Below are 72,089 nucleotides of genomic sequence, written 5' to 3'. Positions count from 1 at the left end.
AAAAAAAAATTGAATGCGAAAATCCAAAAAAGAAAATGAACTCAAGACTCAAAATATAAAACAAAGAGAAGAAAAAAACGTGTTTAGCAAATGTGTTTAGCAGATAAAAGAAGAGAAAATGTGTTTAACAAACAGGAGAGGAATTGAAATCAGCTATTGAAAGCAAACATGTTTAATAGAGAAAAGAAAAGAAAAGGAAATTGGGAAGAAGAAAGATCACAGGGAAAAGAAAGAAAGAAAAAAGGCAATAGTTTTAAAAATATTTTTATTGATTTTTAATATTTTTTAGATCATGACATCATTTATGCCACGTGTCACAGTCTTATTCCGCCACCTGTCCTGAAGTTAACTCCGCTAGGCTTAGGTACCAAACCCCGTGGGCAGAAAAAAAGTTCGGGTACCAATCTGGGACAAAAAAAATCATAGGTACCAATCTGAGAAAAGTGAACAAGTTCAAGTACTAATATTATATTTTTCCCTAATATGTATTTTGCGTATAGCCAGGCTAGACCCGAGCTTCAAAAATTCTACCTAAGGCCTTGCCTGTTTAAAAAATGGGCCTATATTTTTCTTCAAGCCCATTTTTTGGGGTTTTGTCTACTTATCCAAACCCTCACATATTTTAGGCTAGTAACCCGACCTCTGGATAGCTCTACTAAGAAGTCAATCAACTAACTTATAAAAAATAAAAAAAAGCATTCAACTAACTTTTAAAATCAACTACAAGCAATAAAACATATTTCTTTTTTTGATTTGTATTTTCTTCTTAATTACTCCTTCCAAAAATATTTCTTTTTTTTCCATTTCATCTTTTATATTTTTATAGATATAAAAATAATTTCCTACAAAGAGTGAGTGAGAGAGAGAAACGTTACCGTTGAGAGAGACAATGACAGCGGTCTATGAACAACGTGAGGAGAAGAGGACAACAATCGACAGACAGAGACAATGAGGAGAGGGCAATAACTGGCGGGCATGGAACAAATGTAGTAAAACACAACTGGCCGGGCAGGGGGGACGATCTATACTATTCTTTAAATCTTGACCCGTGACACGTCTTTTTAATTTAAAATAATAATAATAAATATGGATACAATGAGATTTAAACACGTGCTATTTGTAGTAGTAAAACTTTAAATTAACCACTTAACTAAAACTTTATTTTAATTTTATTATGTATATGTTACTACCTCTATCAATTGTATATATTTGTATCTATATTATTCTTTAAACCCATGGCTAAGTTTGTGTCACGAGTCAACCACACATCTACTAGTTAGGAAAATTACTAAAATGTCATTTCTTATTTAAAATAAGTTATATTATTCAAAAGTACTTTAGTCTTTTTAATTTAAAAATAATAATAAATATGAATATAATTGGATTTGGACCCACGCCATTTGTATTAATGAAACATTAAATTTATCACTCAACTAAAGTTTTATTTTTATTTTATTATACACACATTATTACTTCCATCAATTGTATATCTATACCTACTATTCTTTGAACTCCCGATTGAGTTGGTGTCCCAAGTCAATCTGGCACCAACTCGATTAGGGAAATTACAAAAATATTATTTTGTATTTAAAATAAGTTATATTATTCTACGGTACTTTATTTTTTAACTTAAAATTTATATAAATATGATAAGATTTGAACTCATACCAATTGTATTAATAATACCTTAAATTTTCCACATAACCAAAGTTTTATTTTAATCTTTTTACACATTTTAATTTTATTATGCACATGTTATACATACTATTATTTAAGTCCCTAATTAAGTTGGTGTTATAGTCAATCAGGCACCAACTTAGTTAGGAAAATTACGAAAACGACGTTAATTAAATTAAGTTATATTATTCGAGGTACTTTAGTCATTTATTTTTAAAAAAATAAAAAATATGTATACGATGAGATTTGAACCCATGTCAATTGCATTTAAATTTACCACTCAACTAAAGATTGATGGTAACATCAAGATAAACAATTGTAATGCATTTAATACACTTAATCTGACGTACTTAAATTTCGAGGTACTTACGTGTTTAAATTTCGTTTTACTCACAATTTAATATGTTTTTTCATTTTAATATCGTACATATTTAATTTGTTATCATTAATTAGTTTCAGATCATACGCTTCATTATTTGTTATATATTATTTTAAACATACATCTGTGTTCTAAATATATAGTTTCCACACATATTCACATGTGATAAAAATTTTAATTATAATTATTTGAATTTTTTATTGTTTACTAAAGTTTATTTTTTAGTAAATACATTTTTATTAATAATATTATCCATTTATCTTTATAATTTATAATTTATTTTAATATTTAAATTGGGTTGAGTAGTTGGGTTTGTTTTTATTTGTTTTGGGCTTTAAAAAATTTATTAAAAATTCAAAAGAATTTAAGAATAATAATAATAATCGGTTCATTCTCTAGATTGATACTCTGGTCAGTCCAATCAAGCTCAAACAACATTGTTAATGATACTTGAAACACAGATAAATTTAGTACAAAGAACAAAAATAAAAATGTCATTTACTACTTTTATCAAACGTAATTCATTAAATATAATTTTCATTGATTTATTTTATAAGAGAAAAGATATGATTTATTAGAATGTATTTTTTTTTGTTTTAATTGATAATTTCGTAATAAATTATATGCTAATGAGCCGATTGAGTTTTAATTCGATTGGCATCAGTATTGTTGCTAGTGCAGGAAGATGTGGGTTTGAATGCATTGAAATGCATTTATCCTTCTATTTAAGGATTGGCGAGAAATCATAGGTAATTCTAAGCATTATATAAAAAATAATATAGTGAAAATATTAGTTCCACTAAAATAAATCAAAGGGTAAACTACCAAAATAGTCATTTTTGTTTAACTTAGGTTACATTTTAGTTACTTATGTTTGAAATGTTACGTTTTAGTCACTTACATTAACGTGTTGTAGCATTTTAGTCACTGAGCCGTTAATTTCTGTTCATGGTGCAACAGTAAGCTGATGTGGTATGTTAAATAATCATTTCAAACAAAATTTTAGGTTAAATTAAATAATTGGTTCCCATACTTTTTTTCGTTTTGAAAAATTTAATTTTTTTTATTTTATGTTATTTTAACTTTCCTTTTTTTTCTTTTCTTTTTCATTATCTTTTGCTTCTCCCTCTGTTTTCCTCCCTTCTCCATCTCTTTTAACGTAGTTTTTCTATGTTATGTTTATGAAAAAAGAAAAGCTGAAACCAAAATAAAACTTGCTTCACATTTTATAACCCCACAATTACAAACCCTCATCGTCCATCATCGCTTTAACGAACCAATATGGATCTCTCAAATGACCTAGCCCACAAGCTCACTATAACAGCCTGTTTTTAGTGAAATCAGAACAGTGGCTTTGGGACCACAAATCCGAGTTCATAAGAAAAATATTTTAAAATGTTTTATGGTCTACTATATTATAGGAATATCGTATAAAAATTTCGTTAGGAAATTTTACCGATTACATGTTTAATTGATAAAATGACCAAATTGCATAAAATGAAAAAGTTGAATTCTAGTAGCTAAAAGGATCAAATAGCTATGGAATTCAAAATTTTTAGGTCCTTATATGGCAAGTAGACCATTAATAGGGTTAGTAGATAAGTATGATGTTTCATCCATGGAAATTTAAGAAAAGAAAATGACTAAAGGAAAGTAAATAAATAAAAGATGATCAATAAAATAAATATCTAATATCATCATTTTATATCATCTTTCCCAATTAAAAGACATGGAAACCTTAATTGTTGGGTGTTGAGTTCAAGCAAATTGTTTTAGCTCAATTAGGTATGGATTCTTGTCCTGTTTTTAGTAATTTTTATATTTTTGAGATCATAATAGCTTAATCTAGCTATCTCGGGGATTAATTTGTAAAGTTATCAAAGTATTAAAGTTTTTCCATGGATAAATATGCATGACTTATGAAATTTATGGTAGAAAATGAAAGGTTGTTTATAGATAAACAACTTTTTTTAAAGTAAATTTTGATGAAATTGTGATTTAGGAACTAAATTGCAAAGATGTAAAATTTATGAAAAAATTCTAAATTTTATGAATTACATGGGCTGCAAATGTTACATGTAAAAATCAGTTAGGCTTGGAATAAGGGTTAAATTGCATGAATTTCATTTTTCTGAGCCTAAGGATGAAATTGTAATTAAATAAAAGTATAGGGGTAAATTATTAATTTTGCCTAAGATGTGAATTGGATTGAATTGAATATGAATTGTATTAAATTGAGTTAAATTTACTCGTATAGATCCGAATAGACAAAATACGAAATTAGATCGAGGAAAAGAGAAAGTGTTGGACTAATAGACAACAAATCAACGAACACTTGTCAAGGTAAGTTCGTGTAATTAAATTGTGTACATTTAAATGTTTGAATTGAATGTTTTATATATATATGAATTGTGTAATTTCTATGTACATGAAATTGATTACATATCCGACAAAGCCCGATAAATGTTAAGTCCTCTTTGAATAAATGAAATTCGATGGATACAGGATTTCTGAATTGATTGTGGTCCTGCATGTGTTGCGGACACACCACAGCTCGAAAGAGCGTCCCATTATTAGCCCTCTCGAGCTTCCTGTTATATGGTTCTTGCGAGCTTCCCATTAATAGCTCTTCGGAGCATCCCAATTTGGTTGTGATCCTACATGTGTTGTGGACACACAGCAGCTCTTATGAGCATCTCGATATATGGCTCTTTGTGAGCTTCCCGATTAAAGGCTCTTTCATGAGCTTCCCGATATGGCTCGCTTGAACTTCCTGATATATGGCAATTCGAAGCTTCCCGTTAATGGCTCTTCGAAGCTACCCGTTATTGGCTTGTATGAGCTTCCTGATTATGGCTCTTAGAAAGACCGGATAAGCTTCCCATTACATGGATCACATGAGCTTCCCATTAAATGGCTCGAGAGAGAGCTTCCCGTTTATATGCTCGTATGAGCACTCCCGAATATGAATTGACGGATTACAGTTTGTACACTTCAAGTGTACTACCAATGTATCCATCGATATCTCTAATAAATTCAACGGGCGAAGTTCCGACATGGGAATCTGAATTTGAAATAAATTATTATGGAAATGTATATGTTATATGAATATATGATGTGGAAAACATATGTACATGACAATTTGTTACATGATGAGCTCATATTTGTTTCTTGATATTCACATGAATTACATGACTAACATGTTCCTTAAGATTATATGTGTTTAGGCAAATTTCCAAATTTCCTTAGATGAATTTTGCATGCTTACTTTAAATGTAAAAGAATGGTAAGTTAATTTCCCGTTATACGAACTTACTAAGCATAATATGCTTACCCTATATTATTTTTCCTGTTTTATAGTAATTCGGAAACTTGAAGTGGTTGGAAGCTGGTCGGAGCATCATCACACTATCCTTTGGCTCATTTCGGTATATGTAAAGAACTAAATTTTGGTATAATGGCATGTATAGGTGCAATTGGGTTATTGATGACAAATATGTGTTTTGGTTATAAATAGCCATTGGAATGGCTTGACTTGGACATATTTTTGTTATGTATATATATGTAACACCCCCACCTGTATCCGTTGTCGGAATAAGGCACGAGGCATTACCGGAGTTTACTGAACATTTTCAATAATTCTGAGTCATTTATCATTCATATTCTGAAAATAATCATAACATCCCTCTATTGGACCCTTAAAACTCAAAACATTTATTAGGAACCTACTGGGATTAAATCGGAATCACAGGGAATTTTCGCAGAATTCTAAATATATATATAGATTTTAATTTTTTTTATTTCCGAATTAGGTGCAAGATTCATACGGGTGTATCACATAACAAATCTTTTTATAAGAAATTACATAACTGAAACCTTTCCACTCTTTCATAAGCTCAATTATATTTTCATCAAAGCACTTACCATTCCAATGCACCTTATAATTAAACATATTACCATTCAACAGTAATTTGGCACTTGCCTAAACTTCAAGCAACAACATTGGTTAGCGTACTTTAATATTGACAAACTTATTTTCTCGCCATGTCTCACTTAAATTTATTACTTGTCCTAATACACATAATTTTCCTTGTATCAATGTATCAAAAATAGTCTCATATTTACATGTCATGATACATATCATTTTCTTGTTGTTTCTTCTTAAATATAAATCATTCAATTCATTATGACAATATTTCATGTACCATAATTTTCTATAAGTTCAATGTATATTTATTCCAGTAGCAGGTCATAATCTTGAATATGCATAATTATCAGGCAAGTTTCACATACATGTATTTTCCATGTCATATTTTCAGTATATCAAATAATTATCATTTCTATATATTTCAAGTTTAATTTCATGATTTTAAGTACTTATCATTTTCTATTTTTATCCCGTTAAATTTCTCAGAATTTCGATGGATTTTCAGGGGTACACTTTAGTGTACAAATTCGGGTCCGTCAATTCATATTCATGTGCGCACATTTTTCAATTCAGAGAGCACACTCCCGCGAACCTCATTTCTTACAGCGGGATTACCAGTCCAGGCTAAATCCCCTGCAATGACAATTACTCTAATGAGCTTGGATCTGAATTACCAGTCTAGGCTCAATTCAGACCCTAATTCAGATTACTCGTCCGGACTAAATCTATTTTCCACATATTCTTCGGGAGGGCTTTATCAGGATAGGATCACCCGTCCGGGCTAGATCTTTTTTACCGTCAATTCCTTTTCAGAGATCCATCGAATTTTCTTTCCATTCAACTGGGATTTCTTCCCCTTTTTTATCAAATATATCAATATTTCATCAATTTTCATACAATGAACATTCAAATCATATTCACATCAATAACAACATTTCAAGCATTTAAGAATATAATTCAAGTTACACGAACTTACCTCGTTACTTGTTCATGTTTACAATTTCACTAATCCGATGTCTTTTCTTTTCCACGTTCAAGTCTCGTATTTAAGTCATTCGGATCTTTATAAATAAATTTTATCATCATTTTCATTCATTTCATATTCTGATACATTCAATTAATGTTGTAGGCAAGATTACTATTTTGCCCCTAAGCTTTTAATTAATGACGATTTTTAATCCTTAGGCTCAGAAAAATAAATTCTTGTAATTTAAATAAATAAACAATCCAATTCATGCAATTTGGTCATTTTTGACATTTTTAAAAAATTACCCAAAAGTTTTACTTTTATTCAATTTAGTCCCTGAGCCTAAAACGTGCAAATTATCCATGCTAGCTGAATATTCATATATATATTTTCCTCCTCCTCTCCATTCCACATCCTTATTTTATATAACATGCTTATAAGTAAAATTATTTAATATTTCACTATTTACTTGTAAATTTATTCAAAGCTATCTATTTGAGTCATAATCACTAAATTATTTTTATCTTGAGCTACAGAACTCCAAATAAGGATACGCAAATTTTCCCTGAAACTAGACTCACATATCTTATTACCATAAAATTTTAAAAAATTTTGGTTTAGCCAATAAGTACAGTTTATTCTTTAAAGTCACTTATGTTCTGCTGTCTGACAATTTCGACCCTTCTTCACTAAAACTTAATTATCTCCTCGTACGGGATTCGAATGATGTAACTGTTTGTTTCTATTGAAAATAGACTCATTCAGGATTTTAAATATATAAATTTAAGCCCCTAATTATTTTCATTAAATTTTTTATGATTTTTCAAAATCAAAACAGGGGAACCCGAAATCATTCTGACCTTTTCTCACAAAATTTATTATATCTCATGATTTACAATTCCATTACTTACATCTTTTCTTCTATGAGAAACTAGACTCAATAAGATTTAATTCTAGATTTTTTTCATCCTCTAATTAAATTTCTACGATTTTTGGAAAATTTTCAAAATCAGATTACTGCTGCTGTCTCAAAACTGTTTTAATGTAAAATGTTGATAACTAAATTTATAACACTTTCCTTTCCTTTCCTTTCTCTTCAATATTTTCTATCGCTTTCTCTTATTTCCCTTTACTAACATAACAAGAATATAGAACCTTATATAAAGAAACTCTACATTAACATTAATTTCCTACTTTTTCAATAATATCAAACTCAAAAATATATTGAAATCTATGTTCTTACCTTGTGCTATTGACTTCAATCTTTAACTTGATTTTCTCTCTCCTCCAGCTTCTATTTCTTGAATCTAACTTGATATTCTAGCTCCACATTGTCTCCTTAATATTTTTCTCTCTTGGAAGCTATGGAAATTCTTTTGATTTTTAGGCGAAAATGGTGGATTTTTGGTAAAAAGGACCAAATTGTAAAAAAAAGAAAACTTTCTTTCTTTCTTCTTCTTCTCACGTTGGTTCATGGGAAAGATGATGAATTCTCTTCATCTTTCCTCCCTTTTATATTAATCATTTAATAATAAAATAATACTAAAAATCTTGATAAAATATTAATTAAATAACATTTTTCTAATTAATTAATTAAAAATATCACCAACATCATCATTACCTTCTAGAATTCTCTCTCTCTCTCTAATTGACCATTTTTCCCTTTATAATCTTTTGAAATTTCGTCTTTGAGCCATCACTTAATTTGGTAAAATTACAATTTAGTCTCTTAAAATTCTTCACCTTTTCAATTTGGTCCTAATTCATCCATTTTCCTTAGTTTCTAGATTATTCCACCCTTAAAATATTTACACTATTGATCCTTCAACTTTTTCATATTTACACTTTAACCCCTCAAATTTTGGGTATTTACTCTTTGGCAACAAAGTTTTTCTCACTTTTGTAATTTAATCCTTTCTTGAATTAATATGTCATAATATATTGCCCAATGTTGACATAACTCAAAATTACCCTTTTTATCACTTTATTTCCTTATTTTACTATATCAGGGATATTATCTTACTATAGTAATTTTCGGGGTATTACAATATATGTGTGGCTTCTTCATGTTTGTTGTGTTTAATGTGATTCAGTGATGGATAAGTTATAAGCATATTGATGTATGAGATGAGGTAGTACAGTTGGTATAAGTAAGTAAATAGATGTTTTGATTAATATGGTAAATTTGAATGTTAAGAAACGAGGTATATGACATGATTATGACTTGGTTTTGGTTTAGTTTAAATGTCTTGAATTGGTTATTGAATGTGTTAAAATGTTAATGTAGGTGGAAGACCAAATGGGTGAGAAATATGGCTTAGAAATGGTCTTATTTCGTCCACACAGGCAAAGACACGGGCGTATGTCTCAGCCGTGTGTGACACACGGCCTAGCAAATGGGCGTGTGTCTTGGCCGTGTGTCCCCTGCTTCTTAAAATTTTCAAAACAGAATGCTCAGAATTTCTCACACGGCGTGGCACACGAGCATGTGGCTTGGCCGTGTGACCCCTGCACTTAAACACAGCCTAGCATGCACACTGGCGTGTGACTTGGCCGTGTGACCCAACAGGTATGAACACGGGTTGGGACACGATCGTGTGCCCTATTTTAAATGCCCACATGGCCTGAGACAAGGGCGTGTCTCTTGTCCGTGTGGCACGCGGCCTGGCCACACGGGCATGTGTCCCTTGCACCTTGGAAAAATTTTGATATTTTACGAAAAAATTTCTGAGTTTCCAGTTTAGTCCTGTTCTTGTTTCTAATGTATGTTTTGGGCCTTGAGGGCTCATATAGGGGAATTTAAGAATAATATCTTACATGAATGTTAAATAATATGAAATGTCAGAATTTGATCTATTAATTTTAGTAATGTTTTGTAACCCTGTTTCGGCGACGGATACGGGTTAGGGGTGTTATACTCACCTCACTCGAAGACCTCACCAGTCGTGACTTATGGCAGTCCACCCTCAACAAAGTTTCCTGAGCCCGTTCCTATAACCTCCTAACCAACCCCCACGACCACCTTATCTATCTTACCTACAACATTCTCACACTCTCAAAACTACGTTGTTTTACGGATTCTTCAAACAAGCTCTACACTCTCAATGACTAAAACAGTCACCATACGAAACTTACCTCCAACTTTAATCAGACCAGTTTGGTTCCATGCTCCCTTTCTCTCTTCGATTCATCCATGCTCGGCTTTCAATCAAGTTTGCTTGGGAATATTTAAGAAGGTTTAGATCAATTTTATCATTTGCTTAACTTTATTCTTCAAAAAATAAAAGAAAATGAAATGAATAATCTACATGATTCTGTAAAAGTTTGGGAACAGAAACAATTTATTTTAAATATAAAGAATTTAATTCATGTTTAGATTTGATTAAGGATGTGATTTTTTATATTGATTAATTAGATCCAATTTTAGTTTCAAAATTAGGTTATATTGAAATTGAGATTTGATTAAGAATGATTGATATTCGATTTTCAATGAAATTCAATTTAGGAGCCATATGAAAGAAACAAGGGCTTGGTTTATTTGGTGGGGAAAGATTATGTTCCTGTGGTGAAGAATACAAGAAGAGAGAAAAATAACGGGAAAGAAGAAAAGGAAAATAAAGAAATAAAAAAATTAAATTGTTCAAAAAAATAAAAATATAGGGACTAAATTTAACAAATGAAAAACATAGAAAAACTACCCTAAAAGAAATGGAGGAGGAAAACAAAGGGAGAATGAGAAGAGGATGGAAAAAAAGTTCAAAAAACATAAAAGAAAAAAATTAAATTACTCAAAATGAAAAAAAGATATAGGTACTAATTGTATAATTTAACCTAAAATTTTCGTTTGAAATTATTATTTAACGTGCCACATCAACTTACCGTTACATCGTTAATGGCAATTAATGCTCAGTAACTAAAATATTACAACATAATAACATGACTAAATTGTAATATTTCAAACATAAATGACTAAAATATAATCTAAGATAAACAAAAGCAACTATTTTAATAATGTATCCTAAATCAAAACGTGCGATTAAAAAGTGGCATGAGGGAGGGGGTGGGCACTTAACTTCTTTTTTTTTTTCATAAATTTGTCTCACACTGAAGTGGGAAAAGAAATTGAAAAGACAATATGATAATTTTAAGCCGCTAAATTTATTGTGTGTCCAAAGCAAGGGACAATAAAACCCAGCTACAATCTTATATCTTGCAAATTCTTATTACAATAAATGATTGTGACACTTTGTCAGACCTGGAAATATATACTGTTACATATATACAAACACATGAAAATGTGAGGGAAAGCATCTATTTTAAGGTAAGTTATATATATACAAATATTGAAATGATTTGAACCAAATCCGAATCTGAAACTACCTATTTTAAGGTACGATATATGGCTATAGAGGTTAAAAGGGGCCAAAATAAATTACCCGAGTTTGAAGTGACCGAATGATGAAATGATCTGGACCAGCAACTAAAACCCGAAACGACCTATTTCAAGGAATTGCATAAGTTGAAAGGACCAAATGAATAACTAGACCAACAATAGCCAGCCACAATAACCCAAGTGAGCCAGACCCGAAACTATATAGATATATGATTGCACAGGATCAAGGGACCGAAATGGCCAAAACCCGAAAATCAAATATGTAGGATAATTCAGAATCGACTGAAGAACCTCAAAATCTGACAAAAGGATTTAAATTACACACACAACATACCATATAAACACAACTTGGTTCCTGTTTTTGAAAATTTGTAATTTCTAATCTTCTTTTAAAGATGGAAAATGTTATCAATACACTGGTAACTTTCAACATTTGGAAGTTAACAAAAAGAGAGCTAATATTATAAGGATCAAAAATGAAAAACCCTATTTAAGATTTTCTTATAAAATGATATAAAACTCAGTTGTAATCCTAAGGAGCTCCTATTTCAGTTACATCGTGTAGAACCCTAAATTTTAACTCTTTTTCTCTCTTCTTTTTTACCCTCCGAGTCCTGCATTCTTTTTCAAATTCCACCAATACCCTGTCGCATCTTCAAAAACAGAGCACCTCCGAAAATGATTTCCATCATTTGTTAGTGTACATACAAAGAACAAGCCAAGAAGCATGCGTGACCGACCGTCTTGCAAGAAAAAACCAAATCAGAAAATGCACTTCTTGCTTTTATGAGATGAGAACAAAAAAAACCGCCAGGTAAAGGGAGGCTTTTAGTGTTATAAGATTCTCCCACCGTCGTTTCTTCCTTCAAAAGGGAAGGGGGGTCGGGGGAATCCTCATCTTTCGACTGTTAACTCTATGGGCCACTCATCTGTTAAGATTAATAGATGAGTGCATTGTAACACAATCCAATTGAAACAAAAGAAAGATAAATTAGAATGGTTAAGGAAAAAACTTCAAAGGGATTATGATCCAATTTTGAACACAATTCAGTTGCCACATATCTATCCACTAGTGTCAAGGTTTATGACTAAGAGACGACCCACTGCAAAAACCAGAACACCAGCATGGAAGAGGGTGGCAGCAAGTAGGCTATATCGGCAGCTGCCATAGAAATTACTACACCATCTACGCTGTTGCTAGACCAGCAAAAGCAGTCGCAGAACATGATAGACGCATAGTAGTTTTCAGGGTGGCAGGTTTTATTAAAGTTTTCAAAAGAAACTACCTAAGACAAGCAAGAAGATAAATTACCTTTGCAGGTGGGGTGAAGGAGGTTGGTCATGTGAAGACCGTTGAGAAGTACCATGGAACCTTTGCTCATCGAATACCCCACCTGAGCTGCTTCCATCACTTGGCTGCGATACTTCATTCATGCCTGAGTAACCCACTGGTCCAAGAGAGCCAAACTCAAGCTGTTCAACAGGGGAATCATACGGGTATAGCATGACAACGGATGGCATGGTAGGCCCATTTGATGATACTCCATTGGGGTTCATAGATGGCAGTGGGTACATGCCATAAGGCATGCTGCCTGAACTACTTTGTGATGAGTTTGAGCGGACTGGTCCATTACGAGATTGGTATGACGTAAATGAATCATGCCTATGTGAGCCCCAAGGCCTATCAGTTCTGCTCTCACCAGCAACGCCAGACAATTGGTCAAAGGTGAACCTTGATTTTTCATTTTGATTGCGATTATGGCTCCGTCCAGCAGTTCTGGACTTCGAATTGCCATTCCAGTTTCCTTCTCTATCACCATGGTGGTCATTTCTATCATAATTATATTTTCCCCTCCTCGAATTCGCAGAATGGCGTTCTCTCATTGAAACTTTCTGAAAATGGGAAAAAATCATATAAAAAGGTTATTGAAGGTTATATAGTTCCTCAAGGTTAAAATATAAGATCACTTCAAAAAAATTAACGCAATGGACCATTGTAGTTGCATCACAAGACATATAACATTGAAAATCAAGCAGTGCATACCCTATTAATGGAGAAAGAGGGGAAAAACAGGACCATGTACCCAACATTACCCTCCACAAAGCACGCAAAGTAAAAGAGCAAAACCTTAAGGTAATAAAGGCTCATTAAAGATTGACAATATGCGACTTACAGGGTTTGGCAGGTATGTCCCAGTACCACTGCGATATCTTGGCATTTCATCAACATACCGTTGATAAACACTGGAAGGTCTATTTGGAACAGATTGGAGAGGAGAAACAGGAACAACACGAGGCCCATAATTCATGAACTGAGAAAAGAGATTCACATTTGATGGAGGTCTACCAGGACCATCCCATGGGAAATGACCTTGTAAATAGACAGGTGGCACCACAACAGGCGAAGGATAAATCAGAGGAGGATATCGTGGATTTTGACAAAACCGTCCGTACTGCAGATTTTGCCAATGGCTAGCAATGTCACCGTTAAGAATGTCAGGTTTATGCTCCAATGGATCAAGAGATGCAACCTTTCTTGTAGAACTAGAAGTACTTGATACCTCAGACTGATCGGGTCCCTCAGACTCAAATTTTTGACCTGAATCATTGTTCTCCAAATTTTCATCCCAATTAAAATGGCAAGTTGATGCATCTGGAGTTCCTGCTTCTGACGGAATGTTGTAAACAGGGCATAACAAAAATGGAACCGGTGGTCCTGTTATTGTGAAGGCCAGGGGAGGAACTCCAGAATTATCCATAGCTCTTTGCCCTGAACCTGGACCTAAGAGAAATGGAGCAATAGGCATCAGCGGATCTGAACCACTTGTCTGAGATGCCTCGAATCCAGGCATTTGATGGCTTGGAACAGACAAAGAACCAAGCAGTTGAGGTCCAGCAGTTCTTTCTGCCATTTCAGAGCCCACATTTGATGGTGGATTCCATTCTCTGCCTTCATCATCTGCCTGAGAGGAATGTTCAGATACACTCTTACCTTTCCCACTAGCAGCAGAAGGAAGTACAGAAGCAGCTGTTTTCCTACCCCGTTTCTCCCTAGTGGGTTTAGAGACCTTTGCTGATGAACCTTCCCAAGAACTTTCGAATGAGGTTTTACTTCTGAGTGAACTAGTGTGCAAAGCATGCAAGGATCTTGAATTTGCAGTTCTTTCATCAACGTATACATCATTACCTCTGTTATCTTGATACTGGGACACATCGACATAATCTTCCCTAGTTGATCCTCGAGTTTCTTTAGATGACTTTTGTTGGACGTTAGTAGAACTACCAGTGCTGCCTGCTCTAGAATGAGGAACAAAATTATAGCCAGCAGAAGTTGACAGTTGCTTATCATTCAAATGAAGCATTTCAAAACCTCCATTATCAAGGTCATAACCACCACTAGAGCCCCTGTCCTGTTCATGCCACGACTCATGTTCCACTTCTGGTTGATTCATTTCTGAAGAACCAAAATTTTCACTAGAAGGCTCAATTTGATCCTCTGGGTTTGAGGCTAATCCAACTCCAGAAAAATAATGAGCCAAAGGAGAAGAGACCAATCCTTGGGGAAACATTTGAAAATTTGTAGGAAGAATTCCGCTCAAATTTCTCTGATTATATCCCATTGCTAGAGATTGAATATGAAAAGGCAAGTGACCTACAGCTAAATTTAATGGAACTGGAATCTGACCATTAAAGCCATGAGCTGTAGATGCCATCAAATTCACTAGATCTTGCTCTTCCTGTGGCATAACTTGTGTACCCGGAATTGATGAAAAATCCTGACCCATAGTACCCAAGCCTAAATCATCTTGGTAACTATTTAGAGGACCGTTTGGGTTAGCAACAGCATTGACACTCTGGCGTGCTGAGGCGTGCCTAACAGATGAAGGATCATCATGTGAAGATTTAATGTTATGACCGGCCGTCATATCAGATTCAATATTCTTCCTCCCATTATTATCTGACCTCACGGAAGCAATCTGGGTTTTCCCACCCTCTGGCACTCTGTTCCGCCTTCCCTGAGAAGTAACTTCCCCATATGTTTCGGTAAGCTCAGGACTAGAACGCGTCCTTGCAAAAAGATATCTTCCTTGAACATCAGTCACCAAGTTTTCTTTAGCATTAGAACTCTGACCTGTATCATTACACACATTCTTATTGGAATTAGAATCCCGCCTAACCTTATCAGAGGTCTTTGACTTGCTTGTGCTACCATAACTCTTTTGGCTCTGAGTACGAGAAACAGTGGATACATCACTAGTCTTACTTGTGCTTTCTGAAGGATGAATTAAATGCTGAGAGGAAACACCAACTCCTTCAGCTTGAGTGTCACAACCAGAGGAAATATCATTTCCTCTGCTGTTTGAAGTGTTCCTGACATTATTAGATCCATGAGCATTGTCCGAATTTGACAACCTCAAGCGATACAGATCGTTCCCAGGTGCATCAGGGCGTTGGCCACTGCCATGCCTTTCCCATGTATTCATGAAGAATTGATTTACTTCATGATGGAGGTCTTCTTTGGGACAATCAAGTAACCTGGCCAACTTATTAGCTCCAAATGCAAAGGCACCGCGTATCCTAAAGAAGTTACCTGGAAATAACACATTATTTTTATGCACAAATAAACCTGTTATTAGCAGTGCATAAAGGCCACCAGAAAATTGACAACTATTCCAAAAGCATCACGACTCCTAAAAAGATCTGTATGGCCGAACATGTAGAAATCTTAATACCATCCATCTTCGATTCATGACAAGCTTAATCATATAAGTTTCCAGTAAGTGCCAAAACTGTGAAGAAGTAAACAAAATAAAGATTCTAAACGTTTACAATCACCTTTCTGCCTGCCAATAACAGTCTCTTCAACTTACTTTCTACAGATTTAAGTTCAATATTTCAAAAGTTCTTAGCATGTGACTCTTAATCAGATAAGTTCCCAAAAAGTGACAAAATAAAGATTCTAGACATTTAATATCAGCTTTCTGCCTGCCAATAATAGTCCCTTCAACTTACTTTCTACTGATTTAAGCTCAATATTTCAATAGTTCTTAGCTTGTCTCTTAATCAGATAAGTTCCCAATAAGTGACAAAACCGTGCAGAAATAGACAGAACTAAGATTCTAACTGTTTACTATTATCTTTCTTCTGCCGAATAAAAGGAACATGATGACAAAAAGGATGTTTTAATGGATCAAATAGTTTTGAAATTATTAGAAACTTATGACCAACAAAAGCATGCAGTCAAAACCAGATGCATAAAATTGCTAGACAGAGGAGAAAAAAGCCACATAGATGCAGACAAACATCCAAAAGTACAACAGATAACCCTTCAATAGTTATAGATGTAAACTACCTTTACTAACACTACGCCCAAGGTTGTTATTTATACGCAAAGGATCAATCACATTGAAATGTTTAGAAACGAAGGGTTGGCCCTGATTTTCTTGGCAAACAGCATATCTGGAACTACAAGTGTCCAGGAAAAATTTGCTAAGCAACAACTCTCCACCATCTTTTCGAGGAGGCTCAGCTGCAAAAGGTATTTCAAATACTTCAGTTAAGATTAGAAAACTGGCAAACATTCTGAAAGTAAAAGATTCTTGTTCACAGCTTAGCATTAGATGTTCCGGATATTGTAATACCTGTTATGTCTGGTAGAGAACTAATTGGAACAGGACCCCAGAGGCTAACACAAAAGTTTTCCCAATCAAACTTGCTAAAAAACTCAAGAAAACGATACAGAACCTATGTATGAAAAGGGGAAAAAATCAGACAGATGTACAGGCAAAAGAAAAAGCCATTAAAATAGAAAGGAAAAACAAGCCACCTCAAGTGGTCCAGAAAAGGACTTATTGAAAACATGGAATATGTAAAGAACCAAGGTTTCCAGGGCATAGGTTGAGATAAGTCCATGATGAGCACCCAATATGCGGCTCTCATAATAACACCAGGCCTTTATCAATATGATGCTCCGTTTGAACAAATGGTTCTTATCTATCAAACAATCAACCTAAGCATGGGGATGTTAAGTTGAGTTTAAACTTGAACAAATATCCAAGAAACCATTCAAAAAATAAATCTGCAGAATTGTATTGCAGTGCCAGGATTTGCATTACTAACCTCTTCAAGGAAACAAAGGGTACATAAGCCACCAAGCTGATTAAATGAAATGTCTACCACAATATTTTCTACAAGACACTTAATTATCTTCACCTGAAAATTTATGAGAGAGAAAAGAACATATAAAAAAAATCAGTGTATCAAGATAACATCAAGCAAATATGCCACAAATGTGCACATTTTAATCAAAGAAATCAGGAGGAATTATGAAAAAATAAGGCATCTCATTCTGTCTAACCTCGGCCTGAATGTACTGAACTTCTTTTACTCGGAATTCAGCATTCTCGTTTTTTTCTTCATTTTCCAGCATATCCCGAACCTGATGAGCCCAAGTATCCTTCAAACTTTGATTCTTACTGAAGGCCGTCAAGTCAATATCCCCATCAGGCAAATATGTCTTGAGGGGCACAGACCCAAAAGTAAACACCTGTCAAAAAAAAGCAAGCAACTCCGTATTAAAACTGATCTATGAACTCGGCACGATAGACTAGAAAAATAAACTGCTTTTGATACAAGTTACATTCATGCCTCCACTCATCGAGCCAAACGTTAAATGTAAATAATGTAACTTTTTAGTCCTTTAATTGATCAGCATTTATCCATGCCTTAACATTTTAAACCAAATATAGACTAAAAAAATAAACAGTATACACTATAAGTTACATTCATCATGCCTCCACTCATCGACCTGAATATGAAACCTAGAGATTGTAACTTATTAACCCTTCATGTGATCACCATTTAGGCATACACCTTAACATTTTAAACCAAATATAGACTAGAAAAAAAAACAGCATATATTATAAGTTACATACATGCCTTGACCCATCGACCCAAACATTAAATGTAAATAATGTAACTTTTAGTCCTTCATGTGATCACCATTTATCCATGCCTTAACATTTTAAACCAAATATAGACTAGAAACATAAACAGCATACACTATAAGTTACATTCACGCCTCCACTCATAGACCCAATCATTAAATGTAAATAATGTAAATTTTTAGTCCTACATGTGATCACCATTTATTCATGCCTTAACATTTTAAACCAAATACATGGAAATAAAACTATACTATTAGTCATACACAACATAAAATGATATAATTCAATATAATGCCACTGATTAAGATAAAAACTACAATGGGAGTAGTCATTTGATCGGACCTGACAAGGGAAGCATTTAGAAATGAGGCGCTGTACATAATCAGCAACCGCGATACGGCGGCCTTCTGAGGGCGCATTTGGTTGAATGCAGGCAATGAGTTCAGCCGTTCTTTCCTCGGCCTTCATCCATCGTTCCGAATCGAGTACCCGAATCACCGAGGCAGCTTTGTTGGGTAACAACCCGTTCGGCAATAGCCCACTCGGTGGCTGCTGCACCACCCACCCTTCATGCTCTCCCATACAATCCTAAACCACTTTTTTCCTCCCTTAAAACAACCTTCTAAACCCACTCCCAATTGCCACAATACAACAAACAAACAAAAAAACAATGAAAATAACTTCAAAAATCAAAACCCCCCACTCAATATGCAGTTTCCAGGTGAATCTATGTTTTTTTTTAAAACCCAAAAACAAAACAAAAAAGAAAAAACTTTGAAATCAGTAACAGTTTTTTTCCTCTTTTAATTAATATCAAGCAACAAAAACCTAGATTATATTTAAAGTTTCTGAACTAAACAAAATGGCAAATGCAGTAAATACTGCCAAAACGAAGGAGATATTCCAATAAATTTCAAAGCTAAAATGACAAACCAAAAAAAAAAAGATGCTTCAAGTTTTTTTTCCCTTCTTTTTTTTTCTTTCCTTGTCGATTAACAAAATCTACAAAAACCCTAGAAATAAAAAAAAAGGAAAGAAAGTGGGGGGAAAACGAAACCCTAAAAGCAACGAAATGGGGAAAAACAATAAGGCCGGTGAGATAATCAAAAACCCTAATTAGAAACAGCAACAAATCCTGAAAATTGAAGCAAGTATCTGCAAAATCAAAATGAAAACCCAGAAAAAAAAAAGCGAACAATAAAGACGAAATAGCAATTGCAAAATTAAAAAAGAAAACAAAAACCCGAAAAGAAGGGTATATAAAGGATCCCAAAAAAAAACCCAAAAAAACCAGCAAACAAAATTACTACTTGTTGCTTAGGTTTTTGTGGTTTAAGTATATATCATAGAAAAAAAAAACAAAGAAACCAAAGGATTGAAGGGAAAAGGGGTGTGTTTGGTAACAAGAATAAGAGGCGTTACGAAGGTAATATAGTATATTTGTTTTGACGTCAGTGAAGTTCGAACATTTGAGGGGCTTTTTTTTTTAATAATAATAATTTTAAATGACAAAAAAGAATTGGGGAAGATGATGATAAAATTGATAATAGAATCTCTGCCAGAAAGAGAGAGAAAAGAGATGAAGAACATAGAAAAATTGAAGAAATTATTTTTTAAAAGAATAAAATATATAAAAATTAAAACTTTTTTTAAAATTAAAAGGATTTTGCTTTAGCATCGTATTAATCGTTAATTTCACCGTAATTTTTTTTCGAAATATGGATAAGATTTTAATTTTATCTTTAATTTTTTAAAAATATTTTCTATCCAAATTTTGAAGTGTTTATATGAAAGTTAAGAGAAATTATTTTATGTGACATTTCTATTATATGTCTCTTTTCAGTTATTTAGTGATAGTTCATCAATTTTTTTATGTTACTAATATATAATTTTGGTGATTTTTTTACCTTAAATTCGGAAGCTCGAATTTTAAATTTAAAACCCTAAACGTTGAACCCTAATATCGAACCATGAATCTTAAATTCCAAATTAGAACCTCAAACCCAAATCATAAATCTTGAACCCTAAACCTTAAGGGTTTATGGTTTAGGATTTCGATTCAGGGTTCGAGTTTCGAGTTTGGGGTTCATGGTTTGGAGTTCAATGTTCAAGATTTTGGGTTTAGGATTCGGGGTTCGAAGAAAAAATTGTCAAAATTATGTGTTAATGACATGGAAAAAATTATTGAAATGTCATTCAATAATTGGATTCAATAATTGGAAATGAACCATAGATAATGTGATGGGAAGAGTCTATAAAATAATTTCTCGAAAGTTAGCTTTGAATATAAATTTTAATTAATTTCTAAATTAGAAAATATATTAATATAATTTTTAAAGTGCTTGTATTAAAATTATACATATAGTATTTTTAATTTTTTCTAATGTAACCTAGAATTACGTATAATCCTCTAACCTTTAAATAGGAAGATAAACGTGTTTCAACATACTCAAATCCACATTCCCTTCCACCGACAACAATAGCAATTACAACTGAGCTAAAACTGATATGTTTAATTTTTTTATTGACTATTTTAAATATGTTTCATATCTAATAGAAAATTTTATTGATAGAACGCAAATAGTTTAAACACTTAATTAGAATAGTTTGAAAATTTGAGGATTTGTAAAGGAATTAACTTTTATAATTTACATTTTAATATTATTAAAATATAATAGTTTTTCCTTTAAGGGTAAACTATTAAAATAGTCGCTTTTGTTTCTCTTAAGTTATATTTTAGTCACTTATATTTGGAATGTTACAGTTTAGCCACTTACGTTAACGTGTTGTAACATTTTAGTCACTGAGTCGTTAATTGTCATTAATGGTGTAACTGTAAGTTGACGTGGCATGTTAAATCATCATTTCAAACAAATATTTCAGGCTAAATTATACAATCGGTCCCCCATTTTTTTTTGTTTTGAGCATTTTTTTCCTTTTATGTTCTTTTAACTTTCCCTTTTTTTTTTCCATTCTATTCTGCTTCTCCCTCTATTTTCCTCCCGTCTCCATCTTTTTTAACGTAAAAGAAAAAAAATTAAATTGCTCAAAACAAAAAAAATATAGAGACCAATTGTACAATTTAACCTAAAATTTTCATTTGAAATGATGATTTAATGTGTCACCTCAACTTACCATTACACCGTTAACGACAATTAACGTTCAGTGATTAAAATGTTACAACACAATAACGTAAGTGACTAAAACGTAACATTTCAAATATAAATGACTAAAATGTAACTTAAGGAAAATAAAAGTGACTATTTTGATAGTTTACCCTTCCTTTAATTGTTTAAAATATCTATGGTTATAAATAAAAAGTATTTTTTTTAATGTAACTATTATATTAATTAGTTTTAAAGAGCATTGACATTAGAAATGTTTTTGTAATAAACTAGAAAAGGAATTAAATGTTCACAAATGAAGGAGGAAAATTTAATATTGGAGTTTGTTTAAGAAAAAAAATGTTTGGTATGTATGGAAATTTAAGTAATAAATATAAATATTTTATTTTATATTTATAAATATTAAATTTTTATGAATTATTAGTTTGATATAGTGATAATTTCTATTTAAATATTAAAGTATTGAAAGTTGGTATTGATTAGAGGTGCTCATGGGCCGAGCCGAGTCCAACCAAAAATTTAGGACTGTTTGTTAGGTTCGGCCTGAAAATTGATTAAAAAATTTTGCCCAATCTCAGCCCGAATAAAAATGCTAAAACCCGAATTCGACTTGGCCCGGCCTGGCCATATTAATTTTTTATATAATTTTTAAATATATATAACACATCAAAAATACTAAAAACATTAAAATAAATGTTTCCCAACAAATTGAAAATAATTTTTTAAAAAATATGTATACTTAAATAACACTAATTGTCCTTCCCCCGTACAGATTTGAGTACGAAAGGCCCACCCCAAAAAGCGAATAGTCCTTATCGCCACGCGGCTTAATCCCGATCACTCCCTCAAGAATAGGAGGCAATAATAGAGCGAATCCATCAGAGAGTACTCCACCACGAGCTGCCAAAGCACGCTCAGTCAAGAACGTAAAAGAGGTAGGATGGGCGGTTGGTCAGATCTAGTATGGATCGTACATGGACGGTAATTGGAGTCGGCGGCTCCCCTAGGTTCCCCCATCTAGGATCCTTGGAGAAGAGGATCAAGTTGGCCCTTAAGAACAGCGTAATGCACTATCTCCCTTCAACCCTTTGAGCGAAATGCGGCAAAAGGAAGGAAAATCCATAGACCAACCCCATCCTCTCCACCCCGTAGGAACTACGAGATCACCCCAAGGACGTCTTCGGTATCCAGGGGTCGTGGACCGACCATAGAACCCAGTTCAATAAGTGGAATGCATTAGCTATCCGCTCTCAGGTTGGGCAGTAAGGGTCGGAGAAGGGCAATCACTCATTCTTAAAACCAGCATTCTTAAGACCAAAGAGTCGAAGGGGGGAAAGCTCTCCGCCGTTCCTGGTTTTCCTGTAGCAGGATCCTCCGGAACCACAAGAATCCTTAGTTAGAATGGGATTCCAACTCAGCACCTTTTGAGATTTTGAGAAGAGTTGCTCTTTGGAGAGCACAATACGATGAAAGTTGTAAGATGTGTTCGAGGGGAGTTATTGTCTGTTGTTGGCCTCTATGGTAGAATTAGTTGGGGGCCTGAGAGGTGGTGGTTTACCCTATGGCGGATGTCAGCGGTTCGAGTCCGCTTATCTCCAACTCGTGAACTTAGCCGAAACAAAGCTATATGATAGTACCCAATTTTTTCGATTCGGCAGTTAGTTCGATCTATGATTTATCATTCATGGACGTTGATAAGATCCTTCCATTTCATTTAGCAGCACCTTAGGATACAACTTAACAAGAAAATGCCTCTAAAATAATAACAAAATTAACACCAAACAAGTGTTATATAATATCTAAACAATAACAACAAAATAGTAGTAACATAATAGTGAAATAATAGTAAAATAGGGAGAAAACAACAATAAAATAGCATTAAAACAACAACAAAAAAAAGACATTTTTTTTGTCCTTTTGTGAATCCAGGTCGGGCTGGCCCAAGTAAAAAATGCCTTACCCGAGGTCTGTCCCATTTTTTAAACGAGCCTTATTTTTTTTCCAAACTTATTTTTTGAGCCTATATTTTTTTCCAAACCCTCCCACTTTTTGGGCAAGCCTTCAGGTCGGGCCAAGTCTAGTAGAGATGTCAAGAATCGTCTAAAGTGGTTTCAGAAATTTTAGAAAATGATGGAATGTTCTCCTATTATTTTGGGAAAATATTTAATGATCGATTTTTGTTCTTGTGATCTGACCGATGGTACGGTTATATATGGTGGCTTAATGTGATATGATCAATGGAACGGTTATATACGGCTTAATGTGATTTGATCAATGGAACGGTTATATAAAAAAAATAGGCAACTAAGTCACGGTGGATCTTTTGGATGTGTGTTTTGATATTATTGGAGAGCATGTTGTCATATTATAGAGCTTTAATAAATAATGTTTAAATCGGATTGGACCAATCGATTGGACTAGGAACCAATCAGGGTACTGGTCCTGGTCCGAAGATAGTCATTAGATCAATTGACCTTAAAATTAGTACCAAGAAATTGAATCAAACAAAAAACCAATTGAACTAGGTGATTAAACAATTTTTTTTTAATTTTTTATTAATTTATTTAATAGAACCGGATGGATCAACCAGGCTATCGATTGGATTGGTGAATTGGTGGGTTGACTAGTTCGACCACCAATTTAGTTTTGAAAACCTTGGGTTTAATATGAATTTGATGTGACCTGGAGTATTATTTATGTGCCGAGCACGTAGGAAAATAGGTGTTACAAAAAGAATCATACTTTGAATATAATGATCATGCAATATTTGATAAAGTGATCCCTTTAAATAAAGTAACATCTCACTGTAATATATGATAAAATATAATGCAATTCAAATATAAAGTTTTAAAAGATAAAAAAATAACTTAATAGATTGAGTTAGTTTAGTTGGGAGCGCTGTTATTACAATAAAAATAAAAAGAACATATGTTGGAACGTATTTAAGCATGTTTTTCCTTTAATTTAAGGGTTTTACGAGATTATGCATAGAAACAAGCATTTTATTTTTTAAAATAAACATATTTTGTATTTGATACATAGCATTGTTTCTGCTTATTTCGTCAAAAAATAATTTTATATTGATTTTATATCTAGTAAATCAAATATGAGTGGTAAAATATAGAGTTGCCCATAGGTTAGATTGGGTCGGTCCTTTGGGATTTGATTTGACTTGACCTAAAATCTCGTTTCATTATTTAAAAGATTACATCAAAATTATCGTACGTGATCTATATGAATGAAATATAAAATATGACGATTAGATTATTAAAATATTAACCGATATAAGTGGATCCATCTCATTTTTCAATATTATTAAAATATAATAGTGAAATAGGAATGAAAAATACCTAAAAAATAATTTTCAAAATATCTATTGTTTTAATTAGAAGTATTTTTTAATTAGTTTTAAAGAGATTTGACACTAGATTTTTTTTAATAAACTAGAAAATAAAATGTTGACAAATGAAGTTGGAAATTTCAATACTAAAGTTGTTTAATACTAAAATGTTTGTTATGGATTGAAGTTTAAGTAATAATTTAAATTATTTTATTTTATAATTGTAAATGATGGATTATAATGAATTATTAATTTAATCTTATTAACTTAACATTTTGTATATTGTGATATTTCTACATAAAAAATTAGAATATTAAAAATTTGGAGGGTGAAGTTAGAAAATTATTTTAAAAGATAAAAATAAATAAAATTTGAGGTCAAAATATAATTGTATTATTATATTAATTTTTGACTTTATAAAAATTGAAGGGACTACATAAATAATTTTCCATTTGTTTGACGAGGTCAAGGCCACTACCAACCCCTTCTCTTCACATTTGGTCTGAAGTGGTTCCAGAAAGTTTGGAGAATGACGGAATGTTCTTCAATTAATTTGAAAGCATATTCAATGTTCGAATTTTTTTTTCCTTCTGATTTGATCTAAGTAAAGGTTATATATGATTTAATGTGAGTCTCTCCAAAGAAGTGTTTTGCTAGAGGAACAGGTAGTTTAGTCACAGTGAATCTCATGGACGTGTGCTTCGATGTGATTGGAGAGTTTGTTATCTTACTATGGAGAGTATGAATTACGCATCGAGTATGCAAAAGATGTAATCTAAGTATAACCAAGATGAGTCCAATGTGATTGGGTGCATTAATGCAAAAAATAAGCATGGCAATAGAGCATAACTTGAGTAAAATCAAGATGAGTCCAATATAATTCAGAGTACTAATTACAAGAATACAAAAAATAAATATTTTAATAAAACGTAACCTGAATATAATGGTTATGCAGTAATTAACGAAGTGAAGGGGAGCTTCTCTTTGTTCTCTTCCCTAATTGAATTGAGATAATCACCTGTAGCAAGCATTAGTAAAAATTTAATGTAGTTGAACTATAAAATTAATTAAACATATGTTACATGTGGTATATTGTAGACTTGTCTATGAGTTGGGTTAGATTTTGTCAAAATTTTAGGCCCCACCTTGATTCCGCCCAAAAAATAGGCCTAAAATTTTGCCCAAGTTCAGCCCTACTAAAAATGCTACAATCGGGCCCAACCCGGTCGAATTAATTTTTTATATAAAAAATTTAAAAATATAATACATTAAAAATACTAGAAACATTAAAATAAATGTTTCTCAATAAATTGAAATTAAATTAAAAAATTATTTATACTTAAATAATAAAATAGTAGTAACATAATAGTGAAATGATAGAAAATAACAATAAAATAGTAGTAAAACAACAAACAAACAACAGATTTTTTGTCTTTTTGCTAATTTGGGCCGGGCTCGAGTAAAAAAAGCCTTACCCAAGGCCAAACGGGCCTTTTTTTGCCCAAGCCCATTTTTAGGTTTATATTTTTACCCAAACCCTCCCACATTTCAGACGAGCCTTCGGACCGGATGACTTAACCCATGGACAGGTCTGGTTCCCTCTTATTCAATTAAACATTATTTTTGTAATAATTTTATATTAAGTAAATTGAATATGAGTGGTGGTAAACCATAACGTTGTTCATGTTGAAGCTGTAATCTGATTTTAAAAAAATTGTATCTAGTAATCTATAAAGTTGGTAAGAAATATTAAGAAATTGGATTATATTATTAAATAAGTTGTATCGACAATTATTTATAGTAAATTCCGGAATGTTAAGAAATGTTATTTATAAGAGATTCCATATGATAAGTTTTTTTGTATCGTATGATGGGATATGATCCAGTTTAAGAAAATAAAATAAGACAAGAGCATTAAAGACGACTCTCAAACTCTTTTATTTGAGACATTCAAAACTTCGAAATGTAATTGAAAGGATATTTGTTATCCTAAAAAAAGATTTATTATATTAACAACATCTCAATATAACATAAAAAAAAAGGTTGGATCGTTTTAGCATGTTGCATACTCCATAACTTCATTTATAAGTGAAAATGGGACGATTCATATTTGATATATATTGAAATTTAAGTAATAAATATGATTATATTATTCTACCGTTGTAAATATTGAATTTCAATGAATTATTATTAATATAATCTTATTAATTTGACATTTGATATAGTGATATTTTTACTTAAAAAAATATTGGAATTTGTTAGGGATCAATCCGTATAAATAACGAATAAGAAAAGCAGAGAAGATCGAACACATAAATTTTACGTGAAAAATTTCTTTGAAAAAAATAAAAATCACGGGCAAAAAAGACTGCACTTAATGAGAAAATAAACAAATAGTACAAGATGAAAAAATAAACTAAATGAGTAAAATCCAAAATCCGAATGCAAAGCTCTCTCAAAAACTTTCTCAAAAACTCTCCTCAAAACTCTTCATAAAATCTCACGTAAGAGATATTCTGTCAACTCTCTAAATAGGGTTACAAAAACCCTTTAAATAGGCTAATGTAAATATTCCTAGACTAATAATAGTTTAATTGGGAAAAGATAATATAGTATAACTGGGAGAAGAAACCCGATATTTGTGGGAACACGTCACCTCGTTGCGATGTCGTCTCTACCTCGTCGTTTTAACATTGTTGTGTCATGACGTTGGGCCAGTTTTGGGCATTCTTCGATTGCTCGTCATTCATCTTTCTAAGTGTTTACAAAGAGTCCGATAAATGTGAAGAACACTCCACAGAAGTTCACAAACATGTCCAGAGTTGTTTGAAGTGGTTTTAGAAATTTTAAAAATGATGGAATGTTCTCCGATTAATTTGGAAAATCATTCAATGTTGGAAATGTTTTTTTTTTTTTTTTGATCTAATCAATGGAGCGGTTTTATACGACTTAACGTGAACCTCTCCAAATAAGAGTTTTGCTAAATAAACATGCAATTGAGTCATAGTGGGTCTTGTGAATGTGTACTTTAACGTGATTAGAGAGTTTGTTGTCTTACTATGGAGCATTAAGATGAGTCTAATATGATTTAGAGTATTAATTACGTGCTGAGCAAGCAAAAAATAAGTGTTGCAATAAGACATAACATGAGAATATAATCAAGATGAGTCCATCAATTACGTGCCGAGAAAAAAAAAGTATTGCAATAAGGTGTAGCCCAAGTATAATCAAGAGTCTAGTGTGATTCGAAGCATTATTACGTGTTGAGCATGAAAAAAATAAGAGTTATAATAAGACGTAAGTTGAATATAATGGTCATGCAGTATCTGACGAAGTGATCCCTTTGAATAAGGTGACACTTGGACTATAAATGAGACGAGTTTCTCTTTGTTCTTTTCTCTAATTAGAGCGCGATATTCACATATATCGAGCTTTACTTAGATAGTAAAAGTATGATGTAGCTCAAATATAAAGTTTAACTATTTTAAAATAAATGATAAAATTAACTAAACAAATTGAATCTTAATTCAATTGGCATCATTATTATTGTAATAACAAGGAAAATATGAAAATTTAAGTGTGTTTAAATGTGTTTTTCTTCTAGTTATAGATAAAAACAGACATAGCATTGTTTTGTTCCTGTTTATTCCATATTAAAAAATATTTTATAATAATTTTGTATTAAATAAAATCGAATATGAGTGGTAAAACATAGAGTTATCCATAAGTTGGGCCGGGTCAGAACTTGTCTTTACTCGACCCAAAATTTCAATTTATTGTTCAAAATATTATTAAAAATAAAAAAAATATATGTATTATATTATATTTTTAAATAAATTTAAATTTAAAAATATTTTTTTTATTAATTATATCAAATTCAAGGTGATATCCATACTCGACCCAAATTGAATTTGATGTACCGAACTGGGGGAGCTGCCCAAAAATCTTAAAAATCTACTAACCCTATTAATTTATTTTGGTTTGAATATGCTATAAATTTATGTAATCTTAAATTTGAAATTTAATCATTATATTTTTATTTTTAGAAATTTAGTAAATTTATTTTTTTAGATTTTAAAATTTAGATTTATTATAAGGTTATTTTTTAGATACATGACTATCAAATAAGTTTTGATTTTAAAATGTCGTACCAACATATTTAATAAAAAAAATAACCGTGTTAATAATTGGACTTGAATTTTAAAATCTGAAAAGTAAAGTGACTAAATTCCTAAAAATAAAAGTCCCAGGATTGAATTCCAAATTTGTGAAGAGTATAGGAGTTGATTATAGATGATTATGGGTGAGTGTACCTAAATGGTCCCTATATTATAGAGACTTCATCAAATTAGTCTCTCTACTTTTAAATGGATCAATTTAATCACTATACTATTAAAAAAATTTCAATAACGCCAAATTGGAATAGAGGGACTAATTTGATCCGGTCCCTATAATACAAGGACCTTCTATGTACTTTAACCAAGGAAAAACATTACAAAAATTATAATACAGTTTTGTATACAAAGCTTCCTGTTGTGGACAAAACATTTACATCTTATTAACACATAAAACAGTATTAGTATAAATCACAATGAGAGACAGCAAATGACTAATTATAACTTCAGTGATGTACATGTTTCATTTTTTCCCTATTTCTTCCCCTTCAATGTCATGAAAAGTTAGGGAGGGAGATTAAAGACGATATATTATATATATGTATATGTGTATGTTATTAACATCATTTGCATATCAAAGAAGGAACTCAGGCACCAGTCATTATCTCCTTATTTGAGAACATCATTTGTCTATGATGGTTCCATGTGCGAGGGGATGGTGAAACGAGCAATGGCCATAATAAGCTTGTATCCGATACTGTCCTCGTCGTGAGGCTCGGGACGGTCTTTTTGTGTTGCCTTAAGACCCCATTGATTGCTTTCAAGTAGTTGCTTGAGTCATGGTCTCGTAAAATGGTACCTTCCGAGCCATATGCCGTAAGATCGCTGAGGGTATCCAATGGATGAGGACAATTGAGGAAAGCCTTAAGTGCTTTCGTGGAGTATCCGTTATGCGTCTTGTCTAATTCGTAAAGAGCGGTTCCGAGAGGGAGTAGGGGGTGTGGCGGAGACGACTTCTCGCTCGGTTGGACAATGAATAGTTTCCCAAGCGGAGTGTACAAAAGTTTCTACATCAAAACAACAATGAAATGATGAATTGGGCTTTTTTCCAATTTCGAAACGTTTAAGTTTGTTGGTACTTACATTTTTGAGCAAACAACGGTGAGATCGGAGGGAACCGGGCAAACGCTTGAGGACAATAGCAACATGGTTCGGATATTTGCAGGAAAAGGCTCTAGGGACGATGTCTCGGTGCATCATCACGCAATGAACATGGTTATCGTCTAACCCGAATTCTTCTAGTATCTTTTGACCTCCGCAAAACACAAACGGTGACCCGAAAGTGATGACCGGTCGAAGAGCAGAAGGCTTTACGACTTTCTTAGCTAACAACATTAAGCTAACTAAAAGAGAAAGACTTCCCCCAAGGGAATGACCGGTGAATTGAAGCTTCGCACGGTCCCCGTGCCGATTTAGATGATCCATAATTTCAGGCAAGAATTGTTCATATATGCCTTTTGCAGCTTCATAAATTCCTCTATGAACAAGCACATCAGTATCCTCAAATGTAGTAGGCTCGAACAAAAGGTTCGCCTGCCACGATGCTAGAGAGTCGGACCCCTGCAAATACGAGCAAATATAACCTATCAAACATCAAAGTTCGATAATCGGGTCTTCACAACAACATGGCTGGCTTGAACTGTGCTGACCTATCAATATTAACTGCCTACCTGAATTACAAAACAGCGAGTATACGTGCTCAACTCGTCGCAAACAAACCATTCGCAAGGTGATGACTGCAGAGACTGAAGGTCCTTTGCCGTCTCTTGTTTTTCCTTCTCCCCAGATCTAACCACCGCAGTCATCGCCGATGCTGCCATGTATGCAGCCACCTCCGAGTTATATACTCGAGGCAAATTCTCCCCTTCCATTTCATGCTCATCTCCGGACCTACGCAAATCCCTTTCATCTTCCACTGGCGACTTAAATCCAGGGGACAAAAGACCCTTTGCTCGTGACTGAACGTAGCACGCAGCTGAAGCAGCAATCTCATAAACAGCAGATAGGCTGATCAGACGCTTAGTCTCAGTACCCTCAACTTTCTCCGACTCAGTACTTTCTGGGGTAGCAACAGGTACACGAATAGAATCCTGATCCATTTTGGCCTTGATCGTAGCCACTTCCGCTTTCTTTTCGATAGACGATGTCACGAACTTTAGACCGTAATATTTTCTTAACTCCATTCCCTGCACACACACACACATATATATGAATGCGAGAATGAAGCACACGTGCGCGCACACACGTACACATATTTACATATATATGAATACCAGAATAAACTTGTAGTTTCAAATTTTATTACATAATTGCCAGAACTGAAGATGCATACCTCAATCTTTGGTATGACATAAGCTATGTTGCATAAGAAGGCAAGCTCAGAAAACAGCTTGGTATCAGACAATGGAACTCGAACTAATAATTTCGAGAACGATTCACGGTCGTACATCACTTCGTCTCCTTCTTCATCGGAGTTGTAGTTCACTTCGCAGCCACCTTCATGTTCATCTTCATTGCCATCATTTTCGTTCTCATCATATATTTCACGTCCTTCAACACCATCTTCTATTTGTCTATGTTTCCAACGACTATGAACTTCCAGCAACCTATTCACCCAATTCGCCCTCTTTATTTCCTCCTCTTCATCATCGTTGTCGTCGAACAAAAACGACCTAACCGAGTTTGGAATTATGGAACTTGATATTTGAAACGGCAGCAACGATGGAAGGATCCCGACCGAACTGCTCTTTGTCATGGTCGGCTTCGTCGATGCAGCGGCACGTATCCGATTAATAGAGCAACAAAGGTGATTGTCAGAATAAGACCTTCGAATGCCAGCTCTATTCATGCCGGAATCCAATCTTCGAAGCCCGTTGATCTCTTCCTCTTTCGCCTTCGAGGTGACTCGAGAGGTAGGGACAGCCATGGATGCGCATGCCATAGCTTTTCAATCAGAAAAATAAAACTTTTCCTACAGAAGAGTGAGCAACGGGAGATTGGTAAGGAACATTATAAGGGACAGTGTATGCGATAACAACAAGGGTTCAAAGATGCATCAGTTTTGTTCTGTCATAACCAAATTAGCAAACGAAACTGGTGCTAGACTTTACCAAAAAATTTGTGATGATGTTTAGCTATAATATGCCCAGTTTATATACGAGATTGTGTTCTGTTATCTATATAGATCATGGACCAAAGACGATGCTTTTTTTTGGTTTTGACCCAACAATTGAATATGTTTCAACCCGTGTTTTAGAATCAAGTTGGATTGATCGGTTGAACCAAGAATTTATTAATATATCAATTTGAAATAAGGTAAAAGATCAGTTGCATTGGGATAACAAACTGATTGAACCGGATTTTATATTTTTTTTAATAACTTATTTTATTTAAACCGGACAAATTATCGGATCGAAAACCGATAATTTGATTGGTTCAACTGTGTGCGGGATTCCAAAAACATCGGTGGGACAAAACATTAGTGTCGATGAAATCTATGATGTATTGCTTGTTTGATTCTATAAGATTTCAACTACTCTGCTCTATTTTTCCGATAGAGTTCAACAACTTTCATTAGGACAAGAAACATCATTTACAATCTACACTTTATTTAACTTTTGGTTTAAATATACCACCAATCCCTGTACTATTCAAACTTTTAAAATTTAGTCCTTTGTTTTCCATGCTTTAATCCCTCTACTAGTCTAATTTTAAAAATAAAATCCAATTCATAGCATTGATTTTTGTTAAATTTAAATAATAACAGAAGTCAGTTAATAGTATTGTCAATTAAATTTTAATTTTTAAATAATAAAAGTAGAGGATTAAATTTTTGAAACTAAAAGCTGAGAGGCTAAATTTTAAAAACCCGAAGTGTACTAGGACTAGGGACAAAATTAAACCTTTTTTTAAAATGATCTCATGCAATGTTTATTTTGAAGAGTCCAATTTCAAATAGCTGTCACCAATTTCGTGGCTTGTTGCCTTGAAGTAGTCATGTTTAAGAAGAAAGTAGGGCTAAGGTGAAGTATATATTTTGTAACTGTAAATTTGTAAATTAAGGAAAAATAAATAAGAAACAAGCGTGATTGGAACAATAAATCTTTAATTAATTTTCACCAAATTAACATAAAATCCAAAAAAAAAATCACAGCCATTAAATTAATGTTTAATAAATTAAACCCAGAGTTAAACATATTCATAATTTATGTATAATATAAAACTACCTCCTTCGAGAGCCATTAGAATAAATAGGTTAAAATCGTCCTTTTCAAGTTTTTTTTTTAAATTTTATGGGTTATTTTGATCTTTTCATTAATTATATAAGGTTAATTTTATATTTTAATTAAACAAAGATTAATATATATATAACTAATTTTGTTGAAAGCATGTCGATTGAGTTTTAGCTCGATTGACATGGACATTACTGTTAATGTAAGAGGGCATGAATTTGAGTGCGTTAAAACAAATTATCCTCCTATTTATGAATTTGGAAGGGAGTGGTAGGTATTATGTAAAAAAAATGTTTAAAGCATATATTTACTTTAAAGTATTAATTAAGTCTAATAAAAGTTTTTTTTTCACTACTTTCTTCTTTTCATTTACTTAAAAAATTTTCCAATATTTTCCTTTTTCTTGTTCAAAACCTTAAATATTTTTTTATTCAAAACCATACTCTGTTTTTATATTTATTTTTTAACGATGAATACAATTTATTTAATTTATGTCTTTACTTTTATATTTCTATATATTATTTCTTTTATAATTACATCTATATATCATATATATATTTATATTATATTACAAATTCCTAGAACCCTAGCTTATGTGAAAAATCAGCACCTTTGAAAGCCATTAGTATAAATAGGTTAAAATCATCCTTTTAAGTTATTTTTTATTTCTACAAAAAGTTATTTTGGTCTTTTGATTAATTATATAATACTAATTAGTATTTTAATTAAATAAGGATGAAATATTTATTCTTAACTAAATTTGTTTAAAGTATATATTTACTTTGAGATATTAATTAAGTCTAATAAAAGTTTTTTTTCTTTTCTTTTCATTTACTTCAAAAATTTTCCAATATTTTCCTTTTTTTTCTATTCAAACCCTTACACTCTTTTGTATTTTTTTAACCATGAATATGATTTATCTAATTTATATATCTTTATTTATATATACCTATATATCGTGTATATATATTATATATTACAAAATCTCAAGCCCTAGTTGATGTGAACAACCTAACTTTTTACCACATGAATTACTCTTATTTTAAATTAATTAATATTTTTTAAAGATTTGTGATTAGTTTAAAACAAGAATGATTATTAGTAAAAAATAATAGTTTTTACCCATTATCCTTTTTTTCTTAAATAAAAAATTACTATGTCATTTATCCTCAATAGATTTTTTTTATTTTACAAATAAACTAATAAAATAAATACCAAACGTATAGAATTCTTTCACAGTCGACACCAATGAGTTTTTTTATTTGATGGAAAGAAAAAAGAAAACTATGCCTTCGTCATATGAAATGTGGAATAGTAAGTAATAATAGCATGACACTTCGAACTCGATATGAAATTTTTTTCTTCAAAATATTAGATTATATATCGTAAGAGTAGTATGAGAGAAATGACATTTTTAATTTTATCTTAACTGTCGTGGACCCATCTTAGCATTACAAACTTTTTTTCTTTTCACATCAAAGACTATATTAATAATATTTATGTTATAAAATAAAAGAGTGTGAAAAAAAGACTTATTTTCTTTCTTTTTTTTATAAATAATTGTCAATTTCTTTACTATTTAAATAAACTTTTTAAAATTTCTTCAATTGAAGAGGTTTATGAGAGAGTTCTTATAGTTTAAAGTTATTTATATATTATTGATATATAATATATATTATATGAAAGAGTCAATTTCTTCACTATTTTTATAAGCTTTTTAGAGTTTCTCATTTAATTTTATTTGAAAAAAATTCATAAGAGAAGACTTAAGGTTTAAAATTATTTTATATATTATTGATATATAATTATATATATTATATGAAAAATAGAAATAATAATCAGAACTTTTCCTCCCCAAACTTTCCTAACCTTTGCACCTTTGAAAATAAGTAGCTGACCATGGTTTATTTTATTCAGTAGTTCATCATGTTATGAGTAAACTGAAAATCTAATATTTTACCCCATTATTTTTTAAAATAAAAATTATTAGTCCTAAATAGAATTTTTAATTTACAAATAAAATAATAAAATAAAAAGGACACACACTGAGATACATTTTTAAAAATAAATTAATAAAATAAAAAGATACATACTTTTATGTACACTTTAAGAAATTAAAAGGTTAATTTTAATTTCATATTAACTTAAAAACACTTCCATAGCTCACCAATGTCAATTTATTCACTATTTTCGTAAGCTTTTAGAGTTTCTTAATTTAAAAAAATTGACAAGATAAGGCATATAGTTTAAGCTAAATTAGTCTTATATGCTATTTTTTTTAATTTAAAAAAATAGGTTAATTTTAGAGAGAGTGTTCACTTAAACACATTTTTCTTCAATGATCAGAAATTAAATAAAGTAACAGTAAATATTTTTAAGGGCAACAGTTATTTTTTTTATTCTTATCAATATCATTTATGTTGTTTATGCTTTTGAGCATTAATATCATGAAATTAGAATATTTGAAAAAGAATAAAATACTGAAATTGGATTTAGAATGTTATTAAATTGATGTAACATTATGAAGGGTTGGTTATTGATATTAAGCATATAAATTTAGTAAATTTTTATTTAAAGAACTTGAATTATAAACTTTTTTACTCTCTATGAATTTTAAAATAAATTTTAATTAAATTATTAATGTGGTATGGAGTATTATTTGTTATGGTCACTAATATTTGAAGTAATTAAACTTGAATTGCATGTTTAAACTTAAAAGACATACAATTATATTTCATTGAGCAATGATCCTAAAATTTTTAAATAATCCATTAAATCATCTTTTAAGTTAGTTTTAAGTTTATTTCATTGAACTTTGTTAATAATTTTTTTATAATATAATTTTAAATATATATATATAATATTATCTTAAATGTTTATAGAAAATTGTACTAGGATTTGTATAGATAGGATATGAATCTTGGCTTAAAAGTATAAAAAGCTCTTAATTTTTTTCAAAAAAAGTAATTAAGTCCTTTTTTTGCATTCAATTGGGTACTTAAACATTTAAAATGCATCAAAAATGTCCTCAATTTTTTTCAAAATAGCAATTAAACCCTTGCTTCGTTTTTTTTTACACTCAATCGGATACTTGAACCACCCCTGATTTTTTTCAATTAAAGCCAACACGTGTCACAACCACAAAGTGACATGTGGCAAAAAAATGATTAAAAAATAATTTAATAAAAAATTTAAAATACTTAAATTTTATTGAAAATTAGAAAAAGAATTATAAAAATTGTCAAAAAATTATTAAAAAATTGTACGGGGTATCTCTTGATTACTGATTATTCATGTTATAAACAATCATAAGTCATAAGTTATTTTTAATGAATTAATTACTTTTCTTCTTAGATTGATTATACAAAAAATTTATCAGGTATTTAATTTGCTTTTTATTTGTGATGTTCTTAAAATTTTTGGGTTTTACAATTTCAATGCACGAATCATTTTACTGCATTTTCTACTCCTATTTTATTTTGGACTTACTGTTTTCTTTTTCTTTTATTTTTTATTGTCAGCATATGCAACATCATCAACTTTTTATTTTGATAAGAATTTATTATTATAATTTTAAACACTTTTAATTAAATAAAGTTTTAAAACGATAATATAAAATTTCAAAACATTTATAAAACTAAAATTTAATACTAGAATAGTTAAATAAAACAACTATATATCTTTAAAAAAAACATTAACCACACACTTATATTATAATAATTTATTTTTATAATAATGACTTAATCTTATATTAAATTTTATTAATAAAAATAAATTAGTTTAAATTAATCTACACAATGTATTTTTAAGATGATAGATAAAACCCAATTTCATATTTTTTATTTGATAAAAATATTTAAAGTTAAATTATTTTATAAAATATTTCTTTTATTTCTTATTAAATATCATTTAACTTTTACCTTTTAACTAAAGATAAAATCAATTTCGGTGAAGATTAATAAATTTATCAAAAAAATTTATATGTTTAAAAAGTAAAATTAAACGAAAATAACAATCAATTAATTATAAAAATATCACTGTTTTAAAATAATAAAAAATCAAACTACACAACACTTGGTGGTTTTCCTAATTAACACTAAATTGGGAGGATCCACTTACACAGGTATAAAATTGCTTTAATTTTAAGTAAGTAACTTATTTAGCTCTTCAATTTAAAAAAAAAATTTAATTTTCACCTTTTTTACCTCTTAAATTTGTGTTATTTGTCAAATCATCTTAAAATGAATGAAAAATTTAATATTTTTTAACTTTGCTGACGTGTCTTACATGTGGATGACAAATAAACATTTAATTATTTTTTTAAATTTAAAAATATATAAGAATTATTTTTTTAAGAATTAAGAATTATTTAAATTATTTAAATCATTTTTAAATATTTTAAAATTTTAAAAATTAATTCAATGTTGACATGTCATTCATGCTAACTTTTCTATCTATTTGTGGTGATTTGACAAAAATATAAATTCAAATACTAAAAGAATAAAAAAAATAAATGGAAGGCTAAAATAACTTTTTGGGTACTTTTTTATTATTATAAAATTAGAGGATAAAAAAGTCATTATGCCTTAGTTTTACACCATTTTGTATTTCTTTGTACAATTAATATTTTAATGATCTAACTATTGAATTTATTGATATAATTGTACTTGTCATGCATGTAAAATTTTGAATCGATTCGATATGAATATTTATTGAACGGTTAATTTTTTTAAATAAAATAAATAATTAGAATTTTTTTAATTTACATTGAATTTAACATGCATGATCTATATGAATGAAATATTAAATATAACGGTTGGATAAAATATTAATTGTACAAAGAAATACTAAAAGTAACCGTTGTGAGTGGACTTCTCTCCCACTAAATTTATTTTATTAATAAAATAATAAAAATTTTAAACCTAATAATATTTTCAATTAATTTTATTAAATCAACTTTAAAACTCAAATTAATTAATATCATTATTTTTTAACATCAATATATACAACTTTTCTTAAATATAGATAATATATAAATAAAAATATGTTATATGAAATAATATATTAAGCATAAAGAAGATTAAATTTCGTCACGTACCTGGAAAGAAACAAGACCCTACTGTTGTTGATCTCGATGGCGATATTTTTCGGGCTTCATTACCTCAAAACAAGCAATATCCTCCATTCTTGAAAATCCCCGTCGTCTGTCATGCATTGCCAAGTCCACCAACTAAGAGTAGGATAGTTTGGAATCCTTTTTAATGTTTTAACGGATTAGAGCATATAAAAAATAAAGGAATAAAACAACATTTATTCTTTGGTTTTGGTTACTTTTTCAAAATTGTCCTTAATTTTAAAAATTATCATAAATTAATGCGGACTTAAAAAATTTTAGTCTCTAAACTTAAATCCCGTTAAGGTAGAATGATGTAGCACTTTAATATTACACCACATCATCACTTCAAAATGTTTAAATTTTATATATAGTCTAAAATTTAAAACAAGTTATTGAAGAATTATAAAGATTTTTTTTAACTTTTAAACAAAATTTTGAAAAAAGACATCATTTGAGAGTGCCCATCACCATGCCTTTAGAAAATCTTAATGTAGAGACTAAATTGAAAAAACAAAAACTGTCATAATCCAAAATTAATGTGGAAGAAAAAGTTAATTAAGGATCAAAATGAAATAAATTACCAAATTTAAGACGTTATTTTATCCTAAATATTGAAATGTTTCAAGAATCCAAAGCATAAAAAACTCCAGTGTTTGTTGCAATGTTACAATATTTACGTAATATTATTTATCCAAATTTCTAGTTTGGAAATCCCCGTTAAACTCTCAAACCTTGCCCTTTGGAACCATCGAGCTTGGGGCCGACCGTCTTTGAAATAGATATAGTTCATATTTTCCAAGCTATAAATTAAACCGGAAATACCTATGCTTTTCTTATCTAGAATTATCTTCATAAATATTAGTAGTTTTCATTCAATCAAAATCATGAACTAAGCAGAGACTGATGGAACTAAAAATTTAATAGAAGGGTTAATTTTAGTAAATATCCTCAAATTATTAGCTTTTAAATTTTAAAATATTGTAATTAAATCATCAAAGTATTAGTATTATATTAATTAAGTTATTTTGAAGCCTAACTTTTAATATAGACATTAAATGCTAGTTTGTATATGATGTAGAGTATATTTAGGTATAATATCAAATTTAGCTCTTAATGTTTATAGCTTTTGTCAATTAATTATCCTTTTTTAATTAAATTTAGTCATCAATTTTTTAAAATGAGTAAAATAATATATCTTTAACGAAAATATTAACTAAAACACCAATTTTCAATGCTGTTAACGTGACAACCAGAGTGACCGTCCATATACTTCATACTGGCATGACACTATTTATCTTATATGCTATGTTAAAAATAATGTAAAAGTTATAAAATAAAAAAAAGTTCATAAATTTTTTTAAAAAATAACATGAAGTACATGTGAATTGCTATGCGGACTGTCATGTTTAAAAAATTAATTCTTTAATCAATATTTCCATTAGAAAACAACAACTCAATTCTTTTTGAAAAGTTGAATATCAAATTCGACTTTTTCTAAAAGACTAAGAGCCAAATTTAGTTAAAAAAGACTAAATTTGACAATATGTTGTATATTTAAAATACATTGATAAAATTATAAATATGTAAACAATTTGGATCAGGCATGTCACTAAAATTTAATAACGCTATTTCATTTTATTTAATTTACTAAATTCAAATTATCCATGCAATAAAAACACGTATGTTTATATTTTGATCTATGTGTTTTAAAATTTTTTTAGGTCTAACACCTAAATTGATGGCTAGACTAATGGAAGAGAATTGATATGATATTTGATATTTTTAAGAATCAATTTATCGTATTAAAGTTTGAAAGTTAATTTAAAATTGGGATCATACTTTGAGGACTTTTGTTGAAATTAACCCAAAGTAAAAGAAGGAAATCTGTAACAACTCCCACCCACCATCAATAAAAGGCTTTTTCATGGTTGGACACTTGGGCTTTAATAAGCCCCCAAAGTAGCAAAGTGGCTTGCTTTTGCATGCGCGCCACGTGGTAATATACGAATTTAATGGACTAACCTACCTTTAATTTCTAACCAATATGATTAATCTTCTATATAACGTCACTTATAATAATTAATACTCCAACTCATCATTTTAATGCATTTATTCACAAATATGATTATTGTATATAATCATTTCGAAAATATGTTTTGCAACACGTAGTAGAGCTCGGAAAGTTTTTATTTAGGTATTTTATAATTTATAAAATTTTAAATTAATAGTGGTGAAATTATATTTTAACTTTTTAAAAATGATAAAAAATAATCTAATTATTTAAAAATTATACAAATATAAACTATTAAAATAATGAATTATATTTTTATGATAAATATATAATTTAATTTTCACTCCTCAAAAAATTTTTTCTAGTTCCGCCACATTTGTAACATGTATATTTCTGAATTAATTACATTGAAGAATAGAACTACTGATGGGAGAAAATTTAAATGTTGAAAAATTGAGAATTTGTTTTTTATTGATAAACTTTGTAGGGTTAAATTTATATTAAAAATTTATTTGATAAATTAGGAAATATAAGTATGAAATATAATTATGTTGTTTGATAAAAGTAAATATTAATTTTTAAATATGATTTATTTTTTAATTTTAATCTTGTTAATATAATATTTTTACTATTTTAGATAGTTTTTTTATGAAAGGTAAATATGATGATTTAAATATCTATCTTTTAAAAAGATAATTTAGTTTAATTTTTTAGTAAAATAAAATCAATTTATTATCTTCACTACTTACCTACTTATCATATCCAATCATTTAAAAAAAAATTATATTAAATAAAAAATAAAATAATTATCAAACATATTTACAATGTTGAAAATAAAATTTCAAATATTAACCATAAATTATTTGATAAATTTCAATAATTAGATGTAAGTGTGAGTTATATATCTAAAACAATTAAGTCTATAAATATACTTTTTTAGCCATATGTATTACCTATTTACATGTATGATCAGAGTCCTCTCAGTCTTTTTATATATTCAACAAAAAACAATAATTTATTTCAATATTTCGCGATCATCTTTAAAAGCATTAATAATTTTCGAGTTTTTTTATTAATTATTAAAAAAAATTCATCATCATTTTTCATGAATGCACGTGGATGAGCTGCTTATCTAATATTCAAATTAAACGCCAAAAAAAAAAGAAGAAGGTTAGCTATTGTATAACATTTTTTTTTCACGAGAAAACGATAAATTCATTTCAAAGTTATGATCTTCGTCAAGAATTTAACAATGTCTTTCATAAAAACAGAGTAGAAATTAGTAAAAGTAGGAAGTAATGAAATGTACCTTAGTTTAGGAGGAGATCGGCGACAATGCTAAGGAGAGATCGTACAATGCTGGATCGCAATATCGGAACCGATAGATATGAGAAACGTAAAAGAGAAAAGAAAACTTGAAAGCTGAGTCAAAATTGATGAATTCGGAGAAGAAAATACAAGCTGAAAAACGGGAGCATCTTTTTGAATTTCGAAATTGAAACAGACCTTTTTTTTTTTGTTTTTTGAGAGTGAGATCTGTTTATAATTAAAGAAAAAAGGATGAAAAAATCAAATGAGGAAGAAGATTCTCACAGTCTGAGAGAATCTATTCACGTGGACAATATGAGAGGTTCGTTCCAAAACATGGATTTCAATGACTAAAACGCCCTTCTTGTTTTCCGAAGGCATTTGCTATATTATGATGGTAAGCAGAGGGGTAGAAACGTAAATTCAGTAGATCCGCGCCGGCCAAATGTGTGGTTGCATGAAGCGGCCCACTGCCAGTTGCTGCCACATTTCCACCCCGTTAATTGGCTGTCTTTCTGCTCGATCCTTTATTTCCCGCCAATTTACAACCGCCTGTTACGGCGGAGGCACGAAAATCAATTGATTTGAATAAAACCAGCCTTTTTGTGGTAACCTTAGAAATCGCCACGTATAACTATAGACAAAGATTATCCCCCAATGTGCCCTTTAACCAAAAATGTTGGATCACCACGCGTCATCTGAAGAAGGGCTAGCAGCATCTGTATCTCTCGTGTTGTTCAAGGTTCATTGATTTTCAATTTATTCTCTGTTTTCTTTTTTCTCGAGGATTTTTTTTCAGGTTTTCCTCATGGTTAAGCAATAATGTTTTAACTAGAGAATCAATTTAGGTATTAATCTGGACAATAAGATTAAAAAATTAATTGAATCAATAACTGAATTAATGAATTTAGGTTTTTTTTTTCTAATTGAATTAGTCAAAATGATAAATTGGTGGTCTGATAAATTTAATCGCTAGTCCGATTCTAAAAACATTAAAATTAAGAAAAATATTTTTAGAATTGAGTTGGTGGTTGAATTAGTTAGATAATTAATTTCCGATCAGATCAGTTTGTTCAATACAACGTAAGTAAATTATTAAAAAAATTATAAAATTCAATTCAATTCAATTGTTAGTTCAATCTATCTATAACAGGCCACGAATCAATTGATGTTTGTAATCAACATTGATTTAGAATTTTAAGAAAGAGAGGTAACAATTTGGTTTGGATTGATTTTGAAAAATTATGAATGTAATGTAGTATTTTGGCTTTTAAAAGCTCATCCGCTTAATTTTTTATGTAATTAATTTTTAGTTTTTATAGTATTTATAAATTATATTTATTAATTTAAATATAAAAATTTTATTTCTTAAATATATATAAATTATAAAAATAAAATTTATTTGGATTTGTATAACTATAATTTCCTAATTTGCGAATGGAAATTTGAATCAGATCTAAAAAATTGAAGTATAAATTTTGAATCACATTTAAAAACTTGAGCCAAATGCAACCTTTTCTAATTTTTCACTCTACCTTAAATCTTGTTATACCTACATCTAGTGAACTCGTCTTACATCCTGTCAATTTTGTTGATCAAAGCCACAAACTAAAATTATATTACGAGTTAAGAACACTGGTGAGCCCATGACTTTACGAGCCCAAGACCTCGCAGACTCACACCATGGGGGACATGTCCTTGACGCGGACAAAATACCTTCCACTTATATGTCATATATATATATTTTGGTATGATATTACAACTTATATCTATGAGGACAGAATATCAATTGGTCAACTGAGTTACAGGAAGTACGAAACTAATACCAAAATAACGTATGATGTCTTGAGAATGTCCAGAGCCGTCCCTTTTAAAACCCACAAACATCAAACAATACAACTCTTCTTTCTCTCCTCTTACACTATCAATTATCTTTCTTCCTCCTATCAAACTCTGATCCTACCAAGGGATCTTAACTCTGATCATCTTCAATCACCTACGACTTTCTGTTTATTGAGTAAACTGTTGCAAACTCTTATAAGCTAATCAATTTGTTTTGTAACTTCAATTTACTGTAACAGGCATTATGTGTACATACCTTAATCTCCGGTGTCACAAGAACGTCAACCGAGAAAACAACGTGGAAGCTGACAATGGGAAATCAAACACAGACCCCATCTAATAGAGACTAAATTCATAAGTTGAGTAAAGGACAGGGACTAATCATAGAAATCAACCCTTTTGTTCTCCACCTTCCACTGACTGGAATGCAAAACCATTACCTGTGAAGGGTAAACTTGTCATATCGAACCAAATCTGTTCAAAACGGCAAGTCGTTTTCCCTGTCAGTAAAAGCACTAACCTCTTTTTGTTCTTCTTTGGCCGAAGTATCGACTTTCTCAGTGACTTGAAAACTGAGAGCAAAGAGAGAAATGGCGAGGAGGCGGGAGCGCCGGGGGGAACCGAGTCAGGACCGGCGCAAAGAGCGAATTGGACCAGAAACTCGAGAAGAAAAACTCAACGACTCAGATGCTTCGGAGCGTAAGCTTATCGGTATATTCATACTCTTCTTCATCATAATTCCGGCAGTGTCTGTTCTCGTATACGTATACAAATACGGGTCAGGAACGAAACGTTTGGAACCGGTCATAACGGAGCGAGGACCCATCAAAACTGATATTAATTTCCAGGAGATCCTCACTGTAAGAACCATATTGAAATTTATATAATTTGAACTTATATTCATCAAAATTTGAAATTTTAAGTAATTTCAGGAGAATACGAACGTAGCTGGAAATGAATCGCAAAGAAATTATGATTATCCAGTATTGGCTTACATTACTCCATGGTAAGATCATCTCAATGTTGCTTTTAGTTTCCTAATTTTTTAACGAAAAAATTATTTATTTGAAGTTAAAAGTTTTGTAGGAATTCGAAGGGATATGAAATGGCAAAGAGGTTTAATTCTAAGTTTACTCACTTATCACCTGTTTGGTATGATTTGAAAAGGTAAATCCAAATTTGAATTAACACTCTGAAGTTAGCACTTGTTTAAAATTTTTAAAATTGAAAAGAAAAAATCGTTGCCAGCCATGGAAACAGCTTGATTCTGGAAGGGAGACATAATGCTGATAAAGGATGGATATCAGAGCTTAGAATGAGGGGAAATGCTTTGGTAATATAAGTTTAATTTTTTATTTTTATTTTTTAGGGATAATTTGTATGCCTGTTAGCAAAGTAATTTTCATTATCATGAAATATGTTTTTGATATATATAGATATTACCTAGAATAGTTTTGGAAGCATTTCCTACAGAGCTGCTTAAAAAGAAGAAACAAATGGATAAAGCTATTGATCTCATGGTAACTGAGTGCAAGTAAGCTCCGATTTCTTATTCCATGGTCTTTTGTTGGTATACAATGTTACGTAAGGCATTATGCAAATGTTTTCTAATGTTGTTTGTTGTGTGGATTATTTCCTTAATGAATAGAGAAATGGAGTATGATGGTATTGTGCTAGAGTCTTGGTCGAGATGGGCTGCATACGGTGTCTTGCATAATCCAGACTTGAGGAATATGGTAATGATCACCTTGGTTGATGTTTCATATTTGTTAAAACTGTGCATTTCTGGTTCCCAAAGACATGGGGTTTAGACATTTATTGAAGTGGCATTTTGTGGACTATGCTGCATGAGCATGCCAAATCTATTACTATTTCCTGGACTCTTTGATTTTGCTATGCCAATTTTCTACCCGATACCTTGATTCCTTTTGTCGTTTTTCTTTTCGGGATCAAAGTCTTCTGATTTCTTATGTACTTCATTTATGTTTTTGGTTCAAAATCCTTTTAGCTCTTTATTAAGTTTGAGGCTCCAAAGCATTATGCTCAAGTTTGAGATTTTCTTATGCATTCTTTTGAGTTCAAAAGAATTGTGCTCCCCTTTTAGCTCTACATTAAGTTCATGGGAATGAAGCCTTGCTCAGTTTTCTTTTGATGCTAGGCACTAGTGACATCTAAAATAGAAGTCCGATTACTAAAAGGAAACGAGTATGTGGAAAGCCTTGGATTTTCCTTTTTCTTACTTGACATCAAACCTTGAGGTTCATAGAATCATCAAGCATTCTTTTGTTCTGATCCGTGGCAACTCCTTGTCTGTAGCAATAGAAAATGAAATGGTTTATCATTTTCTATTTAAAGATTTGAAATATTTTTTGCTGTTTAAACACTTAGGCCCTCAAGTTTATAAAACAACTCGGACATACACTGCATTCTGTGACATCAACAAGGAATCCCAAGCAACAATTGCAGTTGGTATATGTTGTAGGTCCACCACATTCAGAAGTGCTCCAGCAGCATGATTTTGGACCAGCTGATCTTCAGAGCTTGAGTGGTTCTGTAGATGGTTTTTCACTTATGACCTATGACTTCTCGGGTCCTAATAATCCTGGTCCAAATGCACCTCTCAACTGGATACGCTTTACCTTACGGCTGCTTCTTGGTTCCACGGGTAACAATGCTCAGAGATTGGCTCCAAAGATATTTCTTGGCATCAATTTTTATGGCAATGATTTTATCCTTTCAGAAGGTATTTCATTTTCTTCTCCCATATTTCTTAAGCTGATTTTGAACCCCCCTTCCGTTGTTTAGACCGTCTAGACTATAATCATATGCCTAAGACCTAGTGATCTTAACAAATATGTGACCTTGATAATTGACTCATTAGCTAATCCTTCCATGATATCTTATAGGGTAAATTACATCCAAGGTCATTAAACTATAGTAAGTTTACGTTTTAGTCACTTAATTTCAAAAAGTTACAAAATGGTCAATGAATTATTCAAAAGTTTTCATTTAAGTCATTAGGCTGTTAAAATCATTGTTGTATGGCTTTCTCTGTTTGTACAACTTGCACCTATCGAAAGCTTTCCTTCCCCTTCTTTTCTACAATTTGATTTTTTTATGAAATAGTTTTGCATGTCATTAATCTGTGTACCCAAATCCAAATAGCTTTTTTTTCCAACCTTTGATATTGACTGTCAGATTGACTTGGATCTAAGATATGTTCTTCTACTCGTCGATGGGTACTGATTCACCATACCGATCATCGAATTGTCTCTTGAAGCTCGTTAGCCGGACTTAAAAAGAAAAACTTAACAGCCCAGTGACTTAAATAAAAACTTTCGAAGAGTTCAATAACCAATTTTTAACTTTTTGAAGTTGAGTGACCAAAATGTAAAGTTATATAGTCTAGAAACTTTGGGTGTAGTTTACCCTATCCTATAATATTAGCGATGTATTTTCAATGGCTTGTTGAAAGACGACCAAGTTCTGCATGCGACTTTATAGGCTTCTATTAAACATTGAGCAGGTTCTGGTGGTGCTGGAGCTATCCTTGGTAGAGATTACCTCTCATTGTTGGAAAAACATAGGCCTCAACTACAATGGGAAAAGAACAGTGGAGAGCATTTTTTCGTTTATTTCGATGATAACAATGTCAGACATGCGGTGTTCTACCCTTCGTTGATGTCGATTTACATGCGGCTAGAGGAAGCTCGATTCTGGGGAACCGGCATTTCGATATGGGAAATCGGACAAGGTTTGGATTACTTCTTTGATCTTCTATGATCATTCCACTTTTTTTGCAACACATGATTCTGGTTTCATGCCACATGTGCTGAAATTAGAATTTTCAAGAATTTTTTTTTTCTCTTCACTCTATTTCTTTGGTATTTGTCTATTTTGCACACTTTCACCCACCATTTTATGTTTTCTCCAAGAGATTTGAGTTTAATTTGATTTAGCTTTAAATTTGCCCCAGTCCCTGTACTATTCCTGAATTTTGAAATTTATGCCGTCTGCTTTTGATTCCCGCATTTTAGTTCTATTTGTTTGATTTAGAAATTAAAGTCCAATTGACAATCAATTAACAGTGTTATCAATTAGACTTTAATTTTTAAATTAGATATGGAGAGTGACTTAAGTTCATGATGAAATTAAAAGCAGAGACATTAATTTTTCGAAAAGTACAGGAAGTGAGGTCATAATTAGACCTTGACCTTATGGCATTCAACGGCAAATGCCATTTCAAAAGAAAATATGGTCGTTCTTGTATATCCATCCAGCTTTGATCTTAGTCTCAGCCAAAAACCATAAATAAAAGGGATAAAGTAACATTTAATCCCTGAACTTTAACTTTTTTCATTTTGATCTCTGAATTTTTTTGGGTCCACATTAGTCATGGAATTTAACAGCTTTTTTTGATTTGGTCCCGGAGCATGGATTCCATTAAGTTATGGTTATGTGTTATTTTGATAGTGTCATTTCATCATTGGATTCAAAAAAGATAATTTTTTAATAAAATTTTGCATTTTTAAAATTTTATATAAAATTTAAAAAATTTTCAAGACATGATATAATTTTAAAGTGCTATGTCATCATATTTTAATGGAATTTAAGTTTAGGGGTCAAATTAGAAAAGTTGTTAAATTTCGAGACTAATATGGATAAAAAAATTCAGGAATTAAATTAGAATATGTTGCCAAGTTTATCCCTAAAGAACAAGGCCTTTCGTTAGCTTTCGTTCTCGCCTTATCTGGGCCAGAAGGTGTGATTTTTGGTTTAAAGATCCAGATATAAAACAATGTTTTAAAGCTTCAACATCGAAATTGACTGATTATTGGACTTATTTTCAACTTTGGGTCCACTTGTAATTGTTTGAACCGTAACTGGACAAATCAGACACCGATATATAATCAATCTATGACCAGCACATACATGAGTTTTTTTGGGTTAATTGCATCATGTTCCTAAACTACTGTTTTAATTCTAAATTCGTCCATAAATTTTAAAATGTCTTAATTGTATTTTCAAAGTTTTAGTATTATATTAATAAGATGTTTTTGTTAGCTTAGCAGAGAATTTAAGCATTAATTAGCGGTTTGGATATGATTTAGAGCAAATTTAAAACAGAAGAATTATTCTTTTATTATGTTGAATTTAAGCCATCTGTGTAGTTACGCGAGTGTTTATGATATACTTTGGTAAAAGAACTATGGAAGTCTCTGTATTAGAAGTTGGATTGTATTTTATCTCTTTTACTTAAAAAATAGACAAATTAGACTCTGTATATTAGGTTAAAGAGCAAGCTAGTAATTTTTGTTAAAAATTTCATCCATTTCTACTATTAAAAACTAATGTGATTGGTAGAATAATTAGTTAGCATATGTACTTTATTTTGATGTACAAAGATCAATTTGCTTTTTTATATAATTTACAGGGATTAATTTATTCATTTTTTTAATAAAGGGAGTAAAATGCAATTTACCAATATGCTCCGTGTCATATTGAAGTTGCCATTTAGCGACCAAACTAATGACTAAGTGGACAACAGGTTTTGAGTGGTATTAATATTGAGAACCCTAATTAGATGGTTTTTGAAATTTTAAGTACCAATATAAAATTTGAGTCATGGTTTGAGCACATCTGAAGAAATTAACCTTTTTTGTTTCTTTGTTGTTTAACATGCGGAAATTTCATTTTTGTCCCCCTAACAAATCTCACATTGACATTGAAACCCTCACTAATGTACTAGTACAATTGTTGCAACAGTACGAACATCTGTTGTAAAAAAATAAATCCAATGTATTGCAGATGTACTATTGAGTTTCTCTACAAGAGAATTGTCAACCACACAAATGGGATCAAAGACCAAAAATGTCCAAGCTAAAGGACATGATCAAAAAAGCTCCTTTGATTTCACTTCCAATGTGTCATGCAATAAATGGCATCGATCTCATATTTCAGTCCACTCCAGTACCTTCCAGCACCCAAAGCTCACCAAAAAAAAAAAAAGCTCAACAAACTCTCCATTTTTGTCCATGGTTCAAGCTTTTCCACCATATCTTTGAGAACTATAAAATTATGCCATGAAGGTCCTCCACCCATCACCCTTTACGCTACTCTCAGTTCTTTACACACCCAAAAATTTCCCATCATCATCATCATCATCATCATTTGCTTCACCGCCCAAAGCTCCACCAGCTTTCATCAAGACCCCACCGGCGGCTCTACATGGGGGTATAGTTGTATTATCTTCAGTCTTCCCCACTACTTTAGCTAAAGCTTTATCATACGACGAAGCACTACAGCAGACGACAACTAGCTTTTCCTCCGATGGGGTTCTTGATAGTGTCGTCAATTTCATATCCGATAACCCCACGGTGGTAGCCGGTGGTGCCGTTGCTTTGGCGGTTCCATTGATCTTGTCTCAGGTGTTGAAGGGTTCTAAACCATGGGGAATTGAAACCGCGAGGAGTGCGTATGGTAAGCTGGGTGAGGATCCTAATGCTCAGTTGCTGGATATCAGAGGACCCAAGGAGTTTAAAGATGTTGGCAGCCCTGATATAAAGGGTTTTGGGAAGAAACCTGTATCAATTGCCTTTAATGGTGAAGACAAGCTTGGGTTCTTGAAAAAACTGGATTTGAAATTCAAGGAACCGGAAAATACCACTTTGTTTATCATAGACAAGTAAGATTTTTAACCCCATGCCTTTGTATATACATATACATATACACACATATATGACTTCCTAGCATTTTTGGCATGAATTATATTGCTAGAATTATAATTAGTTAAGAATCCACTGGTTATGCCATTGAGAGCTTATAGTGATTTGATTGGTGTTTTGTAATAATTAGTTTGGTAAAAATATGTTACAGTCCAATTGCATTTTTTTTTACTTAAAAAATGACAAATTAGTATGTTAGTTCGAATAACAAATTTTCTTTTAAAAGAATTTATAAAATTGACATGACTAAAAAAATAATTGGACAGTTACACTTGACGTGTCATAGGTAGTTCATACTGTCGGACATGGACATGTTTATATCAGTAAAAATAAATGGGATTTTTAACAAAAGTATCAGTTTGTTCTTTGATCTTATCTTGCAGATACTAAGTTATTTATATTTTTAGTAAAGAGGGCAAAATACAATCCGATACAGTATAAAAGGCCTCCATATTATCGATTAATTTCTGCATATAATGATTCAGATGCATTGTTTTTTTTTTAATTGTCAATCAATATGATCGTATTTCGTTGTTTCTAAATCCAAGTATATGCTTATGACATTGCTGTGATTATAATTTGTTATGAACCCATTGTTTATCTCCATTGCTATTGCTCCAATTCACCTTGTTTATCGACAAGTAAGATTTTTTAACCCTATGCCTATGTAATTTGTATATATATATATACATATAACTTCCTAGCGGTAGAAGTATCATTGAGACTTTTGTATTGGAAGTCGTATTGTATTTTGTCTCCTCTACTCAATAAATGGGTAAATTAGTCCTTGTATGTTAGATCAAAGAGCAAATTAGTCATTCTGTTAAAAATTGGTACCTGTAAGTCAGCACGAGGTATACATGGCATGTCACGTGTCACTATATGGTAATTCTATTATCCACACTAGTTTTTAATAGTACAAATGGATGAAATTTTTAATAGAAAGAACCAATTTACTCATTTTTTGAGTAAAGGGACAAAATTCAATCTAACTCTAAATATATAGGCCTTCATGGTACTTTTACCAGCATTTATGCCTTTGAGGTCTTGGGATCTTAAGTGGCCAGTTTTAGTGATTAATTCTGCTTTCAGTGATTTGATTGGTGTTTTGTAATGATTAATTTCTGCTTATAGTGATTCAGATGCATTGTTTCTGTAATTGTCAATCAATATGATCGTATTTCGTTGTTGCTAAATCCAATTATATGCTTATGACATTGCTATAATTATAATTAGTTAAGAATTCATTGTTTATCTCCATTGCTATTGCTTCAATTTCACCAAGGTGATGCCAATGAAGCCTTGGCTTGTTGATTAAGGCAGAGCCTCTGGGTATCCAATTTCGAGTCCTGTGTGGGTCTCAGTTTCACCATGTACGTATGTTATTCGCAGGTTTTGTCCGGTTCTTTGTCCGCTATGTTTTGTATTGGTTGGGTTATACATTGTAGTTGGTTAGACATATATTCGTCCACCATCCATTCTGATTGATAATATCTCTATATCTGATATGAAATGGATTATACTATAAATGAACATGGTCTCTTGCCCTCTCTTAAATCCTAGTGTTGTTAAATTTGTGTTGAAAGCCCAGATTCAATGGGAACTCTGAGCTGGTTGCGGAATTGGTCACCGTGAATGGTTCAAAGCTGCATATGCAATAAAAGACGGTGCGGAAGGGCCACAAGGATGGATGGTATTTGCCGGTTCAAATCATTTTTTGTTCTTTTGAAATTGCATCCTATCACATTGATTGCAATTTTGCAGAATAGCGGTCTTCCATGGATACCACTGAAGAAAGGTCTCGACCTTAGCAACTTGACGGAAACATTAAGTGGTGCTTTCGGGGTATGCATATTCATTTCTTTTGTTTCGGAAACAACAACACGACGCATGAAATGTATGCATCTTTGTGGTTTTATAGTAACATTTTTTGCGATAATACACAGGATGAATCGGATGGCTTGTCTGTTACACTAGGGATCGCTGCAGCTACCGGATTAGGCTTATTAGCATTTTCAGAGGTATGGTTTTTGAACAATGTCCGTCATCAGTATGTTCGGAGCTACTTTAGAGGATAATGTCCTTGTATTTATGTCCAAAACTATGTTGCACACGAGTATTTAAAGAAAAATGAAAAGTCTGCGCAAATACGGTTTTTAACTCCCTAGTTTTCTCCCATCATCTTCAGATAGAAACAATACTTCAAGTTTTAGGCTCTGCTGCTATCATTCAGCTTCTAAGCAAGAAGCTCCTGTTTGCAGAGGTAAGTCGCCATGGTCTCCCGTTCACTTGTTCGTTCTTTTTCATAAATTTGATTGAAAATCAAGTATTTTGTGGCTTTCTTTGAATGAACTACCAAAAGTTCTGGTCTTTATACCAAAGGCCTAAACATAATGATTCAACTAACCTGCTGCTATTTCTAACAGGACCGAAAGAAAACACTTCAACAAGTCGATGAATTCTTAAGCACAAAAGTGGCTCCTAATGAGCTTGCCGACGATATAAAGGTATCTGACCTCGATATATGCTTTATTTATCTGATAAGCAAGTTCGATTTCTCAACAAGTGAAATCTATTCTGGCTGTAGAAATAAATTACATCGCTTAAACCTAAAACTACTTGTCTCTGAAATGCTATGTTGCTTGAACATGGATATAGTAGAAGGTCGACGTGGTCATATAAAAAACACATGTCAAACTCGGGTATTTTAAAAAAAGCCTTGAAGAGTTGAAGCAACATAGCCAATTTCTCTTATATTTGGATTTGCCTTTGAATGCAGCAAATAGGGGTGGCCTTAATACCAACAACTACAACTAGCAAGGCTCTTCCGGCACCTACAGAGGCAAACCCAGAGCCTAAAAGCGAAGTATCGGCAGAACCGCCTCCCCAAATTAATGCAGTACCCGAATCAGAATCCAGAGCGAAAGGAAGCTCAGGGACTCCGAGACCGCTTTCACCGTATCCTTCGGTAATGCCAGTTTTCAATTTACGCTTGATATTGTTGTACATTAATGCTTTGTAATAGAAATGGTTGCTATCTTTCTTCGCCGTGGGAAAACATCAAACGGCTTAGGTTTTATCGGTTTTTCGATTTCTTTATGTTTGCAGTATCCCGATTTTAAGCCTCCGACGTCCCCTACTCCATCGCAGCCGTAGAGGTTCACGGTTTCAATGAACTCCGTGTGCACGACTAAAGGAAAAACAGCAACTGGAATTGGTCAGTCCTTAAAGTTTTAAAGCTCTTCCTCAAAAACAAAACACCCATTGGTCTTTGCCTCGTTCATCTTGTTGCTGTCTCTCTCTTTTTTTCTTTTTCTTTTTTATAGCAATTTCATAGCTTCTCTTTTAATATTTTGAGTTAACCTTTGGACAAATAGTATTTCCTTTTGCATGTATGTGGATGTTCTGAAATCAGGGGTGTTGAAATGGATTCGGTTAAAATGCATTAATCATTAATTAAACTGAAATTTACTCTTAATCAAAGCTAACTTATATCTAGTTTACATTTTGGTTATCTAAGTTTTAAAAAGTTACAAAATAGCCATTTGATTATTTGAAAACTTTCATTTAAGTTATGTTTGTCGTATGATCTTTTTTGTTCACACAGTTTACACCAATTAAAAGTTCGCTCTCTCTCTTTCTTTTTATTTATTTATTTTTTGTCTTTTACAGTTAAGTTTCGTTCATGAAACAATTTTGAACATTACGAATTTGTGAACTAAAATTCAAATAGCTTTCTTCACTTTGATCGTTAGATTGATTTGAATCTAAATTATATTTTTTTACTTATCGATGATTATTGATTAACTATAAAAAATATATATATATATCTCAAAAAAAACTAAAATATAAAAAAATGGTAATAATTATCAAATATGGAATTATAACATGTTAAAAGTCTAAAATAAATAAGAGTTAAAACGATTATTAGTTCTAACCAATAACCAAAAATAATATTAAAATATTAACTAATTTGATTAATTTTATTAATTGAAATAAATTAGCCAATAATTTAAATTTTAATTTTTTAATGATTGATTAAATAATCAAACGAAATCGAATTCTGGTAAGTTAATTCAATTAAAATTGAATAACGAATGCCCTAACTGAAACCATATAATAGCAATCAATAATTTAAATATCTATACTATATATTAAGGGATTGACTAAATTGGTGTCACTCATCAATTGGTCCCAGCTCAATTAGTAAATTACCAAAAGACATTTTTTTAGATTAAAAAAAATATAATTTTAAGGATATTTATATCTTTTTATATTTTAATAAATTTAGTAGAATAGATGCACAATCAAAATAATAGAATTTGAAAAAGTGATTGGAAAAAGTTTAAACCACGAAATAGACAAAAACATTAGTAGATGATTGGAAAAAGTGGTAGTGAATTTTTTTCTCTAAATATTTGTCAAGTGAATTCGAATTTTGTAATCATCACTATTAAAAGAGTTTTACTTAAATATCACATTAATCCAAATAAAATTAAATTTAAATCACGAAATAGACGAATACACTCGTGATTATATCATATAAATTTTTTTCGTAGAAAAGCCAAAAAGGGTAGTTTTAAGTTTTAAGTTAATTAATGCCAGCCTTGCTTTGTTGCATGAGTTAATGGTACTATTTATTATAGGGTTGAAAGAAATATATATCTCACAAATCGAATCAATGATATTTATACAATTTTGTGTTTGCAAGTTGAAAGTTGATGTTATCCAAACTGAATTTTTTTATTATTAAAATTATGATATAAAAATAAATATTTTATATTTAAATAACAAAAATAACACATAGATTTTAAAAAAAATGAGTTAATTGATCCTTTTTTATTTACTTTAAATTTTATTTTTCAAAATTTTATCAAATAATATCAAAATTTATTGTTAAAACTCAAAACTAATATAAAAAAAATCTAAAACAAAATTAAATTATGAAATTAAATCTAACCGAAAGTTTACTTTGACATTTATTTATAGGAACGGCCCAAAGCCCAATTGTTTACTTATGCATGTATTTATTTTAGAGATAATATAATTTTTATCTGGGCAAAATACTAATAAAAGCTATTTTTTAAAAAAATTACTGAATGGGCCCGATAAAAATTAATTATCGGAATGGCCCAAATCTCCGAAATCGTGTCCACATCAGCGCGTTGTCAGGTGACGAGGCAGGAAAATGCTTCCTCAAGGGAGCGCTTTGTCTACATGGACAGAAAGCGCGCCCTCAAGGATGCATTTTGCCCATGTCTCTTGTTAGGGTTTTGGGTTTTTGGTTTAGGGTTAGGGTTTTGGGGTTTTTAAGTTTAAGGTTTTAAAGAAAAAATTAAATAAATAAGGGATTAGGGTTTAGGGTTTATTAATTACATTAATTATAAAATTTTCAAAATTGGATTAGGTTTCGTGTTTATGGTTTTTAAAGAAAAAAATCAATTAAATTAGGGTTTAGGGTTACTTGAGCAAATTAATTAAAAAATTTTAAAAAATCAGATTAGGGTCTAGTGTTAATTTTAAAAAGCTCCTACATGGACGTTCTTTTACTACAGTAGCTCCTGAAAAAATAATTTCGAGAAGACGTTTCTGAGCAAATAGTGTCAAAAACGCTTTAAGCAGGATGCTTTATCAGCAAAAGTACTGAAAGAAGCTCCCACGTGGACGCACTTTTGTTACAGTAGCTCCTGAAAAATAATTTCGAGTAAACGTTTCTGAGCAAATAGTGACAAAAACACTTTAAGCAGGATGCTTTGTCTGCAAAAGTACTGAAAGAAACTCCCACGTGGACGCGCTTTTGCTACAGTAGCTCTTGAAAAAATAATTTCGAATAGACGTTTCTAAGAAAATAGTGTCGAAAACGCTTTAAGCAGGATGCTTTGTCAACAAGAGTACTGAAAGAAGCTCCCACATGGACGCGCTTTTGCTACAGTAGCTCCTGTTTGGCCTGAGGCTATAAATGAGACAATTTTTTCTCAGATTGCATAAGTTACAGCAAAAATAATTTAGAGAGGCTAAGAAGGATAGAAATTGAAGATGAGAGAACGTATTAGTACTATTATTTACTATGATGGCGAGGTTCGTCACACCGAGAACGGTGTTGTTTTTTTATTGGAGAATACAGTGCGACTGGTTTTTAACCAGAACATAGATTTGACAGAACTTAGTAAAAGAATTAAGCGTAAAATATTCGGAATGACGCCAATGAAAGTTCTGTCTATTACGTATCAGTTTTGTTCTTCTGTTAATCCGATGATATATGACTCGTTCGACGTAAAAGGTGCACGTAGCTTGGAGGCAATGGTGCAGACTCATCTCGCTAGTGGAGCACCCTATATTGAGTTATATGTACAATTTACACCGCCAAATGATACACTTGCGACTGCTGTTCGAGAGGTATACACGACCCCTGCCTGACACTCAGTTAGTGGGTTACAAAATACGGAACAATCCATGTTTGGTAGCGGTATGAAATACACATCCCCTGCACGATGCTGTTAGTGGATGAGATATGCACCTCGGTGGGTCGATATTTGATGCTAGAAAAACGTACTGGGGAACAACATCAACTTCTAGTGGTTGACAATCTACATCCAATTGGGGACGTCATGAAATGCCCAGAAGAAGGGATGATGTATTCCCTACGACGTCAACCGGTGAGGGGACCTCGTACGTTGCAGATGATGGTGGGTTAGAAGATGACTCGAATGTGGATCCACCTCGAGAGCCCAGGGCCGATGGTGTAGAAGTTGCATTATTTTTTGAACCGGAGCCTATTCCAACCGAACCTGAAGATGTTGAAAGGGTTCAGATGAAGAAGACGATCCACGATTCAGGGCATACTCACCTCTAGCCCATATGCATCATGTCGATCTGTCTGCAGATGATGCGTTGGAGTTTTCAGATCTACCACACAAGTTGCGTGATCATACAAGTTCGCTACTGGATTCGGGTGAATTTGAAATTAATAATGAGTTTTCCAACAAATTCGGGTGAATTTGAAATTAATAATGAGTTTTCCAACAAGGATAGTTTTATTGGTGCATTGAAACAACATAGCATCAATAACGGCGTTAACTGCCACGTGGTTAAATCCAAAACTGATAAGTTTAAGGCGAAGTGTGCAGTGCAAGACGGTACATGTTCATGGAAAATCTACGCCTCGTTGAGGAAAATGACAGGGTTGTGGGAGATAAAAAAAATACAAAAGTTCACATACATGTGCTGCAGGTACAGTATTTAGGGTTTTTGAATAATACTGTTATTATGTAATGTTGCATTATTTAATGTAATCCGTTAATAGGTATTTTACAAGATCATCCCAAGATGGATTCAGCTATGTTAGCTAGCTTGATACTACCCACGGTGAAGGCAGATCCTAGGACTTCAGTACCGGTCTTAATTGCCAATATTCGTAGCCAAATGGGGTACACGCCCTCTTACCGCAAGACTTGGATAGCTAAGCAGAAGGTGTTGGAGAAGATACATAGTGGGTGAGACGCTTCATATAATGAAATATGGCAGTGGTGTCAAGTGCTAGAGAGATACGTCCCAGGTTGCATAACAAACTTTGAAACGGAACATGCTTACTACAATAGCCGATTGCTACGTGGATGCCAAGTGTTCAAACGCTTGTTTTAGACCTTTAAGCAATGCTGAGATGTATTTCCATACTGCAAGCCATTGGTACAAATTGACGGTACCTTTATATTTGGTAGATATACTCATCGGCTATTGCTAGCAGTGGCACAGGATGGCAGTGGGAAAATTCTTCCAATTGCATTTGCAATAACACCGGGGGAGTCAGCTGATGACTGAGATTTCTTTCTATCTAGGTTAAGGAGGCATGTGTGCCCCCAACCTGATATCTGTGTTATTTCGGATCGAGGCACCAGAATACTAGCTGCAATTGATCAACAGGGAAGCTTATGGCAGCGTACACACCATCGATATTGCCTAAGGCACGTTACTTCCAACTACTACAGGCAATATCCATCTAAGAGTAAACGATGACAAGTGACCAACATGGGTATTTAGTCTTTATTAATATAATTTTGTTTGTCATTTTGAATTTATTCTAAATGAAAGAGTGGTATGTAATATTTGCTATGAACTTATATTGGCAGGGTATGAAATAAATAAAGATCGCTTTCATGAGATGTTGGCAGTTTTACGTTCAATTAATAGCGAAGGCGCGGACTACCTTTGTAACATACCTTTCGAACAGTGGGCACAAGCATACGACGACAGCCTACGATATGGTCATATGACCTCAAACTTGGCTGAATGCATAAATTTTGTTCTAAAAGGAACGTACCATCTACCGATAACATCAGTTGTGCGTGAGACATATTTTCGTTTTGCAGCGCTATTTTCAAAGCGAGCAGCGAGTTTTACAGGCCAGATGCAGGGAGGCCATGTATGGTGCAGTAAGGTAGTGCAAGAAATTAACAAGGCCAAGGCGCAGGCGAACACCATGCACACAGTGTGTCATGATCGAGACAACTTATGATTTCGCGTGACAGAGTTTGACAGACCGCACAAAGGTGTTATTGGCGGTCAATATCGTGTACACTTGCAAAATAGGACTTGCGACTGTGGGATGTTTTACGCACTTCGTTATCCAGGCACTCATGTAATTACAGCTTGTCAGAATCTCCGTCTAGATCCGATGAGCTATGTCGACGAAGTTTACAAATTAGAAAACATGTACAACGTCTAGAGACATATTTCCACTGGTCCTAGATGAACGTAAGTGGTCGTCTGTATCGCTTGCTCCTTTTAAGCTGTTACCGGATAGAGAATTTTGTCGCAAACCAAATGGTCGACCTTGCTCGACTAGAATACGTAACAATATGGATATCCGAGAAACACCCAGTCAACAGAAGTTGTGCGGAAGGTGTAGGAACCCAAGCCATACAAGCCGATCATGCCCAAATCGCAATAGTTGAACGTTGTTGTAAAAAAATTTGTATTATTTATATATTTTTAAATCAAATAATAGGGCAATTTACTAATATAAGCCATTTTTTTGAAAAATTACCGAAATGAGCCCATTATTTAATTATTTACCGGAATGGTCTATTTTTTGACAAATCGCGTCCACGTCAGCGCGATGTCAGGGGACGCGCCAGCAAATCATGGCCACGTTAGCACGCTATGCTGATGTGGCAACAAAGCGCTCCCTCTAGGACGTGATTTGCTGCTATGTTAGCAAAGCGTGCTGACGTGGCCGCGATTTATCCAGCGCATGAACAGTGCTGCAACGGTAAAAAATTTGACCGTTGCCCCCCCAATGGTAAAAAAAAACTATAAATACCCCCACCTTTTTTTTCACAAACTAATCCTCTCTCAAATTTCCTCTCAATTTGCTCTCAAATTCCTTCAAAATTTCTCTCAAATCTATATTTAATTTTAATTTGCTTTCAAGTTCTTCTTAAATTTCTCTTAAATCTATATTTTAAAATAATTTTAAAAAAAATTATTTTTTCTTAAATTTTTTATATCGTAAAATTTTGTACGATTTCAGCAATGGCCAGAAAATTGACTCGTCTTGATAATCATCACATATCGGTGGAACAAATGAAAATTGCAAGCGTTAAATATAATTTTTAAATATTATTTAATAATTTTTTATTTATACATTTTTAGATAATTATTAATTTATTATTTGTTATAAAAGTCTGTAGATCGGGTATTGGAATGCAATATCCGGAATATGCATGCTCCTCTATCACTGTTGGTAGAGAACTACCTGCGGGAAGTGGGTTTTTGGCACGTGGTGATGGTAGGCCGAAGATGCAAGGTGGACCCGAAACTAATTAGTGCGTTGATCGAGTGGTGGAGACCCGAGACGCACACATTCCATCTTCCATGTGGAGAGTGCACTATCACTCTAGAAGATGTCAGTCTGCAATTGGGATTGCTGGTGGACGGGTACCCAGTCACTGGGTCTGCCCAATCTAGCGATTGGGGGGCGGTGTGCTACGAGCTTTTGGGCGCTATTCCAGAGAAAATGGAGGGAGGTAAGATCGAGATTGGCTGGTTACGTGACACATTCCCTGATCCGGATAAAGATTCAACCGAAATTGAAAGAATTCGATATGCTCGGGCATACATTCTTCAATTAATTAGAGGTTATCTGATGCCCGACACGTCAAGGAGTCGCGTACATCTAAGATTGCTGCTGAAACTCGTTGATTTTAGAGCAGCCGGTAAATTGAGTTGGGGGTCTGCCGTCTTGGCAACGTTATATCGGGAGATGTGTGGGGTGACGCGACCGAGGAGAGTAAAAATCGGAGGTTACCTGTCACTACTGCAGTCATGAGCACGGTTTCACTTTCTATTTCTACGTCCTCGAGTGGACCACCCATATACATTCCTACTCATAACGAGGTAAATTTTATATTAGATTTTACAATTATTATGTAGATTTTTAAAAATAAAAGTATGCTAAAAAATTATTTAATTAGGAGGAACCATCCGGAAAGTCATGCTCGATTACCTACCTCTTTTGAAGATATACGACTTCTATTGGACCAACGATTGGAAGCACAAGTAAGTATTAAATAAAATATATATTTCCATACATTCGCTAGTCGATTGGTATTTAGTATTATGTATATAACTAATATTTCTATCATGTTCATATAGTTTCAATGGACACCATACGAGGATCTGGCAATTCGGGCAGTAATTCCGGAACAGTTCTTACAAAATCCACAAGCTTGGCACGTGAAAGTCGTTTTGATCAACTATGCAACCGTGGAGCCACACCAGTCAGATAGAGTACTACGACAGTTTGGATGTAGACAACCGATTTCCGTGGATATTGAGGTGTTTAACGATCAACACAAAGTCGACCCTCGGCAATTGAATACGGATTAACTGAGATACTAGTCCATGTACATGGAAATGTGAGAAGATCGGTATGAATATATACCTACTCAGGAACCAATCATCATTCCGGAGTTAGCGTGCGTTCCAGAATACATGCCATAGTTTAGGATCCATGGCAAGCCGTATTTACTGACGCTAGAGGAGAGGCAGCGGTAAATACATGTCGAAAGGGAAATGTGCGGGCCTCTAAATCCAAGACGAAAAGACGACGAAGTTGGCCCCTCAATGAGACCCAGACATTCACCCGGCTCATCATCAATGGCCATGCAATCACCAGGCTCAACGAGAGCACCGACACAGTCACCCGACGCAGCAGTTCAGTCGATGATACCTACGCAACCGCCTTTTCAAATGATGCCAAGTGTGTTTCCTAGCCCTTATATGTATCCTAACCCTTATATGTATCCTTTTCCGAGTCCTATGGCAGGTTAGAGCCAAATGCCCGGTTTAGCTCCATTTTCTGTTATGCCGAGTGGACCACCGATGTATAGGCTAGCGACGTAATAGGGATAGCAAGAGGGGCCGTCAGGGAGCTCTCCCTGTTACCAATCCCCACCGACATATGGGTTTCAAACACCATTGCCGTTCGTGATGCAAACACCTCCACATACACTATTCTTTGAAGGTGGATCATCGTCCTAAGTCCAACAACCATCTGCCGTATCGGAAGAACCAGAATCCCCGCCGGAGGAACAACAACCGCCGTCGGAAGCTAGAGAAAGAAGGAATCCAGCGCGTAACCGTCGACGGCCGCCATGTGACACTGAATCCCCCGGGCATAGACATTGATTGCCGTATTTAAATTTATTTGTACAAATATTTTGAATATTTTGATATTATTTTATGTAATAAAATAAAAAAATTTTGAGTTATTTTGATATTATTTGATGTAATAAATAGAAGTTTATTTGATGTAATAAAATAAAAGTTTATTTGAGTTATATGTCTCTCGCACAACCGATGTTATTTGTAGATGGCGCGTTCCTTTAATAACAGAATTTATGCATTCAGCCAGGTTCGACGTCATATGGCCATATCGTAGGCCTCCGTCGCATGCTTGTGCCCACTGTTCGAAACGTATGTTACAAAGGTAGTCCACCCATTCTCCGTTAATTGAACGTAAAATTGCCAACATCTCGTGAAAACGGTCTTTATTTATTTCATAACCTGCCAATATAAGATCATAGCGAATAATTTATACCACTTCTACCAATAAAAATAATTCAAATTGACAAACGAAATAACACAGATATAGACTAAATACCCATGTTGGTCACTTGTCGTCGTTCGCTCTTAGATGGATATTGCTTGTAGTAGTTCGAAGTAACGTGTCTTAGGCAATATCTATGGTGTGTGTGCTGCCATAAGCTTCCCTGACGATCAAATGCAGCTAGTATACCGGCGCCCCGGTCTGAAATAACACAGATATCAGGTTGAAGGCAGACATGCCTCCTTAACCTAGAGAGAAAGAAATCTCAGTCATCAGACGACTCCTCTAGTGTTATTGCACATGCAATTGGAAGAATTCTCCCACCGCCATCCTGTGCCACTGCAAGCAACAGTCGATGAGTATACCTACCGAACATAAATGTACCGTCAATTTGTACCAACGGCTTGCAGTATGGAAATGCGTCTCGGCATTGCTTAAAGGTCCAAAACAGGCGTTTGAACACTTGACATCCACGTAGCAATCGACCGTTGTAGTATGCATGTTCCGTTTCAAGGTCTGTGATGGCACCTGAGACGTATCTCTCTAGCACCTGACACCACTACCATATTTCATTATATGAGGCGTCCCACCCACTATGCATCTTCTTCAACGCCTTTTGCTTAGCTATCCAAGCCTTACGTTAAGAGGGTGTGTACCCCATTTGGCTACGAATATTGGTAATTAACACTGACACTGAAGTCTTGGGATCTACTTTAACCGTGGGCAGTATCAAGCTAGCTAACATAGCTGAATCCATCTTGGGATGATCTTGTGAAACACCTATAAACCGAGTACATTAAATAATACAACATTGCATAATAAAAGTATTATTCAGAAACCGTCAATACTGTACCTGCAGCACATGTATGTGGACCTTTGTACTTTTTAATCTCCCACAACCCTGTCCTTTTCCTTAACGAGGCGTAGATTTTCCATGAACATGTGCCGTCTTGGACCGCACACTTCACCTCAAACTTATCAGATTTGGATTTAACGACGTGGTAGTTAAGGCCGTTTCTGATGCTATGTTGTTTCAAAGCACCAATAAAACTATCCTTGTTGGTAAACTGATTACCAACTTTAAATTCACCCGAATTTAGCCCTGAACTTGTACGATCACGCTACCGGTGTGGTAGATCTAGAAACTCTAACGCATCATCTACAGAAAGATCGACATTATGCATGTGGGCTGGAGGTGAGTATGCTCTGAAGCTTAGATTTTCTTCTTCATCTGAACTCCTTTCAGCATCTTCAAGTTCTGTTGGAATAGGCTCCGGTTCAAAAAATAAGCCAATTTCTGCACCATCGGGCCCGGGCTCTCGAGGTGGATCCACATTGAAGTCATCTTCTAACCCATAATCATCGGCAGCGTACGAGGTCCCCTCACCGGTTGACATAGTAGGGAGTACATCATCCTTTCTTCTGGGGATTTCATAACATCCCCAATTGGATGTAGATTGCCAACCACTAGAACTTGATGCCATTCCCCAGTACGTATTTCCAGCATCAAACATTTAGCCACCGACGTACATGTCTCATCCACCGACAGAGTGTCTTGCAGGGGATGTGGATTCAACACCGCTACCAAACATGGGCTATTCCGTGTTTTGTAACCCGCTAACCGAATGTCGGCCAGGGGTCCTATATACATCGCGAACACCGATCGCAAGTACATCACTTGGTGATGTAAATTATACATATAACTCAATATAAGGTGCTCCACTAGCAAGATGAGTCTGCACCATTGCCTCTAAGCTACGAGCACCTTTTATGTCGAACGAGTCATATGTCACCGGATCAACAGAAGAACAGAATCGGTACGTAATAGACAAAACTTTCATTGGCGTCGTTCCGGAAATTTTACACCTAATTCTTTTACGAAGTTCTGTCAAATCTATGTTCTGGTTAAAAACCAATCGCACCGTATTCTCAGACAAAAAAACAACACCATTCTCGGTGTGGCAAACCTCACCATCGTAGTAAATAACAGCACTAATACGTTCACTCATATTTGAAACTCTAACCTTCTTAGCCTCTCTAAATTGTTTCTGTTGTGACTTATGCATTCTAAGAACATTTTCTACCTAATTTATAGCCTCAGCCCAAACATGCTACTGTAGAAAAAGCGCGTCCACGAGGGTGTGATTTCACAAATTCTTCTCAAATAGCATCCTGCTAGAAGCGATTTTATACTATTTACTCAGAAACGTCAGAAAAAATTATTTCTTCCATGACCTACTGTAGCAAAAGCGCGTCCACGAGGGCGCAATTTCACAAATTCTTCTCAAATAGCATCCAGCTATAAGCGATTTTATACTATTTCCTCAGAAACGTCAAAAAAATTTATTTCTTTCATGACCTACTGTAGCAAAAGCGCGTCCACGAGGGCGCGATTTCACAAATTATTCTCAAATAGCATCCAGCTAGAAGCGATTTTATACTATTTGATACAAAACGTCAACTCAAAATTATTTCTTCCAAGACCTAAAAACCCTAAAAAGCCTGAACCCTAAACCCTAAAAGCCAAAAAAACCTAACGTGGGAAAAATGGCAAAATCGTGTCCCCAGAAACGCGCTACGTGGCATGAAATCGTGGCCACGTCAGCGCGCTGACGTGTACGCTATTTGCCGAAAAATGGACCATTTCTATAAATAATTAAATAATGGGCCCATTTCGGTAATTTTTCAAAAAAAAGGGGCTTTTTTTTGTAAATTGCCCCAAATAATATAGAAATATTCAGAATATTGACTTATTTAAAAGAAAATATTTTTTATTAAAAATATTAAAGTAAATTACAATTACTTTATTCAAAACAACATTTTATTTTATTAAATGAAATAATATAGAAATATTCAAAATATTGTGTTATTTAAAATAATTTCTATTATATTAAAAATGTAAAAGTAAATTTCTATTTTATTACATGAAATAATATGTCAAAATTTCTATTTTATTACATCAAATAATATCAAAATATTCAAAATGTTTGTACAAATATATTAAAATAAAAATCAATCTTCGTGCCCGCCGAATTCAGTGCCACATGGCGACCGTCGACGGTTACGCGTTGGATTCTTCCTTTGTCCAGCTTTCAGCGGGGATTCTGGTTCATCCAGTAGGGGATCTAGTTGTCGGTGTTGAGACGATGAGCCACATTGATAGAATAGTGACTGTTGAGGTGTTTGCATCACCAACAATGAAGCTATTTGAAACCCATACGGTGATGGGGATTGGTAAAAAGAAGAGCTCCCCGACGGCCCCTCCTACGATCCCTCGTGTGATGGTGGCCTATACATCGGCGGTCTACTCGGCGTAATTGAAAATAGAGATGAACCGAGCCATGGACTCCAACCTGCCATAGGACTAGAAAAAGGAAATATATAAGGGTTAGGATACATAAAAGGGTTAGGATACGCAACTATCATCATCTGAAAAGGCTGTGCTGTAGGTGTCATCGGTTGAAGTGTTGGGCCCGGTGACTATGTGGGTGCTGTTGCTAGGCCTGTGATGGGCCGGGTGATTGTGATGGGCCTGCATCGTCGTCTATTTTTCTTGGATTTAAAGGGCCACGTCGTTCCCTTTGGACACGCAATTGCCGCTGCCTCTCACCTGCCGCCAGTAAATACGGCTTGCCATGGATCCCAAACCATGGCATGTATTCCGGCACGCACGCTAACTCTGGAACGATGATCGGTTCCCGAGTAGGTATATAATCATACCGATCTTCCAATATTTGGATGTAGTGTGGCCAGAATCTCGGCCAATCCGTATGCGATTGCCGTAGGTCGATTTTGTGATGATCATCCAACGCCTCAGGTGCCATGGGAATCGGTTGTCAGAACATAAATTACCATAATACTCTGTTCGACTGGTGCATCTCTACGGTCGCAAAGTTGACGAATGGGACTTTCACATGCCAAACGTTTGGATTTTGGAAGTACTCATCCGGAATTACTGCCCGAATTGCCGGATCCTCGTATGGTGTCCATTGAAACTATATGAACATAATGAAAATATTAGTTATATACATAATACATAATACTAAATACTATATACTAAATACCAATCGACTATCTTATGATGGAAATATCTATTTTATTTAATACTTACTTGTGCTTCCGACCTTGGTCTAATAGAATCTGTATATCTTCAAGAGAGGTAGGTAATCGAGCATAACTTGCCGAATGGTTCCACCTAATTAAATAAATTTTTAGCATACGATTATATTTTAAATCTAATATAAAATTTACCTCGTTATGAGTGGGAATGTATATGGGTGGTCCACTTGAGGACATAAAAATGGAAAGCAAAACCGTGCCCATGATTGCAGTAGTGATAGGCAACCTCCGATTTTCACTTTATTTGGTCGCCGCCCTGCACATCTCCTGGTATAATGTTGCCAACACGGCAGACCCCCAATTAAATTCACCAGCTGCTCTAAAATTAACGAGTTTCAGTAGCCATCTTAGATGTACAAGGTTTCGTGACAAGTTCGGCATCAGATAACCTCCAATTATCTGAAGAATGTATGCCCGAGCATATTGGATTCTTTCTAGTTCGGTAGAATCATCATCTGGCTCCGGGAATGTATCTCGTAACCAGCCCATCTCGATCCGACCTCTGTTAATATTGTCCGGAATAGCGCCCAAAAGCTCGTAGCATACCGCTCCCCAATCACCAGATTGAACAGACCCAGTGACTGCGTACCCGTCCACCAGCAATCCCAATTGCAAATTTACGTCTTCCAAAGTGATAGTGCATTCTCCACATGGAAGATGGAATGTGTACGTCTCAGGTCTCCATCTCTTAATCAATGCACTGATGAGTTTCGGGTCCAACTTGCATCCCCAGCCTACCGTCGCCACGTGCCAAAAACCCGCTTCACGCAGGTAATTCTCTACCAATGGTGATGGAGGACCATGCATTTTACGGATATAGCATTGCAATATCCAATCTATAGACTTTTATAAGAAATAATAAAATAAAAATGATTTAAAATTGCATAAATCAAAAAAATCTTAAATAATATTTAAAAATTAAATTTAACACTTACCATTTTCATTTGTTCGACGGATATTGCTTGTTATCGAGACGAATTAATTCTCCGGCCATTGCTAACACGATAAAATTTTTATGATTTAAAAAAAATTCAAAAAAATAAAATTAAAGATTTTTTAAAAAATATATTGATGACATTATTTAGAAAAAAAATTAATTGTGCCATTAAAATTTGGGAGAGCTATTTCTTTTCTAACATGTTACATTCAAGTTGTTTCACACGGTAATACACACATATTTACAAATTGATCCAAGTATTTTAAATATGCTCAAAGTCAAATTTGATTCAAAATTTAATGTCCAAGCTAATGCTGATATTGGCAAAAGGATTTGATTGATACGATATTAAAACTTTGAAGACTCAATTAGAACATTTTGAAGTTTCAGAATAAATTTAAAATCTCATTCTTAAATTAATAATACAGACAAATATAAATTAAAGTGTTAAAGTATGCTATAAGTCCCTATACTCTAAAAAAATTATTAGTTATATTTTATGAATTAGCTAAATTAATAAGATTTTTAAAATTTTAAGTGTGTTTTAATAAATTTCTAACATATTTTAATTATATATAGTATGCTCGTATATTAAAAAAGACCTTAAATTACTACACTTTGTTTAAACAAGCTCTTATATTGTTCTTGTAGTTAAATAAGTCTCTAACCTATGATTTTTACATATAAAATCTCTTGATTTTAATATTAAAGGAAAAATAGTTTAAAATTTTAAACTAATTTGTATTTAATGATGATGCAAATTTGATAGGAATAATTTATTAAATAACAATAAAAAATATTAATTTTTTTGAAAGTTTTTATATACTTCGCATACTTAATCATAGAGGCGAATTTATGGGGGGCTGGTAGGGGCCCGATCTCCTTAAAATAGAAAATTGTTATTTAGTCCCTTTAAAAAAATTTAAAATTTAAAATTTAAAATTTAAAATTAGTAAATGTTTGGCTCCCTAAAATTATAGAAATTTGATTTAATCCTTTAAAAATTATAAATATATAGACTATTAAAAATTAAAATTTTATTTCGGCCCCCCTAACACGAGTTTTATATTTATGGAATCGATTCCATATTTAAATTCAACAAATTAAATAAATTTACATATAATCCTAAACCCTAAAAAATATTTTATGAGTAAATTACACTAATAGTCATCTTATTATTAGTATTTTTTTTAGTTTCCTATAAAAATTTTAAAATGGTCACTCAACAATTTAAATTTGTCTTTTTAGTCACTAGTTTGCTAATGGTGACAGTAAAATTGGTATGATAATAACTTTAACCCTCAACATTTATAAATTATGTCAATTTAGTCTTGATTCTAAAAATATTATCCCTCAACATTTACACATTATATAATTTGATCTTTTTTTTTTTTGCAGGTTTGCTTTGTCTTTGTGACATTGAGATTTAATCTTAAAAGAATGAGAAACAATGTTAAAAAACTAAAGTTCATCTTTCTTTTTTTTCTTTTTTTGTTTTTATTTCGAAAGACATAAAAAAAAAGGTTTGAACTTTACCTGTTCATTACCACTGGGAAGTTCTCCTCCGATCTGGGCGGTCTTTGAACCCTTTAGGGTTTGTCGATGGCCATGTCAGAGAAGAGAAATCGAAAGGTTTTTCGGTTACCAGTCGAATTTTGACTGGGTTTTTGGAGGATTTATCACCGAATCCACGATCTACGCAAAAAAGGGGCTTAGAGAAATTTTTTTGGGATTTTCGGGCACTGGAGACAGCTGTCGCCGTCGTCAATGATCGGTGGCCATGATGAAGGCTCACTAGATCTCATGGCTGGCCTAAAGGACGTTTTGAGAGAAAAAAAGGAGAGAAAGAAAAAATTTTAAAACAGAGAAGGATTTTTTTTAGTTTTTAAACTTATATAGGGGTATTATACGACGTCGTTTTTGGGTGTAGCTTAAAATGCCCAAAACAACGTCGTTTTGAAGCGTGAACCGACGATCCGACCCAGATTCCCTTGGATCCATGCGTTTTAGAAGGTGGGGGTGTAATTACTGCCCTGGTCTTTTTGCTTTTTGTCCTTTTTCAATTTCATCTTATTCCTCTTATTTTTTATTTTTCCTCATAATTTTAATTTCCTTGCATGTTGGTCCTTTGACTTACTGTTGAACCAAGGAAACGACGTGGGGTTGGGATAATTTCACTTTGAGGCCCTCTACTTTTCTATTTTATTTTAATTCGATCCTTTATATTTTGTTTTTTTATGATTTATGCTTTAAATTTTGTTACATATTCAATTCAGTCCTCAGACCATCGACCCTTTGGGGAATGACGTGTATTGAGTTTGGGTTATTTTCCCTTTTGGTCTCTGCAGTTTATTTTTTTATTTAACCCTTTTATTTACTGTTTTTATTTATTTATACTTGAAGTTTTGTCACAGTTTCAATTTAGTCCCATGTTCATTTAATTGAGTCCCTGTACTTGCTGTTTTTTTAATTTTTTTGCCATCGAATTTCCCAATTATTTTATTTCAGTCCTTTATCTTTTAACTATTGATACTATTAATACTATTAAGTGATTATTGTTGTTAATTATTATTTTTGTTAAAATTTGCTCAAAAATTAATATTTTATGAACGTAATTATATTATTAACATAAATTATTATATTATTTCACCATTATTATTGTTATTATATGGCATTATTAATTGAATATTTTTTTATTTCTTATTATTGTATTTATCATTTTATTGTCATTTCATTTTATTATTTATGTTATTATTTTGTTAATGTTATAATTTTGCCATCATCGTGTATTGTAAATACTACTACATACGTTCATTTGTTTTTCTGTGCAAATGCATAAGAATGAGTTGAACCAATGCGACATTTTTTATTTTGAGGATTCGAGAAATTGTGCCCCTAACTTACGGGGTACGATTTTTTCTTGAATCGAAATAATCGAACGTCCATTCTCTCTTTAAAAAAATAATTAAAAATATAAGATTTGGGCAATAATTAAACGGTGAGCGTTCTTATTTTCAAGAATTCAAGATTTTGTGCCCCAACTTATGGGACATAATTTTTCGTCTTGATCGACCCAAAATGAGAAAATTTCCTCGTTAAAAATTCAATTTAGATAGGGACTTTTTCAATACCATCAAATAACGTCGCGCAAAAGAAATCACATTTTAAATTCTCTTTGGATTCTCAATTTTTGACGTCATGTAACACCCCCTAACCCCAAACCGTCGCCGGCACAGGGTTACGAGGTATTACCGGATATATCAAACAATTTACAAATAAACATATCATAAATAACCAACATATTAAAATTATACAAGCATTCATATAAATTTTACTAATTGATTTTTTTTTATAAAAATTTCGGTAGCATTTCTGCTTATTTTTACATAAAACCCCTGCAAAATTCAAAACATAACCAACCCAATTCATTTCATATTCTCATTTTCTATTCTAAATATCTTCTAATCAAACTCAATCAACATAATATCAATTTAAATTTATCAATGTACTAATTAAATTGGAATGGATAAACTTCTTTCATTAAAATTCTTAGACTTATAATACTAACATTTTTAACTATTTATATTCAAAACATTATAACATTTATACACATCCTATGTACATGCCACATTACTAAAAGAAAATATACATCACCAAAATTTGCTGAAGTCGGGTCTGATTTTGAATGCTGATTCAGTACTTGACTTCTACAACCTGCGCACGGAAACAACCGTACGCTGAGTATTTCATACTCAGTGGTATTACTATAAATTAAACTATTTAATAATAAAATTTCAAATATTGACCATAATCTTATAAATCACTTTAAATTAAATATACATATTCATATATCATTCCATAGATCTTAAATTTATATATATATTTACATACTAATTAAATTTATAATTTAACTCATAGGAAAAGTACATTATAGGGCCTCTGTCTTAGTAAACTGAGTCATAAAAAAAAATTTACTTGAAATAATTATGAGTTTAGTTGAGTTCTTAATTAGGTATTAATTGGGTGAATTTAGTTTAATTAAGAGAAATTAGAAAAAAGGATTAAATTGAATTAGGGGTAAAAGTTGAATTATAGATTAATAAAAAATAAAAAGGATTAAAATGGCAATTAAGCCATTAACAAAAAAATAGGCGTATAAGTGATAAAAATATGAGATTTTTATGTTATGTATATTATTTTATTATATAATATAATATAATATATTAATTATATTATATTATATTATATTATTATATATATTAAATAAAGTAAATAGATGACAAATGTATGGTAAAAATTGAAGACATGTGTAATAGTAATAATTACATAGATACACTTGTAATAAAAATAAATATGTGCTTAATTAATAAGTAAAAGATTTTTTTATAATAATATATCATTAATGTTATTAGTTAAAATAAAAGAATATAGTAAGGAAGTAAAACAAAAAGAAAAAGACACAAAAGAAGAACAGAATAGAAACAGAGAAAGAGACGAAAACAGGGGAAGAAAAAGAAAAGAGGAAAATTGGATTTTAAAGCTTCAAGCTTAATTGGTAAGTTAAATTTAGCCATTTTCTCTTAATTTTGATGATTTAGAAGCTTTAAAACAAAGTTTTGTTGAAATCAAGTGGAGGTTATGAAAGTTCATAGGTTTTTGAACATGATTCATTTTGAACAAGTTGTTAAATTAGGGGTTTAGTTGATAGAATTTCTAGTTAGAATAGATAAAAAGATTGATTTGTAAACTAAGTTATAAA

The 72,089-nt window shown here is 32.4% G+C and overlaps 3 protein-coding genes and 1 pseudogene across 8 annotated transcripts; 2 read left to right on the top strand and 2 right to left on the bottom strand.

The window, feature by feature from the left end:
- Nucleotides 1-11,682: 11,682 nt before the first annotated feature.
- On the bottom strand, nucleotides 11,683-19,921 carry LOC107945857 (uncharacterized). 4 transcript variants are annotated; one of them, XM_041106720.1, is made up of 10 exons: nucleotides 18,634-19,883; nucleotides 17,703-17,891; nucleotides 17,465-17,557; nucleotides 17,172-17,354; nucleotides 16,987-17,089; nucleotides 16,698-16,874; nucleotides 15,609-15,935; nucleotides 13,519-15,476; nucleotides 12,657-13,237; nucleotides 11,683-12,273 (listed from the first exon to the last, which is right to left on the bottom strand). In XM_041106720.1, the coding sequence occupies exons 1-10, from the start codon at nucleotides 18,871-18,873 to the stop codon at nucleotides 12,270-12,272; spliced, it is 3,855 nt and encodes a 1,284-aa protein (XP_040962654.1). In that variant the 5' UTR covers nucleotides 18,874-19,883; the 3' UTR covers nucleotides 11,683-12,269. The 4 variants fall into 4 exon arrangements, with proteins under 4 accessions (XP_040962654.1, XP_040962653.1, XP_016735491.1 ...); XM_041106719.1 differs by having other exon boundaries at nucleotides 11,683-12,087; XM_016880002.2 differs by having other exon boundaries at nucleotides 13,519-15,935; nucleotides 18,634-19,921.
- Nucleotides 19,922-29,353: 9,432 nt separating this feature from the next.
- On the bottom strand, nucleotides 29,354-42,432 carry LOC107942797 (phospholipase A1 PLIP1, chloroplastic). Of its 3 annotated transcripts, none has more exons than XM_041106716.1 (6): nucleotides 41,600-42,432; nucleotides 38,262-38,417; nucleotides 31,264-31,902; nucleotides 30,602-31,117; nucleotides 30,015-30,491; nucleotides 29,354-29,938 (listed from the first exon to the last, which is right to left on the bottom strand). In XM_041106716.1, the coding sequence occupies exons 3-6, from the start codon at nucleotides 31,870-31,872 to the stop codon at nucleotides 29,519-29,521; spliced, it is 2,022 nt and encodes a 673-aa protein (XP_040962650.1). In that variant the 5' UTR covers nucleotides 31,873-31,902; nucleotides 38,262-38,417; nucleotides 41,600-42,432; the 3' UTR covers nucleotides 29,354-29,518. The 3 variants fall into 3 exon arrangements, with proteins under 3 accessions (XP_040962650.1, XP_040962651.1, XP_040962652.1); XM_041106717.1 differs by having other exon boundaries at nucleotides 38,262-38,393; XM_041106718.1 differs by having other exon boundaries at nucleotides 38,262-38,367.
- A 1,483-nt stretch (nucleotides 42,433-43,915) lies between these two features.
- LOC107945856 (chitinase domain-containing protein 1) lies at nucleotides 43,916-47,469 on the top strand. The gene is made up of 8 exons (XM_016879999.2): nucleotides 43,916-44,300; nucleotides 44,373-44,446; nucleotides 44,527-44,607; nucleotides 44,689-44,773; nucleotides 44,877-44,974; nucleotides 45,089-45,176; nucleotides 45,829-46,183; nucleotides 46,967-47,469. The coding sequence occupies exons 1-8, from the start codon at nucleotides 44,031-44,033 to the stop codon at nucleotides 47,221-47,223; spliced, it is 1,308 nt and encodes a 435-aa protein (XP_016735488.1). The 5' UTR covers nucleotides 43,916-44,030; the 3' UTR covers nucleotides 47,224-47,469.
- Nucleotides 47,470-48,773: 1,304 nt separating this feature from the next.
- Nucleotides 48,774-53,626, top strand: LOC107942788 (rhodanese-like domain-containing protein 4, chloroplastic; annotated as a pseudogene).
- Nucleotides 53,627-72,089: the final 18,463 nt, after the last annotated feature.

This window comes from Gossypium hirsutum, chromosome D12 (genome assembly GCF_007990345.1).
Source record: "Gossypium hirsutum isolate 1008001.06 chromosome D12, Gossypium_hirsutum_v2.1, whole genome shotgun sequence".
Lineage (NCBI taxonomy): Eukaryota > Viridiplantae > Streptophyta > Magnoliopsida > Malvales > Malvaceae > Gossypium > Gossypium hirsutum.
The sequence above is the reverse complement of the archived record's forward strand: the minus strand, read 5'-3'. Positions and strand labels throughout refer to the sequence as shown.

Bases quoted from the DNA above. Each gene is read 5' to 3' on its own strand.
- LOC107945856 (XM_016879999.2), top strand. From the start codon at position 44,031: ATGGCGAGGAGGCGGGAGCGCCGGGGGGAACCGAGTCAGGACCGGCGC. The intron at 44,301-44,372 runs GTAAGAACCATA...AAGTAATTTCAG, and splicing joins ATTTCCAGGAGATCCTCACT to GAGAATACGAACGTAGCTGG. The intron at 46,184-46,966 runs GTATTTCATTTT...AACATTGAGCAG, and splicing joins TGATTTTATCCTTTCAGAAG to GTTCTGGTGGTGCTGGAGCT.
- LOC107945857 (XM_016880001.2), bottom strand. From the start codon at position 18,873: ATGGGAGAGCATGAAGGGTGGGTGGTGCAGCAGCCACCGAGTGGGCTA. The intron at 17,355-17,464 runs GTTAGTAATGCA...CCCCATGCTTAG, and splicing joins CCCTTTGTTTCCTTGAAGAG to GTTGATTGTTTGATAGATAA. The intron at 17,090-17,171 runs GTGGCTTGTTTT...TTTCATACATAG, and splicing joins CCTTTTCTGGACCACTTGAG to GTTCTGTATCGTTTTCTTGA.
- LOC107942797 (XM_041106716.1), bottom strand. From the start codon at position 31,872: ATGGCATGCGCATCCATGGCTGTCCCTACCTCTCGAGTCACCTCGAAG. The intron at 30,492-30,601 runs GTAGGCAGTTAA...TCGTATTTGCAG, and splicing joins CTCGCTGTTTTGTAATTCAG to GGGTCCGACTCTCTAGCATC. The intron at 29,939-30,014 runs GTAAGTACCAAC...GTTTTGATGTAG, and splicing joins ACCGTTGTTTGCTCAAAAAT to AAACTTTTGTACACTCCGCT.